Genomic DNA, 60,948 nt, shown 5'->3' with positions numbered 1-60,948 from the left:
ACCAAAAGGGGCCATTATTCCTAAAGAAAACCTTCTCCTGCCGCTGGAGGAAGATGAGAGTACAGGACCTATTAGGTCGTGCCCTAACAGCTGTTGACCTTCAGACGATGATGGAAGATAGGAAGACTCTTCCTGAACAAGGAACACAGCCCTAGGCTGCAACCCCAGCACCACAGAAACCAAGCATGGTGCCTCACATCTGCAATCCCAGTACTCAGGGTGATGAGGCAGGGGGTCAGACAAGGTAATTACCACCTACACAAGACTGGCTTTGGTTGCCAAAGACCTTGCAGAAAGAAAGAGGAAGCGAGGGAGGAACTGAAGGAAGAAGAAAAGGGAAAGGTGGGGAAACAGAAAAGGGAGAGATTCTCCTTGTACAATGGAGAGATTTGGATAGTGTTCGTGGAAAATGTTCCTTTGATAAGGAGTCTATCGGATAGAGGAGGCAGGGTTGGGCTAGGAGAATTGGCAGAAAAATATAAACAAATGGCCAGGATTAAAAAAAAGTATTAGATATTGCTGTTATTCAAATAAGTTAACTTGCTCTCTCTGTGTTAGGGGCAACTGGATTCTCTGGAGACCTGGGGACCTTGCTGAGATGGGGTTTCTGGAGGAACTGCAGCCGCCCATGCTTGCAAGCTGTGGCTCCTGGAGGCGCGTGCAAGGATGGCTTACAGGAAGTGAAGCCGCTGCTTCCCTGGGACACATGGAGCTCTGCACATCAGCAGAGTCACTTCACAGCCCAGAAGATGAAAAGCAGAACCAGGCAGCGAGGGCACGACCTTGGGGACAGGTAGCATTCAGAGCATGGGAAACCACACACTCGGCCTAATCACTGACTTTCTCACAAAGGACTCGGCAAGGGACTTCCCTTGACCTCAGCGCCTAGATGATTACTGATTAATCCCAGAAACTGAACAATGACTGTTCCTAGTAAACTGATTGGCCTCACAAAAGGCTTCTTTTGGGACTGAACTTTTCATGGAGTGGCCAGACAGGAAATTTTCCATAGGTGCAAGAGGGAAATTGGAGTTCCTGCTGGAGTAGATGTGGATAAAAACCGAGCCTTCGTGTTTCTTAGTTTTTTGTTACTATAACAAATAGCTGAAATAAACTCTGTATAAAGACAAAGGGTCATTTGGGCTCAAGGATTTGGAGCTTCTAGTCCGTGATCAGGCTGACTCACTGTTTCTAGGTATCTGGTGCAGTGGCCAATGGCAACTTCAAGGAGTGTGGGAGTGAGCAAGACCACTCTCCTCATCGTAATCCAAGAGTAAACACAGAGAGGAGAGGACCGGAATTCCACATCCCCCAGTGGCCTCTTTAGGGATCTCTAATTCCACACACACATACACCAAGCTCCATCTCTTAAAGGCTCCCACCTCTCAGTAGCACCACCCTGGGAATTCAGTATAGACCTAGAAGAGTTTCTTGAGGCTGATCTTTCTAGGGATGGAAAACTGCATGCATGCACTTGTCGGGTCATCTCGTCAGGTCAAGCATTGTGGGTATCTTGAAAAACAGCCATTCCTAACAGGACACTGTTAGGAATATTTTCTAACATGAGCTCTCTGCCGACGCAAAACAATCCCAATCAAATCAAATCAAACCAAATTAAAAGATATGCAGGTTTAACTAGACTCCTGCGCTCTCAGGTAGGCTCGAGGGGAACAGAAAGCCGCCAATGTGACCACCTGGGGGGTGAGGACCCTCGTGTTTATTTGGGGGGTGCAGTTTAAATAGCCTGGGGGAGTGGTCTTGACCTTTTCTGGGAAAGGGTCAAGGTTTGGTGGGCTACCTTAACCCTCCTCGAGGAGAGTTCAAGGTTCAAGGGGCACAGGGGCGGGGCCTCCAAAAATGGAGGCCGGAGACTGGGATTACAGACACTAAGAATAGAGTGTTTTCCACCTGCTGCTTCCAAGATGTGGGAGTCCATTTTTGTCCAGAATGAGGGATCACTGTCCTTCATAAATGCAAGAGAAAGGCAATGATTCCTCCAACCCATATTCGTCTTGAGGTGCAATGCCTTAAACTAAGACACACAAGTTTCACATAAGTAAATGGGGATCTAGTCACCCAACACAGCGAAAAGAACTCCAGCTCCGCCACTTGGCTTATGCACTTGAAAAGATAATTAACCTCCTTCAGTTCCTCTGCCGTGAAGGCCTCTACCCAGCAGTTTTTATTGTCATCACAGGTAATATAGATAAAGCGTTTGGCCCAGAGCTGACATGTGCCAATACATGAGGACCATCATGGTTATTTTTCTACAGAATCATCCCAGGTGGCAAGGACTACTGGCATCATACTCAGCCTTTGACGAAAAAGGACACTGAAGCTTAAAAGGCTGCAGACCATGTTCAAGTAGTAAGCTGAGGAGCTGAGGTGCCAACCGTTTCTGTCTGTTTGGATTGCCCGTGACTTTAAACATGTTATAACCTCTGAATAACACAGACTACAAAGTCTATACTCATAAGAGGCATTCATTCAGGGCTCTAGACAGCTGGCTGCATGGGTTCTGGATACCTACCAGACTGTTTCAGACAACTGGAGCAAATGAAGTCCAGACTGAAGGCATCCATGGGAAGCACTCTCCTGGGTGGAATGGGGAGCGTCTCTCAAGCAAATGACTTCTGTAGACTCCTAAAGGATCTTGCAGTTACTAGTATTGCAGTTTAGACTGGCAGGATGCTCAAGCGGGTAAAAGCACTTGCCACAAAAACCTGAATACTTGGATTCAGTCCCCCAAACCCATGGTAAAGGAGAGGAGAGAACCAACTCTCAAAAGTTGTTGCTGACCTGCATGTGTGTACCATGGGACACACAACACATAATTAATGTTTTAATTCTTTAAGTATAAAGTTTAGTAAAGATAATATAAAAAATCCAAATCCATCCATTAGACACACTTGAGTATTTCTGAAGAGTACATACCAGAATGGCTTTTAAGTCATGGTCTTTATATACAAAACACTGCTGGCAGGACCTTTTAGGAACTATATCATACTCCATAACACTTTTTTCAAAAATAATAAACGAGGGGAAATAGCCACCATAACACAGAATATGGTGCTTGTGGCATGAAGTAAACATTGTCATGGGCTCTCAACTCCTATGAGAACAGGAGACTGAAAGGTCTCTACTTCAGACTAGCCTGCTGACATGCCTAACATATTCCCACAGCCAGTCTGCCTAGGGCATGCCTTTGAAGTTGGTGGGAAACTCAGACTTCACAGGGAACTACAGATCTATGTCTCTTATCATTGAGATGAGATCTACATTTATATATTATAACTAATACACTTCACAACTGCAGAACAGCCAAATCTTTCTATCTCAAACCCAAATGTAATTAACTCTGAAGAACTTACTGCGCTGCTGGTAGCAGAACCACTCCATTTCCATGAAGCCCTTAGCATCTGTTGTCTTTGCAGCCCATTCAATTCTTGGTTTCACTCCCACCAAAGGAGTCTCAACACTGTACTTTTAGTAGCTAAATCTCACCTAAACCCCAATACTTTGTCCCACTTTAATGCCATGTCCCCTCTTGCCCAACATCCTTAAGATCTGTCTTCAACTGCGGTAGAGTATAAATCCCTTCTCTCCCGGTAGTTCTTCACTCAATCAAAGACAGAGTCAGGTAACGCCACTGCCTGCTGATAGATTTCAGTCTTGCCCTGATCACCCCACAAAGGGAGATTTAGTAAAATATGATGAAATGATAGCTGTGTTTTAAGAAATAAAGTTTTGGTATAGTTTTCCATCAGCAGTGATGTAAGCATACAAGTAAATGAATCATAACGATAAACGCTGAGTTTGAGTACTGGCAATCGCTTTGTTTCCACTACCCAGAGCAATGGTTCTGCAAGGCATGATGAGTGTATCTGTAGTCACAGTACTCCAAAGGCCTAGACAGAACCATCTGTGTGGCCAATGTAGGCTACATAGGGAAATGTTGCCTCAACACAACAAAGCAAAGCATTTCTTAATTTTTGTTTTGTTCAACAACTATCCACCTGCAGGACACTTTCCCACAGATGTGCCCAAAATACCCATGGGCGACCATTGTCAATTAAGTTATGGGCCAGGCAGCTCCCATTAGGAACAGTTCCAGAATCTGTAAGCATCCACAAACATTAAGGATCTCTTTAACTAAGATTATGATATTTAATGTTTAATATTTTTTAAAAAAAGAAATTCCACACCAAATCACAAATTTCATAAAGCCATCACATACCACAGATACCACAAATAAACGGCAAACAATAATTTTCCAACTGATTCACTTCACGAAATATTCTCCTAAGCATTTCCCTGACTTCTTGGCTGTAGAATCTTCGATCAGCTCCTCATATCAGATCAATTTGGGGATATCATTTTTCTGAAAAGAAAATAGAAAGAACTTATTTTATCCTGTGGTGTAATCTATGAGTTTTCACTTATTGGTCTCTTGAACTCTGGACTTCGTAACATGTTATTGTTAATGTGATATAAATATGTAGGAATACTGGCAAAGTTGTGGAGACCTCTCTAGGGGTCTCTTTCATGTAGAAGCTACAGATATCAGGACATAACAAATTTTGTTTTTTTGTGACAAACTTAAATATGTTTTGGGTTGAGATGTATGAGATAGTCATAGTTGTATATACTGTTAATTTTCAGAATATTACTGATAGACGAAAAATTTCAGTTTTAGTCATTGATAAAAACAAAATCTTCATCTGGGCGGTGGCGGTGCGCACCTTTAATCCCAGCACTTGGGAGGCAGAGGCAGGCGGATCTCTGTGAGTTCGAGGCCAGCCTTGTCTACAAGAGCTAGTTCCAGGACAGCAAGGGCTGTTAACAAAGAAACCCTGTCTTGAAAAATCAAAATTAAGAAAAATAAAATAAAATCAGAGGACAGAGTAGTGATAATAGTGTGTAATCCAAGCCTGGAAACAGAGGAAGATTCAGACCTGACCTCCATCAGCAAACAGGAACAGGGAGTCCTAGGAAACACAAAGAACAAAGCCCGAATGGATCAGCTCCAACTAGTTCCATAGAAGTATCCAAGGCACGAGGCAAGTACTTCACAACAGAGCCCAGGGAGGGCCACACACAAGAGCCCTGGAACCAGACCTCCATCTCAGACACCCTCCCTTGCCAAGCCGTCACATGAGGACGCATGTCTGAAGCCCTGCTCCTTCAGCTGCTGCTCCAGGAAGAGGCTCAATGCACCAGAACCCGATTCACGAGTCACAGGGAAACTCCTTGAAATCTGCCGTTCACATTTGTAATTACATCTAATGCTCACTAGGAAACTCGTTTACCACAATGATGCTTTGCTTTTTAAAACTATGCCTCTAAAACAGAGGTGCCATCGCATTTTACGTGGAGAAATATGAAGTAAGGGGAATGGGAAGTAATTTCCGAAGGCCACCTTGGTGTGACCCCACAGGAAGAACTCTGGAGTTCATGCTCCTACTCTTGTGCTCCTACTCTTCAGCTTGATGAACTCTCAGTACCTGAGATCAGTAGTTCCATATATTTGGGTTGGCCATTCTCCGTAGAAAATCTTTCTCTGGGTTAGGGTTTAGTGCCCTTCAGGATAAACAAACCACCCTGACTTCAGGGTTGTCTTCATTGCACCGTTAAACCCAAAGCCATGGTGAAACACCCAGAGTATTTCCGTTATGTTTGTTTGTTGTTTGTGTGTTTGTTTTGCCACCATCAGCAGCAAGTGACATCCATGACAGGTTTCAAAGAAAATGTGACTTGCTCTCCCAGTGTATTCAGTGTGGCTTACTTCTCACAAAACAGAACCCAAATTGCTTCAAGGAGGGACTTACCGGAGAGCGATGTGTCTGTGGTGACCATTGTAACCCACACTGGGGCTAGCAGCAGCCATACCATTCTCCCTGCCCCGTTAAAGGAGCCGGTGATGTAGTTCGAGGGTGTGCGCTCTCCTAGCACAACTATGCATTACACATTCTAATTCATGGAAAGCCATTAGGAAATCACTGCCCAGAACCCTGAAGCAAGCCCTGCAAGATCTCCAGATTCCATTCCCAAATTTCAGATGTGAACTTTGAAAACTACACCAACCCTTGATATCCTATGGTTTTCTGCAAAACTAAAAGGGGTGTAGCCCATTGTTATTATATAAAATGTCAGGGTTACTCCCTGTGGAAGAGGAGGCAGAGGCAGTGGAAGGACCAGAAGGAACAGAGGATGCCAAGAAAACTAGGCTCTCTAAGTCAGCACGATAAAAGCTCAAATGAGCTCACAGAGACTGGGGCAGCATGCACAGGGCCGGCACGGGTCTGCACCAGGTCCTCTGTGTATAGATTATGGCTTCCAGTTTAGTGTGTTTATGAGATTCCTGACTGTGAGCAAGTAGCTCTCTGATTATTATGCTTTCCCTTGGGCTCTTTTCCTTCTGCTTGTTTGTCTTGTCCAACTGTGATGTGATAGTTTTTGTATTATCTTATTACATTTTATTTCATTGTATTTGATTACTCTCCCTTAGAAACCTGTTCTTTTCTAATGAGAGGCAGGAAGGGTGTGGATCCAGATTGGGGGAGGAGTAGAGCGAGGGGAAACCATAGTCAAGATGTATTATGTGAGAAAAGGGTATATTTTCAGTTAAAGGGGAAAAAAAGAAAAAGAAAAAAATGTCACGGTTAGTGCCATAGTTGGAAAACATCTATCCCCTCTCTTTCATATAGAAGCTTCAGATGTATTTTTTGCTTGAGAAAGCACTCAAGTTAATGTACTCTCTGCCTTGTTAGGTCAGCCCCTCCACTGCTCTCATAAACATTTTCCTCTGAGCTCTTGGACAGAGCCGTAACTCCAGTGCTCCTGCCGACACGGTGCTCATGGAGTGAGCTAGAGGCTATGCCAAGCTGCTGATGTTCTCCGAGGCTCCGGTCCACTGGGTACCACAGCTGATGAGCAATACCTGCAGAGCCACATTTGTTCTAAGCGTTTCTCCTTGTCTAAGGAATCCCGTCCTCGGGATTAGTTCTGTAGCTTTTTTTATTCTCAACTCTTGGCTGGGGATGCCTCAAAGCCTCAGGACGCCAATTCCTCTAAACAGAGGGTTCTCACTCCTAGCAAGTGAGCACTAGAGATACTGTGTCTCTTCTTCATTACTCCCCTACCTCTTCCTCATCCTACCTGTCCTCACCCAAGGGTGCTGGATGTTTGATCATCTTACCACCAAACTATGTAGATTAGTTACAGCAATGGCTGCAAATATATTTTATGTGGAGGACTGAAGCCAAAATGGGCTTGAAAGTAACTACTGTCCTCACGAGGTATATTTTGGACCCTAACTCATTCATTAGAAATTGTCCCGACCAGCTAGCTAAAATAATTATATGTAAGAATTTCAATATGGATGAAATATTTTCCTCTTATTTCTATGCTGTGTAGGAACACATCCACATCTGTATGGGAAAACAGTATTTTTAGAGTCTCAGGCAGGGCCATATTTAAATCTGAAGGTCAAGACCGGCACCCAAAATTGGGGCTCTCTCCACGTGTGTATGTTTGCTTCCTTTTATCCCAGCCTTCCTGGATGGTAACTGAGAGGACTTACAAGATTCGGGTCAATGAAGGAAAACTGTGGCCATCTCCTGACTGTATGTAGGGAGCGTGCTCTTCAGAGGAAGGGCAGGTCACATCTCTCATCACAAAACTCTCACCCTTCCTAACAAAACTCTCACCCTTCCTAACGCAGCGACCTTTACCACAGTCTCTCATGGTGTGCTGACCCCAACCATAAAATTATTTCCATTGTTACTTCATAACTGAAATTTTGCTACTGTTCTGAATCATAATGTAAATCTCTGCTCTGGGACCCCAGAGGGGTCACGACCCACAGGTTGAGAACTGCTGCCCTAGAGGCTAAGAGATGGCTCAGCAGTTAGAAGTACTTGCTACTCTTCCAGAATCAGCTTCAGTTTCTAGCTCACAACTGTCAGTAACTCCATTTGGGGGAGATCTGAAGCCCTGTCTTCCTTGGGCTCCTACACACATTTGGTGTACATGCGTACACACAGGCACTAACACACCCAAGAGCTCTCCTCTTCTGCTGGTGAGAACTCTGTTCACACTTTGAAGCCTTAAGCAAGTTTCTCCACTGTACCGTTTGAATATGAAATTGCACCCCCCCCCCATTGGTGTATGTGCTTAGACACTTGGTCCCCAGCTGGTAAGTCTTGGGGAGAGGTTGTGGAACCTCCGAGGGAAGAGTCAGGGATAGCAGAGGTGGGTCACCTTTGAGGCTTATATGCCAGCTTCCCCTCTCCCCTAAAGTCTATTTGCTTCCTGATCTACAGCATTCACGGGCACTTCTAAGAAGCTTTGCATTGGCCATGTTGGGCCCTAGCCCTAATCTGGTTTATTCAACATTTAAACTAAAATCATTGATAGCCCATGCTTTAGTTAGAATTATTTAGGTCAAAAGTGATAGAGACCCAACCAAAAAAAAAAAATGGCATCAACAAAAAAAAAGAAGATTGCAATAGCTCAGACGGAACCCAGTTCACAGTTTGAACAGTCTCTGGTTGCTAAACAACTGCTAAATACCAAGATAAAGGCCTCAGGATCTTTCCATTTGGGGTTTTTCGTTCCTCTGGGGATCAACTTTTGTCTGCACATTTGCCCTCCAGAGTTGCAAAGTGACCCCTCCAAGTTTTAAAGACATAAGAGAACAGGCGGATGAAGGTCTGCCTTCTGTCCTGAATCTCTTCTCATCTGAAAGAGACGTTCCTAAAGCTTCCTTGGAGTTCCTCACAGTCTCATTGCTCAGAACTTCTGTGTGTGTCCTTTTCTGCCCTCACCGCTGACAAGGAAAGTGAGCTTTCTCTCCTTAGGCTAAACCAGTTACGAAAGCAGCTCTACTCGGTCACGGCACGGGTGAATTAGCCATCAGTACCAGCCATGCGCTATGCCAGCTTTTGTCTCAATCTGGATGTTTATGGAGTGTTCCTGGGTTTTTACTCCGGCTTGTTGCATGGCTGAACATTCGGTTTATTTCCTTGGAACATAGGTCCTTACTATAGAATTGCCCATGTCTTGAAGGTGCTTGTATGAGTGTTTGATGTCTTCCTTTAGAAAAATCAGTTTAGCTGAGAGGCCCAGAATGGAAGGAAATGCCGGATGAGCTATACAGATTGTTTTATGTGGTGCTTAAATACTGGGTTGCAAAATGATCTCTTTTAATTCTTTGAAGTAACACCTAAAAGTCCAAATATGATAGATATTTTTTGAAATATAGATTCTTTTCTTGAAAATTCCGATTAGACCAACTGGGCCACCCCGCCTACCCAGTGAGCACCCTCTGCTATAGAGTGGTGGGGCCTTCTATGGTCAACTTGTCACAAACCCCATTTTGGATTTTGCTGTTTGCCTAGGCCACTCCTAAGTGCTGGAGCTCAGCTTTAATGGCAACTAACCAAAAATATCCACACGGTTGCTCAGTGGACCTGAATCGAGTAAATCCAAGAGTCAAGATGGCTCAATCTGAGATTGAGAAGCAAATACATAGACAGAAGAAGAAACTCACCAGGGGATCTGAGGCCTAAAGCCCATTCCCTAAGAAAAAGCATCTCAAAATTCAGCCTGCTCCCTCCCCCCACACATCTTGGGAAGCTGGCCAACCCTGATAGGAAAGAAAGAGGAGAGAATGAAGCTTCCCTTGTTCCTTGGTCTAGTCTACAACATTCGCTGTGTCCCAAGAGGCCCAGAACAGTGGATCTGATTACCCGCTGATCACGCTTTCAGCTTGCAGAACAAGCCAGCTCCCGCTAGTGACAGTATACAGTTACTATCTGCTCTGCTTGTCGGATCTTACCGCAACCTTCTCTCCAGGAATTTCTTACTTTGTCTGCCACCCCCTAAACACAGACACACTTCTCCTATCTTGACAGGCCTGGTGGCAGGTGGCCCAAGGAGGACTCTACACTGTCTCAAAGAGATTAGTGTTTCCAGTTTCCTACATTTCTCAAGATCCACATTTCCTTCCTTTCGTAAACCCCACACTCGTGATTATGCCCATTTAAACACATCTTTCTTCCCGAAGGTCAGGGTCCAAGACAGGAAAGGCCAGAAAGGATATGGCTGCCAGTTATTTCAGTAGGTGGCTGGCCAATTCCAAACTAAATTAGAGCCAAAATGATAACTTCCCAGGATTGCAATCCAGAAATAGCTCGTATTCAAAATAAACAAAAATGAGCCTAGGGGCTGGCAAGAATTCTCATTGAGTAAAGTATTCATCACAAAAGCCTGGCCTACACTGGAATCCTCAGAACTAACTCATTTAAAAATCAGGCAAGATAGTGCACATGTGTAATTCCAGGTCTCCTAAAGGGGGCTAGGAAGTGGAGACGGGAGTCTCTAGAAGCTCACACGCCACCTTGGCATCCACAGCAATGAACAAGACAGACCTTGACAGAAACAAACTGGAAGGCAAGGGCTGGCACTGGAGGTTGTCCTCTGACTGCCACATGAATTCTGCGGCATGCACACACCCACATTAACACACACACACACCATATACTAACACAGAGAAAAGTTTTTACATACTGTTGAGGCCCATGTGGGCTCCAACATAGATAACTATTTTCCCTAACTAGACTGGAACAGAGTCGCAAGGAATAATCGGACACAACTTACACGGTCATCCTTGAAGGGCAAGATCTCTCGCTTATTCTCCAAACAGTTTATATATCATCCCATCAATTGAGCAGGAAAATACATTAGGCTATCTCCTAGGTAACCAGGTGAATGGTCTTTTGTCACGTCCGCATCTACCTTTTGTGAGTATGCTAGCTGTCACGTAGGCCATGAATTAGCATCTCTATAAGACATGCTCCAAATTACAAAAGGAAGGAGCACCAAACATCCTGATCAGCTTCAGCCAATACCTCTCCTCAGGCGATCTACATTAATAATAAAAATGGAAGGAGCAGCACATCCCGGCTATTGTTAGGCTGAGACAGCTTGTCTGCAAAGCTACATGACCACCTCAGACCAGGCCTATGGCTCTTGTGCCATACCAAAATATGGGCCTACAACATACATAACATGACAGACACAATGTTGCACATTAACAGGCGCCCCCGAGTACAGGTTTGAAATAGTGTTATTACTGCAACAGTTCTTTAAAATGAGGACATTTTTTCCCAGATTAGCAAAATGGGAATTCCATATCCTAGAGATCACTGTGGCCTTTGGAGATGTTTCTATCAAACTAAATTCGGCCATAGAGAAACCAGGTCAGTGTAATGAGATCAGACAGTTTGAGTCCAATGCATCCCTTCAAGCACAGCAGAATCTGAACCGTGGTCCCCTCTGACACCCAGGTGACAGTCAGCTGTCTGTTCCACTCTCTGGTGGTGTGACATGCATGCTTCAGGAAAAACTAGTAGAATAAAGGAGTTCGTTCTACCCAAAGACCCTCAACATCTGGAGTGTAGGCTCTGAGGACACACAAAGGAGTCAGGCACTGTCTAAAAGGCCTCTCTCCTGGTCTTGTCATCATCACCCTAAGATGTACCTGAAGGGGGTGATTAGGCAGGGAACAGGGACACTGAAATATCCCATAGGTTTTAATTCATTTGCTACCATCACTTAGGTCAGTCCAATACAACTAAAAGTTATTAAGCAATTATGACATGCCCAACACTGTGCTAAAGACTGTATGAACTATCAAATATGTCTATGCCAAACTCTTGACCTCGAGAAACTTTCTATCACACTAGCTGGCTGAAGTTACCCTTATGAAGAAAATAAATAAGACAAGAGTGTATCAAGTCTCAACATTGGTCTTGTATCTTTGTGATTTCAGTTTTCTTATTACTATTCTGCAGATCCATTTACTAAATCACAACAAATTAAACTAATCATAATTTAAATATATCAAAATCTAGCATAGGTTATATTCCAGTATAGCTAAGCTGAGAAGAGTGTTGGCAATAATGTGGGACAACTAGACCTCTTCTGCATCGATGATAGAGGATAAGCCAGTGGAATAACTTTGGGAAGCTGGCATTATTTATGAATATATGGACAGGGCTCGGTGGATGTGCAGCTCCTACCCCCAGGGATTCGGTCAACCCCAGATGGGAAATATTTGAGCAAGTGTTGCATTGGTACTGAACACGTCACAGACTGTCTTTCTTGTCATTCGTCCCTACACAATATTATCTCCAGTGTATAAAATTTGCATTGTATTAGGTACTATAAGTAACATATAAGGGAGAAGGCAGGCGTATAAGGGAGAAGGCAGGCATGGTGACTCACACCTGTAATTCCACCACTCAGGAGGCTGAGGCAGCAATATTGCTGGGTGTTTGAGGCCACCCTAGGCTATGGTGTCACATTAAAGATACTTGAGGCTATAAAGAGAAACCCTATCTAAACAGGAAAACCAAAGAAGGAATGAAGGAAGGAAGAGAAGAGGGGAGGGAGGAAGGAGGTAAGTGATATAAAGTAATATATCATTTTCTATCAAGAGTTTGAGCAGCTTCAGGTTTTGGTATCCTCATAAAATTCAGGCATCAATTTCCACAGAGGCAAATTGATGCCTGTATGTTCTATGATCCAGCAATCCGTTCTCCTAACTACCAGAAATTCATATGTGTTTTCATCAAAATACACATCCAAGAATGTTCACTAAAACACTATAATAGCCCCTAACAAACAACCTAGATGATCACAAATATTAGATGCATAGTATGTTCAATCATTAATACACTATGGAGTAGTGGCAATAAACAGACTATAATGATAAGCAACAATATAGATGGGCATCACCAAAATGATGTGAAGAAGCCAGATGAACAGACAGCTATGGTCTGGATGATACTGTTGATAAAAAAAAAAAAAAAGGCCCAAACGTAAGCGAAGTTAATCCTCGGTACACTGAGAAATTACAGAGTGCTTACCTTTGTCTGGGAGTGTTAGCCACAGGGCTGAGGCAAGATGAGAAGTGTAGGTTGCTGTTAGGGATTTATATCTTGAGCCAGGGCTGGCTGTATGAATGAGTTCACGTTGTGAAATATGATTTGCCTGCTTTTTTACATTCTCATTTGTTTAGCGCGCACACACGGGCAGGGATGAGAGGACAATTTGCAAGAGTCCTGGAAACTCCACCGAAGCCTTCAATGTCTCATATTTGTCAATAAAAAATGTCATAAAAGGGTCATATTCAGGCCTTATAAATACATCAACATTTCTTTAAAATATTTTTTATTAATGAAGAATTGGATCCCAGAGAAGCTGCAGAATTTGACTTCTGGTGACCTTTGCATAAGACCAGATATTTTGACCTTCTGAGCTCTGCTGTGTTTGTTCTTGCTCTGTAACTGATTTTCTAGGTAACTTTATTTTTTTCATTATAGATTCCTATTAGATTTATTCATTTTATTTCATGTGTGAGTGTGTTGCCTGCATATATCTATGTGGACCATAATCATGCTCGGTGCCACAGAAGCAAGAAGAGGGCATCAGATCCCCTTGGACTAGAGTTATAGATGGTTGTGGACAACCATGTAGGTGCTGGGAATCAAACCCAGATCCTCTGCAAGAACAAGTGCTCTTTTTATAATTAATTATTTTTATTGATTTTATTGAGCCATACATTTTTCTCTGTTCCCCTCCCAGAACAAGTCACTGAGCCATCTTGCCAGACCTTGTAGATCCGTGGTTCTCAACCTGTGGCTGGGGCCTCTTTTGGCGCTCGAGCACCCTTTCAGACGAGTCTCCTAAGACCATCGGAAAACACAGATATTTACATGATAGTCCACAACAGTAGCAAAATTACAGTTATGAACTAGCAAAATAAATAATTTTATGGTTGGGGGGGTCACCACAATGTGAGGAACTGTATTAAAGGGTCACAGCATTAGGAAGGTTGAGAGCCTCTGCTTCAGACAATCTTAGAAAAGCTTGTGGAGCTGGTCGATGCTGGGGAAGCATGAGGACCTGGGTTCAGATCTCCAGCACCCACAGAAAAGCTAGGCACAGGAAGATATGGAGACAGGGGACCTCTTGATCTTGCTAGCCAGTCAGTCTAGACAAAACGATGGGCTCCGGTTTCAGGGAGAGTTCCTGTCATAAACACACAGGGTGTAGCTAGGTGATGGTGGCGCACGCCTTTAATTTCAGCACTTAGGAGGCAGAGGCAGGTGGATCTCTGAGTTCGAGGCCAGCCTGGTCTACAGAGTGAGTTCCAGGACAGTCAGGGCTACACAGAGAAACCCTGTCTTGAAAAACAAAAAATGAAACACAAAAGCCCCCAAAGTAGAAGTGAAAGAGGACACGCAGACACACAGACACACGCAGACACACGCAGACACACGAAGACACATGCAGGCTCTGGTCTCTGGACACACGCAGACACACGCAGACACACACAGACACACAGACACGCAGACACACACAGGCTCTGGTCTCTGGACACACGCAGACACATGCAGGCTCTGAACTCTGGACACACGCAGACACATGCAGGCTCTGGTCTCTGGACACACGCAGACACATGCAGGCTCTGGTCTCTGGACACACGCAGACACACGCAGACACACACAGACACACAGACACGCAGACACACACAGGCTCTGAACTCTGGACACACGCAGACACACGCAGGCTCCGGTCTCTGGACACACGCAGACACACGCAGGCTCCGGTCTCTGGACACACGCAGACACACGCAGGCTCTGGTCTCTGGACACACGCAGACACACGCAGGCTCTGGTCTCTGGACACACGCAGACACACGCAGGCTCTGAACTCTGGACACATGCAGACACACGCAGGCTCTGAACTCTGGACACACGCAGACACACGCAGGCTCTGGTCTCTGGACACACGCAGACACATGCAGGCTCTGAACTCTGGACACACGCAGACACACGCAGGCTCTGGTCTCTGGACACACGCAGACACACGCAGGCTCTGGTCTCTGGACACACGCAGACACACGCAGACACACGCAGACACACACAGACACACAGACACGCAGACACACACAGGCTCTGGTCTCTGGACACACGCAGACACATGCAGGCTCTGAACTCTGGACACACGCAGACACATGCAGGCTCTGGTCTCTGGACACACGCAGACACATGCAGGCTCTGAACTCTGGACACACGCAGACACACGCAGGCTCTGGTCTCTGGACACACGCAGACACATGCAGGCTCTGAACTCTGGACATACGCAGACACATGCAGGCTCTGGTCTCTGGACACACGCAGACACATGCAGGCTCTGAACTCTGGACACACGCAGACACACGCAGGCTCTGGTCTCTGAGCACATACAGACACAAGCATGCACATCTATGCCACATGCATACATTAAATTGTTAAGACAGAAAAGAAAAACATTTCTTATATTGCATCTATTCTAGGAGAACAGTGGTGTTGGCTTCCATTTCTCATTTCTCATCAAATAGATTTGTCTTAAAGGTGAAACTATGTGATCTTGCATCATAGCTGATGCTTTTGGTATTAATTAAAAATGGAAGTTCAAGACCCTCACCATTTTCGTGTAAAAGTAGCACAATCCTTCTGCAGTGAGAGAAGAAGGGCTGTCATCCAAACTGAATGGCGAGCCACCACATCAACTGGTTCAATGCAGTTGAAGCCCTGGGCCAAGTGTGGGCTATTTGTCCTAAACATTCTTGAGGAAACCAGACATGTCTCACCTTCCCTCTTAGGATGCTTTCTCATTTCCCACAGGATAGATTTCTCAGTTGTGGAAAAGTAAGGGAAATCACAAGACTTTAGGAATAGGAGATAGAATGTGAAAAGAATTGATCTTGATGGGGAAAGACCGTGCATCAAGCACTAAGGAGCTGAGGAAATTCAGGCAAGTCCATCTACCTCCCTTTCACTGGATTTACCTCTCCAGAGAAACTTAAGCCCCGTTCTACCTGCCGCAGTGGGTTGTGTTGAGGTAGAAGTTAGGTTATGCCTGTGAGAATTAACGCAGACAGAAGAACTCATACACAGTATTTGGTTTTGTAAGGTAAACTGTTTGCTTTGCAAGCAGGTATCCAGGTGAGCCATCCCCAGTGACGAAGACAAGCCACAGGAAACAGGGCAAAGTTCTTGTTGTTATGAACCTCATCTGACGGAAGAGGATAGACAGCCAAAACTGCGATGAAGAAGATAAAGCAACGCAATGTGCCCAGAGCCACGAACAGGCTTCTCTGGTTTGGGTGACCAGAGAAGAAAAGGTGCTTGTGTTCTAAATGGGAGCCTGAAACTCTGTGGACTGTTCCAGACAAAAGCAGCATGCAAATGTGCTGAGATGGGAGGGGCCTTCACCTCCTGAGGACCAAGAAGAAGTTTGGTGGGCTCTGGAGCAGAGACAGCCCTGGTTAGAAAGACTGTTGACACACACCTTTAATCAGAAGGCAGAGTGGACCTCTGTGAGTTCAAGGCCAGCCTGATCTACAGCTCAAGTTCAGGGACAGCCAGGGTCACACAGAGAAACCCCAAAAAGAAAGAAAGGAAGAAATGAAAGAAGGGAGGGAGGGGAAAAAGAAAAAAAAAGCACTGTATATCTGTATATTGTGTTAGGAAGTGGCTAGAGAGGGAAGAGCATATAGACAGGGAAATGAAACCAGAGCACAGCCATGTTTTCAGCAGAGGAAAAATTAAAATTGAAAGACTTTTCTCCTTGTGAGATCACAAAGGTTGGCATATTGATAACACTGCGTGCTAGTTTCAGAGGTGGCTTTACTGGAAAGCTAATACACATCTCAGCCCTAGGAGACACCCCACATTCTTTTGGGTAAATTTTACATTTTTCCCTCTTTGGAACGCTCGTCAACCTGCTCTTGTTTTAACGCATTCAAACAACATAGCAGGTTTCTGTCATAGGGACGTCAGCAGCCCATTGGACCCTGGAGGTTTATAAATATGGCTGCCTTGGGTACTTTCTAAATCTGAGTCAGAAGGCCTGGCATGGAGGCTTCTGTAGACCACTATATTTCCTCTCTCCCTTACTAAGGCTCAGAGCCCAGAGCCCAGACTTTTCCAGCTAACCTCCCAAGTCTTCTTCTTTCTCTCCCTTCCTCCCCCAATGCCCTCACTATACCTCGGCAAAACTCCACTGAGCCCTTCCCATTCCGGCAGCGCGCACATCCTCTTCTGCTTGTGTGTTCTTTGCATATGCTGTTTCTTCAGAATCCTCACTTTCTCTAAAGCTGAGGGTAAAGAATGAGATCACCACAGCTAATCTTGCGGAAGGAAGATGGGCAATGGGTTGGGAGAAGGGTCCCTGGAGATGCTCAACAAACAAGGATGAAGGATGAAGAGGTATGGGCTGGGGGCGGGGGAGGAAATCTGAGTTGTGGGGAGTTTGCTCCCTTAAAGTCTCTTCATTAACCTGTATCAAAGCTTTCCAAGAGCAGCCCCAAACCATTGTCAGCCCTGGACAGTGGCCCTGGTCTCAGTGTTGACTACACAAAACAATGTGATTATCCTGTCAGAATCCAAAAGAGGAAAAAAATTAGCATAAATACAAAATACAAGAGAACCTATTTAATTAAAGGCAGGAACCAGGGCAGCTAAAACGCAGAGTAACAAACAGTCAAGCAGAGTTTTAGGGAAAGTGAGTTACATAATTGTGACCCAAGCGAGAGTGTTCTTATCTCAAGGTTAAAAGAAGAAACTGAGCCAATGAGCCATTCCCAGACATTTTTCCTATAAACTTTCTACCAAGCTGTGAACGCCAGCATGAGGAGCCAGGGGTGACAGAAGCCCCATAAGCTAATCATTCCCGTGTGTCCGCAGACTGTCCTCCCTGGTAAGGTGTGGTTCTGTACTGGGGGTGAGGTCACAGGGCTTTTGAGATCATTTCACAACACAAGGACGGTTCCAGCTGGAAGCAACCTTTGAGACCATGTGGCCAACCTGGTCTTGTCACGGATTTAAAAGTTCCAAAGGTCAGAGAGAACTGCAACAGGACAAGATTTGAGCCCCTCTGGCCCTAGCCAGTCTCCTCTTGTACCTGCAGACATAGCAAACACCAGCAGTTTGGGGCCTTTGTTGGGGACAACCAGGGACGGCCACACCAACAAACTTCCTGAAGCTCTCCCCACCCCTTCCTGCCCAGGGCCTTCTCCTTTTTCCCTTTCTGTTTTATTTTTTCCCTCTCTGGTCCCGCCCCCAACCCACCTCTATCCTCAACCCAGTGGTAGCACAAGAGAGGCCATAAGCAGTGTTTTGTCTGCGAGTGCCTCTGGGAGGCAGGAAGCTGGAGACAAAGTATTTCCTTCACTTGAAACACCCTCTTCCTCTCCTCCAGGCCATTTCTAGTGCTGCTTCTAGAAAAATCCAAAAGGGAAACCTCCTCAGGGTGCCTGTTGTTTGGTCAAAAGTGAGACCCCAGCCCTCTGATACCCCTATAAACAAGGACTCTGGGATGTTTGGTCAAAAGTGAGATCCCAGTCCTCTGACACCCCTATATCCAAGGAGCATGGGATGATTGGAAGCATCACCCCAGCCCCTGGTCTGGGAGTTGCCTTGGTCTGGACTCAACCTCTGGAAAAACCAGCCAAGCACTGACCCCACCCCAGAGAGGGTCAGGACCACTTCCACAGGCTATTTAGGCTGCTGCCCAGAAAAGGAACACGTGGTTTTTGGATTTTGCGTGGTCCCCTCTCTGTCTCTGTCTCTCTCTGTCTCTCTCTGTCTCTGTCTCTCTCTGTCTCTGTCTGTCTCTGTCTGTCTCTGTCTCTGTCTCTGTCTGTCTCTGTCCTCTCTCTCTCTCTCTCTCTCTCTCTCTCTCTCTCTCTCTCTCTCTCTCTCTCTCTCTCTCTCCCTCTCTCTCTTCCTCACCATGCTCCCGGCCACCAGGGCGCTCTGTAGTAAACGTGAGCATCTTTTATTCGGTCTAATTTGGTCTAATAGGAATTATTTGCATTGGCGGAGAGACTCGTCTTAAGATTAGTCCTAACACCCACCAGCTCCTAGAGGGAAGGCCCAAGACGTGAAAAGGGGAGAACAGTTTAAAAAGAAAGGGAGTTGCCATCGGTCCAAGTCTCCCACTCACCCGATAACCTTTCTTCCATAGCTTTTTCTTTCCTGCTAGCCATTGTCCCTACTAGAAAACTGTTCATGTCTCAGGCAAATCTCTCCACAAAGTAAATACATTTTAATAGTATACTTTTAAGACCCAACAGCTTTCAATAAAAAGCAAAATTCTGTGCAGATTTTTCAAAGAGAGATTTGGGGACAGGATTTTTCTTGATCCCCTTTAGATTATAACTCTGGAAACACCAGCCTACCCAATGTAGCTAAAAGGGAAAATCAGAGCCTTCACCTCTCCAGACCCATTGTCAGGAAGCAAAGTCCACTCCTGGTGCCTATCACTCACCCTGGTGAGACACACTTTAACACAATCATATTTCTCATAATGTCCTTTGAGGTTGCAGCCTGTGCTGCTGTTCTCATCCGGGACACACAGCACTGCCCATACTCTTGTCTTCTTTTTTGATAGAGATGAAAGGAAACACAAAACCTAAACACAGCTCAACAAACCCTGACTTAAATAATTGGGTACATGATGACTCCTTAGCCACCCATGCCTGGGAGGATCATAGCTTTAAATCCAGCACGACAAGGTCCAAGTTCGTTCTATGAGCCATGAAGTGGTTCTTTGTTTTCAGGACCTGCTAGGCCAGGTTGAAGGAAGAGGCTGTCTCCTTACTTGGTTGGTACAGTCCCAGGGGCGTCAGGATTTCACAGTCGCTAGCTGGACGGCAGGCAGAGCTGGCACGCTCACTGGAACAGAACAAAGCCTTGGGAGAGACTTTTTCCTGCAACATTGCCAGCATCCCTAATTATTCTGGCTCTAGCTTTGGGGACTTTAAAAATGACGAAATGATAGGTTTGGAGTGTATTTGGTTCCTCCAGAGAAAACTGCAAGAATCCCATGAACTTGAGAAGTGTAGGCTTTCCCACTTTCCCTGCCACATCAGCAGAGACTGCCAAGGAGGAGAACTTGCAGAATTCTGGGGCCAGAGCTAGATAGACCCTTTGTCTTTATTAGGCCATCCTTGTCTTAAACTTGGATTAGAATAAAGAGCACCAGTCTCAAACTTGGTGGCTGTTGCTGAGTTGCTTTGCATTTGCAGGAAACAAGACCTTTTTCATTCCTTTGGGTTCTCTCCAAGTAGAGTGGTCTTTCCAAACTTCAGGGTGAGCGATGAGTTGGAGAGAAAGCACAGAGAGTATGTGAGCCAGTCTGTGTGTGTTTAAATTTCTAATACTAGCCTGGTACAATGGTGCGTACCTGGAATCCCAGTACTCAGGAAACTGAAGCAAGAGAATCACACTTTTGATGCCAGCTATATTAAGACTTCATATCAAGAGTCTTCATATCAAGTCTTTCTCTCAAAAAAAAGAAAAGAAAAAAACTAACAAAAATTTTAAATAAATAAACTTCTAGTGCTACTTCTAGAACAACCAAGAATAAATCCTCCTCAGGTGCCCAGTTGTTCTTAAAACCCTGCATAGTGTGCCATAGAGGGATGAGGTGGTTAAAACAGGAAGGGAGCCGGATGACATCTGGTTCACCTTCAGAAAAGAACACCCACTTTTACTGAGGGCAACCCCATTGGACAATGCCAAAGACCATCCCATCACAGATGTGTTGAGGATACGGTGGGCTCATTATGCAAGACTGTCTACATAAGGATCTAGGGAAAATATTTTTTAAAATATTTATTTATTTATTATGTTTATAGTATTCTGTCTGTGTGTATGCCTAAAGGCCAGAAGAGGACACCAGACCTCATTACAGATGGTTGTGAGTCTAGGGGAAATTTTACTCTGTCCCTAAAACTGAGAAAAGGCACCTTTCTCCTAATCAATTATGCTGCTCTTGAGATCTTACACATTCTTGCAGGCCATCTTCAGAATGCGACCCCATATTCTGGACAGCTTCTGTACTGTAATTTTGTCAGGTTGACTTGTGGAGAACTGACTTCCCATACATATAAATCCTAAAAGACATTTCCCATGGACAACTCAGAACTTTAAAAGGTCAGATCCCAACCCAAAAACATATCCCTGCATCTAAGTATCTGATAATATACTCATTCAAGACAAACATATAGAAATCTCCTTCTATATAACAGGAATAGCCAGAAGCATGAGAGACAAAAGTCCTTATTCTCTCAGAGTTTGCAATCTGGTAGAATTTATCACATTGGATGTGCTTGAATTTGTAGATATGCTAATGAGCCTAGCAGATAGTAAAGTGGAAATCTCAGGGAAAGGTCATGATTTGCACCCCAAAGATCAAATAGGTTAGAAGAATCACCATGGTTGATAACAATCATCTACTTCAAAAGAGAACTTTTGATGTTTCTAATATAAACAAATGATAAATGTTTGAGGTGAAGGGTTATGTCAGCTACACTGGCCTAATTGTTGCATACAAGTTCTAAAACCATGTTATTTCCCATAAAAAGATACAATTTTGCACCACCTAAAATGTGTGTATTTTGTGGGGTTGGGCTATCTTGATTGTTAATGTGATTGGATGGAGGGACCCTTAGGAAATTAGTAAGGAATATCTCTGAATTTACCTGTAGGACATTCCCAAAGACAAATAGATTGTAAGGGTTCTGACCTGATCAGTTTCATCCATTGATGAATTTAAATTTTGGGTAGACAATTGGAAGGTTGTGGGGTATGGAAGAGAGTTCTAATTAGAGGAAGTAGATCTTTGGGGACCTCCACTGAACAGTACACTTTGTCCTGGCCGCTTACTGTTATTCCCCTTCCTTCCCTGTTTCTACCCAGAAACAACAAAGCCAAATAACCATAGCCTGAAACCTCTAAAATCAAAATAAGTTTTTCCTTCCTTAAATTGATTTTTCTCGGGCATCTGTCATCTCACAGAAAAACACTAGTGATATAATACCACGAATATGAATGAGAGTGAATAGGAAATCTAATAAAGACTTCAGAGAAAGTGGAAGAATCCGATTTTATTAGCTGTGAGACAATATCTGAGGCCCAATTTCCTTCCCTGTGTTGATGTCACCGATGTTTCTAGTGAGAAATCCGTGGTGTAAAATCGGTAAAACAGTTAACACGGTACCTGCTTAGTAGGCACAAGTTTCAACTACTTCTATCATTATCCAAAGATCTCTGAGAGGAGAATCATTCTGTTTGGGCATTTTGACCACATGACCTATTTCAGGCTGAACAGTGTTAGAAATGAAGGTATAGGAAGAAGAAAGATTGTCATTCTCTAGAGGCCACAGCCAAGAAGATCACCCTAAATCCTAATATTTTCAGTAGAAATATTGTCAATGAAGCCTTTATTTTTTTCTTCCATCTTAGTAATCTCTAATGTGATTAGGTGCCATATTTGTAATGCAAAATTGGGTGTAATGTGATAATTCTTATATTTACCCACTGTTTTGGTTAGAAGGTAAATCTCGCTGTCCCTTTCATTCTTCTGGTAAAAGAGATTTAGTTCTTGGCCACTGTTAAACAATTCACACAGAGAGATAGTCTAAGCCTTCTAACTCAAACCCAGTATGGTTTGATTGTTTTGAAAGAAGGAGAAAAGTCTGTTTTTCCCTCTGTTATTCTTGGTAATATTGCAGTGTTATATGCTAGGAACAAAAGTCTAAAAAACACATCTGGGAGTTCCTTGCAAGCAGTTTTGGGGTTAATCTTTAAGGTTTTTAGCTGGACACTTCACTAAGTGTAATGTCTAAATGTTTGTCCGCCACAGGCCTTGAACTAGAATTCTGCACAGTGGAGAAACAAGAGGAGGAGGGGTAGAAAGGAAAAGACAGGAAAGTTGGAAGAGTCTCAAAGAGTCAGTTCCCTCTTCAAAGCACATTTCAGCCTCTAAGGGGAAAAAATTGTGTGTGTGTGTTAAAGGATTGATCTCAAATGTAAAACATGAACAATAAATGATATTCTAAATCAAAACATCCGATTCCAGGATCTTGAACCCCTAATCTCTCTGAGGTATATACTTCTTACTATTAGCCCATGTGAGTACCTGTTTCTCTAGTCATCCCCGGCACCATAGCTTTGAAGAGCCTTCTCCACAGCAGGGCAGAAATCAGCTCTACAATCAAATTGGTAAGCGATAAGGATCCCTGTAAGTGTTACAGTTCTGAAGGAGAAGGCTTCCCCAAAGCAAGGGTTACAGCTCTGAACGGAAAGATATCCTGGCATTCGGGAGTCAAGGAATAGCACAGAGCCACACTGTACAATAAACCTCTCACAAGAGATTTAATGGGAGGGAAAAAACAAAACCCAGGAGAGTGATTACCCTTGCTCAGGCAAGAAGCAGCAGAGAACTGAGCAGCAAACAGGGTTTATATAGGGTTTCTTGGGAGGTGTAGGGGTGGAATTTTCCAGGTCTGAGATTTCCAGGGTGGGGATTGGTGGGATTTCAAGTCCTGATCTTGAGGTGAGCCCAGGGATTAGTGAGATTTCAAGATCGGGAATTGGTGGGTTTTCGAGTCCTGAGCTTGGGCTTTTTACTCTGTAGAGTGGATCTTGGTAGCCTGTGTCTGGTAAGCCTGGGTTTTGACCATTAGAATGTTCTGTGGGTGGAGCCTAGTGTTTGGTGGTCCTCAGGGGTGGACCACAGCCTAACCCCTCAGGAGTTGAAAGATCTTTAAAAGAAACCATCTTTACTGTGTGAACTGAGTGCTAGTGAATTGTGAAGAAAACCATGTTGATTATAATTTCTATTCATGCAAAGTGATGAAACCAGCGAGTGGTTTATGTAGAGCAGAAGCAACGCCCAAGCCGTCCTACTCCTTCCCTCCATCATTGTCATAGGCTAAACGAGCTACACACAGCACGCCCCCATATCAAACCATCAACCGAGAGCTAGCTTTTCTCAGCTGACTGAAATCACGTACCTGGGAGTCCAGGATTTTTTTTTTTTTTTTTTTTTTTTTTTTTTTTTAGCTAAAACTGTCTCACTGCCATCTGAACCTTGGAGACATCCTTCTACCTGCTGGAAAGCAACAGTCAGGGTGCCAGTTCTAGATCCCGTTGAAAGCACTTAGCAGAGCTCTCTGAGCTTAGATCTGAGCCTAAGTGTTCACATACAAAGGACAAAGAGGAAACCAGGTCCGGGAAACAAGCCTCTGTGTTTCCTAATTGTGCACCATTTCTGTTCTTCCAATAGCTCTGATGTTGGTATGAGCATTGTGCTGTGCCTTGGATTCCAGGCTTCTTGAATTATATTAGATGGTTTTATGAACTATTCCATAATTCATAGGGACGGCAAAACGCTACAGGGTGTGTATTACTTTGTTTTTATCCTGACCCGATACTCCATGAATTAACCCAGGCTTGCCTTTTCTAGACAGATATTATAATAAATCCTTGGAAGTCTCAAAAAACTATCATTTTGTCTCAAGTGATCTTATAATTGCTATATATTTTTTAAAATTTCTATGCAGCAGGTTTACTTTTGGGCTGCCAACCAGCCCTCAAATGATGACATGGAGACTTATTATTAGTTATGAATGCTCCGCCTTAGCTTATGCTTGTCCGCCTAGCTCTTATAATTTAATTTAACTTGTTTCTCTTCATCTATGTTTTGCCTCAGGACAATCAGCTACCATGCAGAATAATCATAGCTGTCATGTATCCTCTACTATGTATGGAGAGGAAACATGTCAGGAATTTTGGCTCTGTGGTTTCATTCCATTTTCATAAACACATGTATAATTATACCCAGCTAAGAGATACTGAGTCAGAAGCTGAAGAGATGGCTCAGCAGTTAAGAGCACTTGCTGCTCTTCTAGAGGACCTGAGTTCGGTTCCCAAGATCCATGTCAGGTGGCTCACAACCATCTATAACTCTAGATCCGGGGTACCTGACATCTCTGGCCTCCACAGTCCCATACTCACATATACACACCCACATGCATGCACACACACACGCACACACACACACACACACACACACACACGTACCTATACATCATTAAAATTAAAAAATCTTTTGAAAACAAATGCTGGATCTAAAATGCAGAAAAAAATAAGTACTTTCCTCAAGATCCCAACTGCAAGTAGTGGAGTCCCAGGGCGAATTCAAGAATGTCTGACTCCAGTCCATTGTGATGGCAAACACCTTTGCCCAAGGAGGGACAGATAAGGGAATAAAATTCCCGGCACCTCACTCTTTCCATGAAAATACTAGGAAGAAATCATGAAGTCTTCTCAGAGAAAAAGAGGGCTACTGGAGGCCGCAAGATGACTGCATGTGTTCCACCCCATGAGACCTGTTTCTGTGGTGTTCCAAACGTGTGCAAAGACCACAGCTTAATGGCAATGCTAGAGGGGAGGGACGCGGGCAAGTCCGTGTGAGGAGGGGGAGGAAAAAAAAAAAAAGAGGAAATCCGTGCATAGGAAAGGCAGCCCAGAAATGATCTTCTCTGCTCATACAGCTGTCGTGCAGACGAAATATTGTATCTCATTCATTCACTCGCTCGCTTATGCAGCCAACACTTCTCCCACATCAATTACGTACAGTGCACGGAGCTGAGTGTTGAGGACGCAGCCAGTGGAAAGTGGAACACAAATCTTTGTGAGTGTAAAACTCTGCGCCGTAGAGGAGAGAATCAAGAAGTCAATGAGTCTTTGCAGATAGAAATTCAATGGGTGGGAGTGGTGGGGGGGAGAGGGGGAGGACAGATCATAGAGCAGAGAGAATTGCTGTCCTGAGCGTGGGACAATGAGGCAGGTGTTGGAAGGTAGGTCCTTCTTGCTAAAGTTTGACCGGAGGCTGGCTGGTGGCCTGCCAGAAACATTCTCCGTCCACATAGCTTGAACACACTCTCTACTAGTCCCAAATTCTGACTTCCTGAAGGGCTTTTGGTTTGTGTTTGTGTGTTTGTTTGTTTGTTTGTTGAGATAGGATTTCTCTGTGTAGCCCTGGCTGGCCTTGAACTCAGAAATCCACCGCCTCAGTGCCGGGATTAAAGGTGTGCACCACCGCAGCCCAGCTAAGAACGACTTTTTTCAACAAAGCTCTTCAGCCCTTTCAATGGGTTATTGGCCCACAGTTCTACAGAGATGTTCAGTCCGCTGTCAGGAAGGCAAAGAGGTCAACGAATTCCCAACTGCCAGCACCCATTTCAAAGAACACTCCCAACGCCCTGCAGGGCTGATGAAAGTGTGGATAAGGGAAACCGGTTGAGTATCAGCTGCAGCCTCCTCAATTGGCAACAGTTTTTAAACAGAAATGTTTCAGAACCCAGCTCTGCTGTTGCTCTGCCTCATAAAACCAGGAGACACCCCCTTCCTTCCCTTATCTCCTCAGGTTTGCCCCTGAAGAATTGCTCACTGAACATCACGGATACACTCTGGTGGAGTGATAACACACAGACTCATGTTTTCCATGAGAACCAGTCTCCTCCACTTTCTGTTCTCATGCTCAAGCAAATAACCACCAGCCTGGGAGAGTTATCAGTTTATTTCTCATGCCAGGTTTGAGAGCTTGCAGCTTTGAGTCTAACCAGAAGGACTGGGAAATTGAAAACAAAACAAAGCAAAAACACTGTACAAACCTAGCAAACCTAAGTGAAAAAACTCAGGAGAGGAATATATATATGTTTTTATATAATATACGTTATACATGTTATATATAATATAAAATATATGTTTTATGTAATGTATGATATACATTATATGTGTATATACACACATATATAATGTATATTATATAACGTATATATAATATATACATTATATAATTATATATATATATATATATATTCCTTTTTGACCAAATTAGCTAAGTTACCAAGAGACATTTCTCCTCACAGATCAATTGCCCATTTACTAATAATACCTTACAGACATAGTGCATCTTCGTTATCTACTGACTCTCTCCAAACACTAGAGTGTGTATGTTTAGCATTATTAAAGAGCATTTAATTGGTAGGCAGAGTAAAGCGCAGACCCCTGCCAGTTGAGGCTCCATCCAATCAGATGAAAGACTGAAGAGAAGGTTAGCCCTTCTCTGGAGTATAAGGGAGAATTCTTCCTGTCCAAGGGCCTTCAAATGAAGGCATTAAATGAAAGTTTGTTGGGTCTCAAATCCACAGAGCTTCAGGCCAGAACTACACCAAGAGCAGACCCAGCTCTCAGGCCTTTGAATTTGAACTGAAACTCTACCCTCAGCTCTCCCGGGTTGTCATCAGGCTGAAACCCTCTACAGACCTTGGCATTCATCTGCCGCTATAATCTTATGAGCTGATTCCTTTCATCTCTTTACACACACACACACACACACACACACACCACATGTGCCACGCGCACACATACACCCTGATGGCTCTGTTCATCCAAAGAACCTAACGAATCCACTAAGTTATCCTCAAATAAGCACAAAACAGGTATTAAGTCAAATAATTGTTCCGTTACTCATTTAGCAGCTTGCAAACACCTGCTCCCTTTCATGGTCAAGCAGGAGAGGACTGTGAGTGACCGCTAAGTTCCCCTTAGCCTGTGGGTTGTGACCCCTTTCCCGGGGGTTGCCTAAGACCACTGGAAAACATAGATATTTACGCTACAATTGATAACAATAACAAAATTACAGTTATGAAGTAGCAATAAAAATAATTTTATGGTTACGGGGGTCATCACAACATGAGGAACTGTATTAAGGGGTTGCAGAATTAGGAAGGTCGAGAGCCCTGTGTTAAAGAAAGTCATCAGTACAGAGTATGATTTGAGACTGCGAATCACACTGTCTGTATGGTGGGACTTAGCATCAGGCCCTGAACGGAATGGCTCCAGGGAGTTTGCTGGTGCTGGCTGATTAGTAACCCAAAGAGCAGAAAAGATTTTTTGTTAGAGAGCAAGGGTCACCAGTGCCAGAGGGGTCAGCCAAATGCTGGGACTGCTGTGTGCTATGCTCACGGTTACTCAGCTATTCAAAAATTCTTCTTGGTCTTCTATTTCTTACTGGGTAAACACCAGTGACCACTGCTCATCGTCATGACAGATGGGTTTGATTCACCCTTGTCTCTCAACACAACCTCTGGACTATCAGCCTATTGAACCACTTCTCAGAGTCCTTTGCTCTGAAATGATCCCTCCTCCTCATGTGCCTGGGAATCGCCTTTTTATCCTGAAGAATCAGTTGTTTCTTCCCCGCCTCCTTTGCTTTCTCCTCTGTTTGACTATTTCTCCCTTGGTGGCTCCAGTTAGTCTCAGCCACAGTTACCAAATCTAAATTACCCAGGTGGAGATGCCCATGTCTTATCTGCCCCTTAATTGCCAATGCCAAGAACTATACCTAAACATAAGTAGGTACCTAGCCAACGTCTGGTGAGTTAAATTGAATTGGAACTGACCAAGATGCTATTACAAGCCACTGTCTTTTTCTCACCTGACTCACAAATAGAAAACTGAATGATGACTGTTATCCCTCAGATAAATTAAAGGACCACTTCCATATACATCTTAGATATGAAACTATTAGGGTGTACCTCTATGCCCCCATCATTTACTGTCACATTTAGACCTAGGGTAACATTCAGTCAACCTTGCACATTGGTGGTTGTAAGAGAAGGCATTCTGGTCCATTAACAAATTGCCCCCAAAGCAATCTGAAAGCCTGGGTGCTTGCTCTGGCTTTTCTGTTTTCTACTTCCCATGGGCAAGGCACCTCACCTGAACTCTCAACTACAGGCAATGAAGTTTTCTCATTTAAAACTGTAGGTAAATTGGAATGTAATCCATCAACATGAGGCAGAGCAGGCATAGAAAACCAACTTCCCAGGAACAAACTTGAAACATATTTAATACCAAAGAGTACGAAGCAAAAATTATGGCTTTCTTTGATGATTCAAAAGGCATTTGAGCAAATGCTTCAGGATCATAACGATAAGCACCATTTACCACTGCGCCGTAAATTGGTGCACACAAGAGTTAATTAAAAGCTTTGCTTGAGAGAATGAGATATAAGCTAGTTTGTTGTTGTTAGTGTTTAATCTCCCCCCCCCCTGCCCCCAGTACTGGAGTCCTTACACATGCTAGGCCAGTACTCGACTGATCCGTATTAGTTTTGAATGGAATGACTTAACGATATCATTGGCAACCAGCTTTAAGCACTGAGTTAAGTGAACCTCAAGAGCTGGAAATGCTCACTTCCACTCCCTTGGCTTAATCGCTATTTACGGGTCCTCGGTGGATTTGGAAGGAGGCTGGTACTAGGCGGTACAGCATGTGGTCAGCAATTTATTTCCAAATCACTGTTTTTAGGCCAAAGAAGTACACTTTGGGGTGTATATAAATCCTGTAAGCTCCTCGGTTGTAGCTGCTGGACAGCCGTAAGAATTAGTCCTCATCCAGAGAAAACTGTACAAGCCTCCACAGACCGCTGGCGTGCAAATTCCCAGTTAGCACGACAGCACAGAAACCGCACCGGAGGAAGAAGGCCAGGGCTCCTGCAGACTGCCTGGGAGCATTACTTGTGGGGAACAATGCTTCACAGAAGTGGCAAATCCAGTGTACCTCAGAGTGCCCGCTTTTGTGGTGATCCCGTTTGAGGTTTTGTTCGCGGGCAGAAGCAGAAGAAAAGTTGGAGGTCTGATCTACCGCAAAGGCTGCACCGTCGTCTCTTAAGAAGTGAAACTAGTTGGGTAGAGCGAGGTGATGAGGGCTGATAGACTAAGGCTGGAAATGAGATGACGAAACCATAAAATCCGGGCTGTAGAAATGGTTCAGCGGTAAAGAGCGCTTGCTGCTCTTGAAGAGGACCCGGCTTTGGTTGCTAAGCAGCCACATGTTGGCTCACAGTCTGTAATTCCAGGAGATCTGACATCCTTTTCTGACCTCTATGGGCATCGGGCATGCACATAGTGAACATACATCCAGGCAAGCCATTTTACACATGAAGTAAATAAACCTAACATAAAATAATGCTTAAAGAAATAAAAATGCATGGTAGAGAGGAAGGAGAAGTGTTAGGGGAGGAAAGATGGGCTCTATGCTATGCTGTGAGAGGCTTTGTAAAGCTGTCTCCGTTTTGTACACAAAGTAGAAACCATATTCAATCTGTGAGGGGATAGGAGAGGGCAGAGCAGGCAATGGAATGCGCCTTTGCTCAATTGCTTAAAGACTGTGGCCCAGGTAAGGGCCCTGCTTCTCACATGACGTCCAAGAGAAGTACGCTGTCTGAATCAAGACTTCAGGGAATGTGGGACCTCAGATCCTCCCAGAGAACTACCAAATCTGAACTTGTAGTTAAACCTGTCCCTCCGGGACCACATTTGGGGCCCTTGGGCCTCCTTCCCCTCTGCTTTGTTCTCTTTCCCTCTTTCACTTTTACTATGTCCCCCCTCAAGTTTGCCGAAGGGATCATGTGTGCAAATCAGTACTCTGTGTGAGCATGCATGCGTGTACGTGTGTGTGTGTGTGTGTGTGTGTGCGTGTGTGCGTGTGTGCGCTTCATGTAACCAGCCTCAATTGTTAAACATCAGAGAAAAACTATTACTGGGTCCCAGAAAAGCAACAAGCAAGGAGCCCTTCCCCACAAAATCTATATTTATAGTATTTATTTATGCAGAACCTTAAATATACACAGTGGGGAGGCGGAAACATGCCAAAAAAATGCATGCAATTCCTGGCCTACAAAAAAAATTCCTTTTTCTTATAACCCAAGGGAATTGCCAGGGTGGGGATGGAATCGTGAAATCTTTAGACCAAAACCCGTGAAATGAATAGAAGGAAGCTGTAGGTATTTGTTCGTCTCCAGACCTGTCTAAGAAAACAAGTTACGACTTTTCCAAACATTATGTGTGGGTGGCTTCTTGCTTTACATGAAATAAAGTCCTCAGTTATCTGAAGAACACACACACACACACACACACTACAGGAAGCAGATTGTGAAGTCGTTCATTCAAAGACATGTTTGTTAAACTGCCAAAGGAAAAATAGCTCATGATGCAAAGAAACAGCAACATGGAGTATAGAATAACCGTGTGGTAAAAATTATGCCCCCCTTCAAATCAGGGCCTCCACAGTATTTAGTGGGAACAATCAGTGGTGGCGTTGGACACAAAACCTCATAGTCACCATCACCTTGTTTTCATGTAAATAAACTATTCCGAGATAATGGTAATTATGCAATTATCTTAGTTATACAGTAATTATAATATATAATATCAAAAATTGACATGAGTGATTTAAAAATGGTTCTTTCTTCTCTATATTTTCTTTCTTTTTTGAAAAAAGATTTATTTATTTATTATGTAGACAGTGTTCTGCCTGCATGTATGCCTGCACATCAGAAGAGGGTACCAGCTCTCATTACAGATAGTTGTGTGTCGCCATGTGGTTGCTGGGAATTGAACTCAGGACCTCTGGAAGAGCAGCCAGTGCTTTTAACCTCTGAGCCATCTCTCCAGCCCTTCTCTATATTTTCAAAATGCTTAGAACTAACACATGTTTCTCAACTGGTTTTAATATAAACTTTCCTCTTTTTTTTTTTTTGTTTGTTTTTGAAACAGGTCTCAGTATTGCAGGCTGGTCCCTGACTATTGAACTGACTACGTATTAGAGATGATCTTGAACCTCTGATTCTCCTGCCTCAGCCTCTCAAATGCTGGGTTACAAGCATGTCACGCCATGACCAGACTGTAAAGGTTCCTTTCTCACTTTAGCTCGTCCCTTTCTGCACAATCACCTCTCCCAATCCAGAAGAGGTGGCTCCATGGACTGGTGATTCTGGTCAGTTGACAATGTAAGAATGGCAGGGGCGGCCCAATTGGTAAAGCACTTCCTGAGGACCTGAGTTCGATCCCAAGTACCCACATAAAAATGTAGGGTGTGGCAGCCCACACTTAACTCACAGTTATAATCTCGATGTGGGGTCTGGGGTGGAAGATGCAGATCCCTAGGATTAACTAGCCAGTAAGTCCTAATGGTTGAGAGTTGTGTCATTAAGGGGCACGTCTCAAACGTGGACAGGCAGTGGATACTGGCAGAGGATATTGTCCTCAGCCTCTACATACACAGGTATTCGTGTGCACCTGCCACACTTTCAGACATATACATGAACACACACAAACACCACACACACACACACACACACACACACACACATGCACACATTTAATTTTTCTATATAACCCCATACCATATATTTAACTTGGATCAATTCTAGATTTAAGTCTTCAACTACGATGCGGCCCTATGCCCTCTCCTTTTCATGCCTCAGAGCCCGTGAGGACACAGAACACGGAGTGTAAGTAGCACGCGTTCCTGAACCTCACCACGTAGGTCTTTTGCTGACTCTAATCCTGTCCTAGTGTTCTTCCTTATCCACCACCCTGCCCCATCTCACCACAGTGACCGAGTAGGAGCCAAGAAAACACCCAAACATTGCCTTCCTCCCAGTTACACTTCCTACAATGCCGGATCCCCACTTCTAGCTTCAAAACAGGGTTGAATGAGTACAGTCCTCATGGCCAACCCCGGTGGATCTGGCTGCTAAGGAGCACCAAAAATAGAACCCTGGGCACAGCCACTTGCCAGACGGCTCAGAGCAGGGAATCCTCTGCTCCAGCTTACAATTGATGGGTAAAATAAGACTTGGGGGACCCAAACAAGAATCTAGGCCCTCTGAGGGTTTTCTCTTGAGAATGTAAAATGTAGAGTCGGAAGAGGCAAGACCGTTCTTCTGGACAAGTGGTCTGGAGAGCTCTTCTGGAACAGGAAATGCCCAAACATTTCTGGCCAAGCTTTACAGTTCTAGCTCCTCAGCCACCCTGGACATCAAAGCAAAGTTAATGGCTCAGAATTACTCCCAAGCACCTCAGTCCCAATTGTGTCATGTAAAAGGGAAGGAATTTTAACTAATGAGTGGTTTGCAACCTTGACTATACATTATCTCATGAGAGGGCAGCACCCGAGTCTTGCCTCTGGAAGTGGGATTGAACGAGTCCACCTAACCATTAGTTCTTAAAAAAACAAAACCCAAAACTCTGCAGGTGGTTCTAATAGGTGGCCTGGCCTGAGATGTCTGGCCTGTAATGTCTATGTCCCGCCACATCCAGTAATGTCAAAGAATAACAAGAAACTGCTTTTTCGTCTTCACTTCTTTTAGCAGAACCCAGTCCAAGCAGTCCCATTAAAATGACCAAAAGCCTCAAGTAAGGTTAAGGGTTTTTTAATGTAGTCTCTGGCCGCCTGCCAGAGGCAGCTGGGGAAAGATAGCCCTTAATGACAGCGCTAATGAGCAAAGTTTCAAGTAGAAATCGCTGTGTTCTCACAGCCCCGGCAGCTGTGGGAAAGTAGAAATTGAATTACTCTCTGTGGTCAGAAGGCAGTGGGCCCAGCCCCAGGGCATGGTTGCCTTGCCCTAGTCCAGATGACCTCTGGATCTGATGCAATTGTCCAGATGACCTCTGAAGTGGGCGCAGGTCTTTGGACTGATAATCACAGCTTGGCCTCCCGGGAGAATACCAATGCCGATTAAGGAGAGATCGCCAGAGTTTGTCAAGGAGAGTGGCTAATCTGGGTTCCAGAGAGTACTAAGTCCGAAGTAGACTGCTGTAAACTTGCTGGTGGTGAGTTGGAACACAGTGACCAAAAGGTTCCGCTCAGGGAAGATTAGGCAACCATTGATTACAAGACCAAAGTTCCAAGGCAAAGAGGCACATCTGATACTCCTAGGAAACTTTCCCAATAACGCTGCTGATCAGGCCAGAACAGCAGACCAAGCTCTTATCCAAAACATAAAGATTTTTGTTCACTTCCTTCCTGCTTTTTATTACTCTCCTGAGGACTTGCATGTCTAGCGTGGCTTCTAAGCACTGTAAAAAGCAAATGATGCTGTTGAAAAGTCTGTCGCCCCTGAGATATGGAGGTGTGTGTGCCCTGGGATGAAAGTTAGCCTTAGTTCAGCTACACACAAGTCCAATAGGTCTGGAGTGGGGTATAGGCAATAGAATGCTTCTACCACTTTCCAAGTGATTCTCATGGTCAGCTCAGGGTGCATAAACCATTTCTGTTCTACATAAGGAAGAGTTAGCATGGACTAGGGGGCACCATGGCATGGATTCTTAGAGGAATCAATGAGACAAAAAGAGTCTCTCTCTGAGTCAGGGTTTCACAAATCATGAAATTATAGATATATGCCATCTGCACCTACCAATGCCTTTCAGAACTATTGCTGAATGCATCTTGATTCTTTGTAAATGGTCCAGTCCGTAGTAAGGTATAGCAACAGAAATAAACTAAAACAAATATGATGGGCCTCAATATGTGGCTTGGGACAAGGGACAACGTGTACCCAGGCTGCTAAGCAAGAGCCTTCTGCGACCTAAGAGCCATCCGCAGATAGAACCCAAGGTTTGAGGCTGCAGGGGAAGAAGGCATGACGCTGAAGAAAGGTGAAAGCAAAGCTCGTTCGTGTGTGTGACCCTTGTAGTAGATGAGGGGCCCTAAAAAATAGGAACGGCGATGCTGAAGGGATCGAAGGGTAGGAAGACCTGCGTAGCAGCGTGTGGCACTGTGGCCAGGCAGGAGTGTGACCTGTGGGAGACTGAGTCATTCCTTGCCACTTGAGGACGAAAGGTCTCAGATGCAGGTTCAAGATGCACACTGAGACCGAAAGTTGGGAGTCAAGGATGTGTTAGAAGAGGAGTTAGTGACCCCATGGACAGACTCTTGAGCGTTCAAGGCTCCCGCACCAGACACAGCCAATATGGGAAAAACTCCAAAGAAAAGAACTATGGCCCACAGGGCCCAAGTCAGTGGAGAGAGGAAGGGCTGGGGGGGGGGGGGAGTGTCCTCTTCAATTAGCTCTCAGGAGAGGGATGGTTTCACAGCATGAGGCTACACCCATGCTCTCCCAGGCATGAGACAGGAAAGGAATAGGGAACAAGATGCGTGGCTCCCAAGACCTGCTTGAATGTAAACTCCTCCCTAAATCCCGAACCCTGGAAGTCTGCTCATTGGAGACCCGCGGACAGCGACAGATGGGTAACTGTCCTCTCTGTGAGAGGGGAAGGGCCAGCACAGGGACTGGGGCCTGAGCAGCAGTGAGCAACACAACATGCTGTCTCCAGTCAGACAGGATTTCTCCACCATCAAGAAGGAGTCAGCCGTTGTCTCTACTGAATTCTCCACTGTTCACACCTACAAAAACAAAACATTCATCTCATGCTTAACAGGCAATGCGCAAGCCTGGCCTTGCGAAAAAGGGTCCAGTCTTCTCTCTGATCCAGCTTATAAACAGTCTCCACAGCCAAGAGCAAAATAAAAGGAGCGAAGATTTGAACCACAGACGTCTGCTTGCCTGGAGAAGCAAGTGCTCTCTGGGTAAGTTTATCCTTTCCACTAGCCCACTTTGACCTTCCTTTGATGGTCACTTCTCCCAAAGGCCAGCATGGTTCTGTCACGGTTTGAATTCAACCTACTGATTCCATCTTTCCCCGCTCAGTTCTCTACAGGGGAGGAACAGGGAGCCCCCAGGGTTTGTTGATTCAGCAACTATTTCTGGAGGACAGCGGCTATCGCTCAGTAAGAGAATGCTTGTGCTTGGCATGTGTGAGGCCCTCAGTTTAATCTCCCCAGTGCCAGAAAGGAAAAGAGAATTCTATACTTAGACAGGGAACTATTTTTTTTGATCTATGAGAAGAGACAGATTTTTCAGATACTATGCTTGTTAGTGAGTGCCAGAGAGAAGTCCTATTTATTCAACCAGCTTGATTAGTGAGTTCCAGACAGCGAGTAGAACGAAAATCATGCTTGGGGCAACCATGGCTATTTTTGTCATAGTGAGCCTCCCTGGAGAGCCCAGATAATGCTCATTATCTTTATCCAAAAATGTTTGGATAAATAAAGATGGTGTAAGAAATCCTCTATCTGTTACCCCAACAGAAATTGGCATGGAATAGAACGTTAGTGGGTCACCTTCCATCCCATGGCAATGTGGCTTCCTGTAACTAGAGGTTTGTGTGAGAATCTCTCTGATCTAATCTGGCACCCTTCGCTTTGGTTCAGCTCGTCCATGGTTCATTAGAAGCTAGGAAAGCAGATCACTGAGCAGATGCTGGAGTCATCCACTTGTGAGAAAGGTTCATCGCAAACAACTCCCAGGAAGGCCCACGTCAGAGACAAATGCAAGCAAGAGCAGTGCATGCCAGTCCCATGGGGAGCCACTGTCTTACAATGCTCGGCCTTTGTTTTCCCTGGCTCTGCTTTGCCCCATTGGAGTGTTTAGTCTACTTGAGATCCTCTGGGTTTTGTGTCTTATTCTTAGACCCTGGGAGAATATTTTTCAGTTAGTTCTGTATCTTTGCTTTCGGCAGTCAACACTGGGCTTGGTCTGAACCTAGAACTCCCTTAAGGCCATGCCTCAACATAAAGATGCCAATCTGTTTGTCTGTCTGTTCATCTGTCCGTCCCTCCCTCCATGCACACACACACACACACACACACACACACACACACAAACAAGTTCTAGTTTCCACAAAGAGAGTTGGAAAAGTATGGAAGATAACTCAATGTTACAAAGATTAGCTTTCTGGCCGGACTGTGGTGGCGCACGCCTTTAATCCCAGCACTCGGGAGGCAGAGGCAGGCGGATCTCTGTGAGTTCGAGGCCAGCCTGGTCTACAAGAGCTAGTTCCAGGACAGGCTCTAAAAAAGCTGCAGAGAAACCCTGTCTCGAAAAACCAAAAAAAAAAAAAAAGATTAGCTTTCTGAGCTTTAGGCTAACTGAATTAATTCCACTTCCTTCAAATGTCCAGTTACAACACAGAGAACTGGAAATGCCCAATCCTTTGTACCAATCAGACTACAAAGATTGCTGAGTGAGGGAGATATGCCTTTTGAAAACTAGCTTCCAACGGACCACGCACAAACATCTGCTTCTGGTAAAAGAGTTCCCGTTTGACCTCTCTGAGCCTTTATGCATTTATGCATTGCTGTCCATGTAGAGATTGATTTATGCATTTATGCATTGCTGTCCATGTAGAGGTTGTTGTCCATGTAGAGGTTGGGCACCTCCTACCTTGCAAACATCTCTCTTCTTTTGAGACTAAGATCCAATTCCTCTCTAAAGAACTTGTGATGAAGCTGATGAATTAGGACCAAACTCAAACAAACTTCAGCAGAGAGGGCATCATACGGATATCAGAGGCACGAATAAAGATGAAGGAAGAACACAGACTCCAGCCTTGAGGAAGACTGAATACAGCTGTCCTTCAAACACAGCTGAACCAGGAGCCTTGTCTCTGCCAGCCTCTGCTTCTCCTTACAAGACATCGAGTTCCTGCTCTCTGAAGTCTGCCTTTCTTCTACGGTAGGAACATGGTCACCAACAACTCCTAACTATTTCATCATTAGAGAAAGGACCTCCACTCCACTCTCTGCTTGGCTGTCTTGCTCAGTCCTCAGAGGTAACCTCTCAGGATGGCTTCTTTTGACCTTTTGGAGGTGGGGTGTAGCAGGCATGTCAGCCCCACCAAAGAGAATTGTTAGCATTGATGAGAATGAGTGAGGGTCAGTGTCTTGTTCCTGAGTTCTAGCTGTCAACCCCATCTAGGAAAATGAGAATTCCTCTGTCGTGTCTTAGTATATGAAAAGATGCAGGCTGTTGTCTGATTTTAGGTGGTCTGGAATCTTTTCCCACTACTGATTTATAATAAGGACAATCCCTTTCTATCAGTATGTAATGATGAATAGGTGGCACACGCCTTTAATCCCAACACTTGAGAGACAAAGGCAGGCAGATCTCTGTGAGTTTAAGGTCAGCCTGGTCTACAGAGTGAGTTCCAGGAGAGCTAAGGCTATACGGAGAAACTCTGTCTAGAAAAACAAAATACAAAACAAACAAACGAAAACCCTCATTGCTCATTAAAACCACCAGGACAAAGTTGAACTCTAGTGGGATGCCCACAGCCACTCTCAGTTCGGATGTTTCCTACCCTTCTCACTTCTCACTGATTCTTTTAAAATCTCATCATGCTGATTCACACTCTCGCTTACCCCAGTGCAGAGCCATGGATGCTACTCCCTTTTCCTAGGAAGTTCTTCTCAGAGCTTCTGCCAATGAGTCAAGCTAACACGTTTTAAGATCTGTGTGTGATGTGGGGTTTCGCTCTGTTTGCTGTGAATACCATTAGCTAATAAAGGACTGGCTTGGGCCTGCGCAGGGCAGAATAGAGGTAGGTGGGGGAAACTAAACTGAATGCTGGGAGAAAGAAGGTGGAGTCAGGAGAAGCCATGTAGCCCCACCAGGAACCTTGCCGGTAAGCCACAGCCACATGACGATACACAGATTAATAGAAATGGTTAAATTACGATGTAAGAGCTAGCCAATAAGATGTTAGAGCTAATAGTCCAAGCAGTGATTTAATTAATACAGTGTCTGTGTGGTTATTTCGGGGCTAAGCAGCCAGGAACAAACAAGCAGCTTCCTACTGAAGTGGCCCTTCTTCCAAAGTATGTGGGACCCTCATCTCTTATTCTCAAAGGAACATGAAGAAGTTTCCCAACAAAGTGTTTTAAAATTAGAAACCCAGACTAGCTTAGACTAGCTTCATTTTCCCAGGAAGATAATGGCCATCCATCTGCCTCCCCACCCGGGAGACACTCGGCCATTCTGGTGATAAAACACTCAGCCACCTAGAGATTAGAAGTCTGGCTCTAAGAACAAAGGGTAGGGCAAGAAGACCTTGCACCCGTGCCAAAAACATAAGGATTTGCTTGAAGCTTTGCCTTTAAAAGATTAACCCCTCAGAAGGAGGGGAGCGCCTCCACTCTCGATGCTTATGAGCTCCAAATTGCAATTTGAGTTACGCTAATTAGCATCAATAAACCTTGCTTATTACAGTCTGGGCCTCTCTGGTGGTCTCTCTGGGGGTCGTAATCTGGGCACAACACTACAACATGTGTGACTAAAAAATTTCTGGGAATTTTGTTGACCCCATCCCCAATTTGAGTTAGGTAGGACTCCATTAATGACTGTGTGTACCTCTATTAAAGTCTTGTCACATTGATTTTTTTGTTTGTTTTGCAATCGTATTCTGAGTTTATTGACCCCAGTATTGTATTCTTAGCACCAAGTACAGAGCCTGACATACAGGAGATGTTTAATTAGGGTATCTGCCTGAATCACCAACAACATTTGTTTTGTAGAACTGCATATTTAACGATATGTAGGGATGAGAATGAAACATGAAATTCCTTTCTCCCTAAATGAATCAACTGTGCATACAAACCATGACCTTGGCCATTACAATGTGACAAGTACTTCTGTCTACTCCACAGGAAATAGAATCCAATGTTACAAATAAAACGCTAGCTCTTACATCTGGGTAGCTCCCTGCAAAGCATAATCTTCATCAAAATGTTCAACCTAGCTTTCCTTGCCTATGAACAGGGTTTTTAATAGTGCCCATAAAATACAGAAGTACCATCAAAATTCAGTCTGTGTGGCATTGTCATGGTTACTGCTGAGAAATGATAAGTGCTTTAGTCTCTAAGCCATGGTTAGTCCTTGCTCCTGAATACCCAACTGTTGTCTGTTACAGGCTAATTCTGGTCACAGCTTCTGTTTTTTCTTATTCTGGAAATTGTATCTCAGACTGGGACCTCCTCCTCTACCCTCCTCTACCCTCATGACTTTGTACATTCACTAGAACACGCTTGTAGCCCTGCAATGCCCTCAGAGGCCGTGCTGTGGAATCAGGTCACAGAAAAACCTCTATAATGAGTTCCTCAGGCACAGGCAGAAAAAAAAAACCCTTGGGTAAGCTAGCCCAGCCTTCGACAAGTCAACTCTTAGTGAGATAAGTCATAAAGAAAAGTCAAAACTGACTGCAAGAATAAGGGTTACATTCTTTGTAAGGATCAGGTCTTTGATCTTAAGGATGCATAATGATGCATATATTAAAATACTTCCTCCTGTTTGTGGTTAGTAATAAGTTGTCAAGGGGTTCGTGATAATTATCATCTGGAGATGCTACCCAGAGGGTACAACCCTAAGAAAGCTAATTGCTAGGGTCAGGTGATATTGGCCAGAAATGTCAAAGTGAGCAGCATATAATATAATCCGAGCTATGATCACGATCCACGGGCTATGACTACACCAGAGGTCTTGTGGCATAGCACAGGGAGGAAGAACCATGCCTTAATGGGATTCCCACAGGTCTAAAGGCTCTCCTGCTACTGCTACTAATGGTGCTCTGCAGCTGGCATCACCAGGATAACCAGCACCTAGAAGCCAGCATGTAAACCTGACACCGAGTGGAAGTTAGAGAGCCTTTCCTTATTGCACAGACATCTCGGGAGCACTCGCTGAACTCACGGCGCAGTCACGGGGCTACCAAGAGAAGTCCCTGACCCCAAGGGAGGAGGGCTTCGCAAGCTAATAATGTACTGAGAGCAACTTCCCAGGAGTGCAGAGAATACCAGGAAGGCCCCAAGAGAGGCGCGGCTAATTCCTGGGGATGCAGGAAAGCATCTCTTTGACAACGTGGCTTTTAAGCTGAGCATCTCTCTTGGCTGAGCAGTACAAAAAGGGCATTCCAGGTGAAAAGAGAAACCAAGAGCTATGGAATCCCTGCTCATTGGGGAACAGAGGGGGCTCCTCCAAGACCTGTGCCAGACTAACTGGGCATGGATCTTAAGTCCATGAGTAAAAGAGGATCAGAGAAGAGCCAGCTAGTTAGCCCTTTACAGAGCTGGGAGGTCAATGGGGGCAAAGTCCAGGTCAGACGGCAACAGTCAACAGGTCATAAGCGGGTAGAATGGCCACAGCGCTTTCTGTTTACCAGGGGTAGCCACTTGTAATCGGACCAGTCAAGTGTCAAAGCACGACAGCCTGAGTTCAAACCACATCATAGAAAGAGAGAGAGAGAGAGAGAGAGAGAGAGAGAGAGAGAGAGAGAGAGAGAGGAAGAAAGAACAGGCTTCAGTGGATGACAGTACCCCAATGACAACGATGCCACTTTGACACCTATTAGCATACCTTGCCTTTGGGGCATCATTGTAGCACACAGGGCTCATGGGTGGGTAAAACTATTAATGAATGTTTCTCTCAACAGTCTGCACAACAGCTTCGGGTACTGTGAAAACTAGCCGACGGAAAGGATGCTTCTTGGTCAGTACCAACTTGATTTCTCCACGTCCTCTGACCAAAGTAATATGTAATAAGACCTTACCATCAAGTTCCCGTGGCCAACCAAGAGCAATGCCAGTATCCTGCGTTGTTTTCTGGGTTACCCTTGACTAGAACTTAAGGCAAGGTACTCCATACCTGGCACTGAGCTTTTTATTTGGTGACTTATTATTTCTAGGAGATACATTATCCCCTGTGCTGGGTAACTTGAATTAAATTCAGTTATTCATATTTGCAGGAAAAACTTATGCACATGTATTTGTAGTAAGCCTATAGGACAGAAGGTTTCCATACAGACCTTCAAACATCCTTAGAATTAATTCCCCCCAACCTCCCCTCCCACCCACATCTCATCTCTCTCCTGACTTGAACCTCCCTCCACTGTTTCCTTTTCCCCTTAATATCACCTGTGAAGCACAGTCCTCAGCATGATTAGCTGACATTTCTACAGCCTCGCAGAAAATGTAAAGTTTTACTATTTAAAGAGACTTTGAAGGCATGGAGTGTTTTCACCCTCGAGATGAGGCCCCCAGTCTGCCTGCCTTCCTCTCCATCCTGCAGCCCTTCTGGGCTGACATCCCACGGCCCCGCTCTCCACAGCTCAAGGGTGCCTGTGATCGGAGAGCTGGGTGAGCCACCTCCAATCTAGCGAGAACAGTGCTGTGGTTCTGAGCAAGAGCCCGGTTCTTCCTGAGTAAACTACATCAACCGTTTTTTATTTGACTGCCTGGAAATTTCTCTGAGTCCTAAACTTGGCCAGCCTTCAAGAGTCATCCAGGATCTCCTTTTATAGCTTTTTTCTCAGGCAAAGCAAAGCTGTAAAATTACCTGTGGTCCCTTGGTCCAGAGACTGTGTCAACATTGGCACGCTTCCCAGCCAAGGGCTTTCTTTTCCCTCTATAAGGACATAAGGGCTCTTTCAGTTCAAAATATGGTCATACTGCACATATTGCTTTATGATCTGATTTTTTTCTACTTAGTGAACTCTTCTCCACATCTATTTAAGAAGAAACTGCCCTGTATTTTTAAATCATGCATTGTGTTCTAAGATATGCTCGTGTTGGCATTTTGTTAGTTCCCAGCATGTCCACGGGAAATGCAATATTCAGGTGACATCCTCTCTGTTGGGACCCTTGTCTCCTGAATAAATTCCCACGAGGGAGTTTCCTGAGCATAGGGTTTACATTTTAATACCGCACTAGATAGCTTTCGTTACTGCGACAAATGCCTGAGACAAACAACTTAGGAAGAAAAAGATTCATTTTTGGATCTCATCATTGGAAGTTCTGGTCCATGGTAGGCTCTGAAGAGGGGCAGCATATCACAGAAGGAGTTTGTAATTGAGCAAACCTATCACATCATGGCCAGGAAGACAAATGGGCTGGGGTCCCAATATCGAGATCAAGGATGCGTCCCAGTAACTTGAAGAGCCCCCCCCACTAGGCCCCACCTCTCTCCATCATTCCCCAGAAGTGCCAAGTAGGGGCTGATCCTCTCCTCTCTCTCTCTCTCTCTCTCTCTCTCTCTCTCTCTCTCTCTCTCTCTCTCTCTGAGACAGAATTTCTCTGTGTAACAGTCCTGGCTATCATGAAACTCACTTACTCTGTAAACCAGGCTGGCCTCAAACTCACAGAGATCTGCCTGCCTCTGTCTCATGAGTGCTGGGATTAAAGGTATGCACCATCACTGCCCGCACACCTTTAATCCCAGCACTCAGGAGACAAGGAAGGAGGATCTCTGAGTTCAAGACCAGTCTGGCTAGCCAGGCAGTGGTAGTGCATGCCTTTAATCCCAACACTTGGAAACAAAGGCAGGCAGATCTCTGTGATTTCGAGGCCAGACTAGTCTACAAGAACTAGTTCCAGGACAGGCTCCAAAGCTACAAAGAAGCTCTGCCTTGAGAAAAGAAAAAAGAAAAAAAACAACAAGCAAACAAACAAAAAATACCAGCCTGGGCTACAGAACTAATTCTAGTATGGCCAGACAGCCATAGCTACAAAGAGAAATTCTGTTTTGAAAAAAACCCACACACATAGAGTTCAGGGCTATCCTGAGGTACATAGTGACAATCTATCACAAAAACAGAAAGGATATTATGATTTCTAGATGGAAAAGATTTGGATATGTGCATCCTGTCACCATTTAATATTACCCACAACAGTGCAATAAATAAAACTCAGAAGGGAAGATTGAGTCTCTCTATGAATGATTTTCATCAAATCAGGGCAGAGTAAGATGCAGAGGGCTTTGCCCCGTGGCTCACAGCCCTGACTGCACAGTGGAATCACCCAGGAAACTTGGCAAGGTTCTCAAAGCTTGTACCCACTCTAGATCAACAAAATGAGAGTCTCGAAAGGAGGAGTCATTCCTGGCATGAGCAGGGATCTACCATGCAACAGGAGGAGGAAGTAAAAAAACTCCCAACAGGGAAGATAAATGAGAAAGAAAAGGGGATCCTGCTGGCTCCCCCTAATTATTATGCAGCATCCAACACAGTGAGAAAAAGAAACCTCAGCAATTGGGGACCCATAAGGACTTGTGGCTGGATTTCATGGCATTTAAAGTGAGAGAGCCCATTTAATGCCTTTCAAAGATGTTCTCGTCTGCTCCTGAAGTACCAGGCTTTCAAGAAAACCCTAGCATTTCGTCATCCCTATATGGAAACCAGGACAACAGATGGCAGGATAATGGATTGTATCTGCACAAGTCAGAGCTGCTTGTATTTGCAAGGCACCAAATTCATACTGAGCGCAGAGACCGGCTGGAACAGTTATCTCAGAAATGGAGACATCCCGGGCCCCACTTTTACTCTTCCCTATAGGACAAGGGCTCACCTGTGAATGAAACAAGTTATGTGGCCTTTGACAAAAACCGTTTTCAGGGGCTGCAAGAAGCTCCCGTCTTCAATGACGAAGCACTGGAGACTCTCCCCACATCCCACAGGGAAGCCTCAAATCACAACAGTAGAGGTCCCTATGAGCACCCCACTCCAACAGAGCGGCCCGCAAAGTACATGAGAAGCACTGTGTGTTTACATCTGTTTTTTTCACAACATGAGTGTTAACACTTTAATCATATATCCCTACATGTTCTCTCCAATGGGCAACATGATGTTTTGAAAAGTAAATGCAATATGGGCAAGTCTTTTGTTCCTGAAAGAGCGAGAGAAACCATCTCTGGGGACCTGAAACAGACCCAACCGCTGGCACTGGGCACAATATCGCCTGCTCAGCAGTGTGAAGTTTTGAGTCCCCCAGCTCAGAGGATGCCAGCTACAAGCTCTGCTTCTGGCAAGGCTGGCTTGCAGAAAGTCCCCGGCCTTGTGGGAAAGAAAGGAAAGAGAAAGGCCCCAAGGAAGAGTGCAAGAGGCTGAGCAACCAGCAGTCCATTTCCCCCACCTGTGAAGAGGCAGCCGGGTATAATTCCCCTTATCCGAAGTTGGAACGCATAGTGGACCTAGAGGAGAGTCAATACTCTGACCTTAGGCATCTTCTAGTACAGAACTGCCCATATACAGGTGGGAAGAATGAGGCCAGGGGAGCAATAGGCTTGCTGAACATAGGGACATGAAACAGGGGGACCCACTGGCATTGCAAGTTCCACTGTCCTCAACCGTAGCTTCTCTGGGAACTTTCAGAGCAAGCCATGCCCAGCCCCACCCTCAGAGAGGCAAGGCAGACCTGTCTGGGGAGTTTTGCACCCGGCAAAACTTGACTCCGTCCATTTCAATCCATGATCCTTCCAGCCCTGAACTGGGGGCTAGAGCTGTGGAAATCAGCGCGCCTCTCACCCTGAAACTCTTGGCATCTGCCCAAGGAGCACACTTCCAAGAGCTGGCTACCACGGCAGAGTGACAGAGGAACAGCATAAACACAAGTGTGCACGAGCTGCAGGGACTCTGAGTGGGAAGGGTGGAGGAGGCATCCTGGAGCTCCCTTATAAAGGATGGAGGGAGGTTTGCTGGAAAGGGCAGAGGGCTGTAGGGTTTGAAGGGAAGTGAAACAGCATGAACAGACGCCTAGGGCCACGAAGCCAAGCGAAGAGCTTGTGGTTTGGTTTGTGTAAAGTGGCCTGCAAGGTGGTAGCAAAAGAATCTCAAGAGTTAGACTAGGACGGAGCCATGAAAAGCCTTTTCTAAAAGCCATTCAAAGGGGCGGAGAGAGATTTAATCCAGAAACGACTGTTGTTACTTCTGACCACAGTTCCTGAAGGAAATAACTTGAAGGAGCACCGATTTATCTGAGTTCACAGTTTCACAGAGGTTCAGTCCATGGTGGGAACGCACAGCAGAGATGGGGCAGGACTATGCACCAATGGCTGCTCGCATCAGGAAACAAAAGATCAGGAACGAGGGGCCAGATACAGCTCCGAGGGCCCGATCCTAGGGCCTACTTCCACCAGTTAAAACGTGCCTCCTAAAGGCTCCACTGCCTCCCAGAACGGTGCCACTAGCTGGGGACCAAGCATTCAAAACCTGACAGCTCAGATTCAAACCCTCAGCCACCGAGAAAAGCAGGAAGGAAAATGCCCGAGGGAAGCCTGCCGGTCAGGAGAGCGCCCCCAGTGGTGGTCTGCACCCCCAGTGGTGGCCTGCATAGGGACCGGAAGGGAAGAGGCTGGAGGGAGGAAAGGTGCTTGACGAGGGGAAGTAAAAAGATGAGAAGCTGGGCCAGAGGGAGCCCAGTGAGAGGCCTTGGGGACTACGAGCTGAGGCCTAGCCAAATTTATCTTTCCCATTATGTCATTGCATCTGGCAGGTGGAATTAATAGGACCATGTGGTTGATTGGCCACCGGGTGGAAAGCCTGGTATCGACCTCCCTTCTCTCTAGTATTCTTTTATATATTCAGGACTGAACAGCACCCACTTCTTTCAAAGCTCAGGCTGCTTGCTCACACACACGCATGCACATATAGGTGAGGGCATGCAGAGGCCCAAGGAGGACATTGCTGTCCTCTTACCACGCCCCACCTTTCTCTCTTGGAGACCGGGTCTCTCACTGAAGTTGAAGGTAGGCTGGCAGCCTGTAAGTCCCAACAAGCTTCCTGTCTTAGCTTCCCTCAATGATGGAGCATGCGTGTGTGTGCATACATACACACACACACACACACACAAACACACACACACACACACACACACACAGGACCATGCCCAGTTTTTTACAGGGGTACTGGGATTCGAACTCAGGTCCTTACGCACTCAGCCACCTCCCCAGCCTACAACTCAGGTTTTTTCATGAAGATGGAGTGAAGTACAGTAGCAGGTTTACCCTTTGTGTTCTCATCTCACACCCTGAGATGAGAGCAATATCTTCGGGGAGAGCAATATCCCCCCACAAAACTCGCCTGGATGTCACCTGCAGACCTGGGTGGTCCCACCACAGCCCTTCTGTATGTCTCTGCCGGTGTTTGGGAAAGCGTTCTATCTGATCAGTATTTCTTGCTTTACATATGTGATCTCACCCTGCCCAGGGAAGTTCTGTCAAAATTCTCATCCATCTTCCAGGCTGATCTTAAGCTCCCAGAAGATTTCAAAAGACAGAGGCATTGCCTTATTCCGTGTCCCATTTTAAAGATACGCAGGAGAAATATTAAAGAAGACTGTTCGGTGAATCAAAGCCGGAGGCTGAATTCGTGAATGCTGCAGAAATGCTTGCCGTGATGGTGACAGGGTTTACGGATGCTGCAGTAACGCCCCTACGACAGGGCAATCAGAATGGACCATCCGGTATCACCTGGAGCACTAGGAGCCACACCCAAGTTATTTGAACCCGTCGGCAGGAGCACACGGAACACCCACTGGACTCTATTTGAGAATTGGGGGGGGGGGCATTCTCTCAGAGCAGCTTTGAAACAACTTGGGATGGAAAGTGGAAGTGATCTCGCCCTGTTAAGGATACAGGAGGCTTATGGTGCCATCTGGGCTGTTCTCTCCAGGACTGGGCTCTCTCCTGGGCCTGTCTCTGTTGAGTGACAAGTACCTTCTAACACCCTCTCCCTGTGAGAACGTTGGATGGTGTCTGGTATTAGGAAGACGGCTCTGATTCGTTCATAAGCTGTAGGTTAGAGTAGACAGTTACCATTTTAGTTGTCCCAAGATTCTGCCTTCTTTGTGAGCTTTTATATCCATTCATGTATGTGAGTGCACACATGTGTGCATGCATGTGTGTGTGATACAAAAGTGTGTGTGCAGGTGTGTACACCTGTGCATGGAACTCTAGAGACCAGAGGAGGATGCCAGGTGGTGTCCTACTCTGTCATGGCTGCACCCTACTCCCTTGAGACAGGGTCTCTCATTGAGCCTGGATCGAAGCTGGTGGCCAGTAAGCTCAGGCATGGTCACACATGGCTTTTTACATGAGTGCTGGGGATTTGAATTCAGGTCTGCATGCTTGTACAGCAGTGCCCTGACACAGTGAACCATCTCACGACTCCCGAGGGTTCCGATTTTTTTTTTAGAAAATTGGCTGCAAGGTTAATAGGAATTTCAGAAAAGCAAAAACTCAAGCCTTAGCAATGGCCACTGGCTCCCTTGACATGAACAAGATGGATTTTGAGCATCCTTCCTGCTCCCTGTGAGCCAAGCATCAGGGAATAAACCTTTAGAGTGAGCCCTCAACTCAGAGCAGAGAGCGGCACTGTAGTCAGAGTCTGCTTGAGGGCAACATTTCCTAAAGGAGAAACAATATCTAGAGCGATCTGTCAACGAATCCTTCCCCTGGGGCAAGGAAGATGTCCCTGAGAAGGTTATGAACAGTTGAGTTGCGGAAGGTAGGGGAAGAGAGGGGGTGGGAAGAGCCCTTGAACACAGGTTCTCTGCCTCAAAAAGAAAAGAGAATGACGTCTTCCAAACAGGTTGTACTCCTTCCCCTGAGCCCAAAGAGCACACCAGTGGAACAAGATTCCTCCTGAGACTTTGGCCAGGGTCCAGGGGCATCTACCTGAGGAAAAGGAACTCAGGCTGGGACAGGAAAGTGCGGGCAGGGCTGACCCAGCCCTGCTCTTCCAAGCAAGTCCAGACTCTTCAGAACTAACTTGCTTCTTGGGAATGGGGTCTGGTCGGACTCTCCAGATAGGAGAACCGCTCCTTCTTTGAGATCCTGCAGTTTTAAATTAGCTAGAGGGATTCTGGAGTGGATGGGCAGCTCGTTCCTTGCAGTTTGCTCTGAAGAAGAGATGCAATAAATCACGCTGAGGGTGACTTTAAAGAAGTCAGTCCTGAGGACTGAAAACACAGCTCCTGCCTGCCTCTCCTGCATCATTCTCAACTCGGATGAGTAGACCTGTCCTCTCCAGGATGAATCTGAGAAGTCTCCACCCAGTTGCCCAACCTCAGCTCGAGACCTTGAGTCTGGCAGCATGGCCAGACAGGGGCTTCAATACCATTTGAGTTTTCTGTAAAAAGCAATGCTCGTCTCCGGACGGCATTTCTGCCTATTGGATTTGAGAGAAAAAAAACATTCGTTCTTCTGTCTCTCTGTCAACTTTCCCTTACAGACGCCAGCTCTGGGCCATTCCATGTCTTCTTTAAGCCCTCTATGGAACTCTCTCCTGAGCAGCCTTTGCTCCTTGTTCCAGGGACCGCCCATGCTGGGTTTTGAAGTCCATATGCCTCCCATAGGCTCATGTTTTGAACACTTGGTCCCCAACTGATGGCACCGTTTTGGGGGATGGTAGAAACCTTAAGGTACGGTTTAGCTGAAGAAAGTGAGCCACTTGTTGCTGGCCTTTTGAGGTTCTGCCTGGTTAGGGCCTTCACCCCCATTCCTGTCCCCCGTGAGACTATAGCCTTTGCCACATTCTTCCACCCCCAGGATGTTCTCACTCTAGGCCCAGAATCTATGAATCCAGGGACCACAGACTCCTGAAGCCTCTGAAACTGTGATCCAAAACACCTCTGCTCCCCACCACCTTGCTTACCATGGGGGTTTCGCCATCAAGGATGAACCCCGTAACTCGGTCCATCAAACAGAAGCCCATTCTCCAAATGGGCTTGAAGCCTCTTAAGTGCTCCTCCCCAACACCCCGATGCTTTTGGCACACATTAACTAAGCCTCAATACACTAGGAACGTAAAAGAAGGAAAGACTAAAAGAGAAGAAATAGCGAGCCCCAGGCTCTTTACTGTTTGAGGAAGTCAAGAGTGACCATAAAGTGTGGCAGTGTTCCTTAGAGACAGCTTTCACGCAAAGCTCACAAATCGCAAATAGTCTGCATCCTCGGATATTTCTGAGCCTCGCTTCCTACTTCACTGCAGCTGGCCACCTGGGCGTGGCCCTAAGACAACAGAGGTAAATTCTTTCGCAGCTGACCTGGCACAAATACACATCATCGGTCTGTGGGAGGAGCCCGTACAAGGACCCAGTCGGCCACGTCGCCCCGTACATTGTTTGTAATTTGTCGGTGCCACCATCTGCTGGCTTGCTCGTGTGTCCAACGCCCGCACCTGCACTCTCCGTGATCCGCCCCCTCCCTGCAGAAGGGAGTCAAAAATAACAGCCACGCCGACAGTCTTGACCCACATTTCAAGGTTTCTAAGCCAATGCAGCTGGAGCGCGCCTGCAGCTGTGCCTTTAAGGGAACCGACACAGGCAGCTGAGCTCATCTCAGATGAACACATTGCAGGGAATCTGTGGTCTCTGGGAGACTCGGAGGAGTCATTGTAAAACAGCTCACTCTCCCTACCTGGGAACACAGAAAGGCTGGAGCAAATTCTGACACCATAAAGGGTCATTACTACCAATTATCAGGGTCCCTGGCGTGGGGACACTGCTCGGGGCAGTTTCAGAAAGCAACAACGGTTAGTGGGCAATACCGTCTGAACCACAGTTTGCTCTCCACTCTCACTGGGTTGGCCACCAAGTACTATTCCTAAAACTGTGACCTTGAATTTGGTTATAAATTTCACTTCTGGAGCCAAGGAGCTGGCTTGGTCAGAGAAGTGCTTGTCAGGCAAGCATAAGGTGGCAGGAACCAGAAATTCCCACCAGGGAAGCAGAGACAGGTGAGCTGATCACTCAACCAGTTCAGCCTGTCAGTTCCATCCAGGTTCAGTGAGACACAATAAAAAAAAAAAAAAAAAGGTGGCTGGGAAGACAGCTCAGCGGTTAAAAGCACTCAATGCTCTTACGGAGGTCCTGGATTTTGCTTCCAGCACCCACACTATGGTTCACAACCAACCATCAGTGAACCAGAGTTCCAGGGAATTCAATGCTTTCTTGTGAACTCTGAGGGCACCAGGCACATATGGGGTGCTCATACAAACATGCTGGCAAAACACTCATAAGGTTAAAATAAATAAATCTAAAATTTTTTTAAGCCAGGTGGTAGTGGCGCGCACCTTTAATCTCAGCACTTGGGAGGCAGAGGCAGGTGAATCTCAGTGAGTTCAAGGCCAGCCTGGTCTACAGAGCAAGGACAGGCAGAGCTACACAGAGAAACCCTGTCTCAAAAAACGAATAAGAAGGAAAGCATGTGACGCTGATCTCTGACCTCCACATGCTGCACACACAGAGATACACACTCTCACACACACACACACACACACACACAGAGACACACACACACAGAGGCACTGAGACACACAGAGATACATACACACACAACAGACACACACACAGAGACACACACAGAGGCACTGAGACACACAGAGATACATACACACACACAACAGACACACAGAGACACACAGAGGCACTGAGACACAGAGATACATACACACACACAACAGACACACAGAGATATATATATACACACACATATATACACATAGACATACACAAAGGCACAGGCACACATACACAGACATAGACGCACATGCACACAGATCTGGACACACAGATACAAACACACAGATGCATACACTCCTCACTTCTGCACTTATTGGCAATGTGATTCTGGAAAAGTAATTCGATTTTTCTGAATCATACTTAATGTTATATACTTACAGAATTTGTATGATGATTAAATTATAGATCAAATATAGTGGGCATCACAATGTATGGCCCACATTCCTTTGAGAGCCGTTATCTTTGACCACGAAGACCTGGAAGACATAGCCATTTTGCCTATTGAAATCAGTCATCCAGTCCACAGCCCTGCTGCCCTGAACATGCCCAGTCTCTTCTGGTACCCTCCCTCTCTCCCCTGTACTTGGCACTTTGTTCCTTTTGAGTTGTCATCCTGTTGTTCCCACCACAGTGTAAAGCTCACTGAGGCCTTGAGTCATGATCCAGAGGTCAGCAGATGAGCCTTCTATACAACTGATAATCTGTAATGTCTGTGAACAGATTGTGAGCGTGCACTCTCTCACACAACTGCACCAGTGCTCCCTCCCCTCCACCACCTCTCTGTGTCTGTGACTCTGTCTTGGACTCACTACATAGCCCAGGCTTGTCTCAAAACTGCCATCCTTCTGCCTCTGTCTTCTGAGTGCTGGGATTACAGACATGCACCAATATTCTGGTGCATGAATATTTTTCCTACTGACTAATTAGATATGAGTTCTGGTATCAGACTTATGATTTGCGTTATGGGCATGAGAACTTGGGAAATATATGGTCCAAGGTTGGGGAAACATAAGCTTAATATTTACTAACAGTTTCCCCCTGACCTGCCACCAGATTCTCTGGGGAGCAGGGTATTAAGTGCAAAATCCTGAGCTCATGCTGTTTTATCTGATTGGGTTAGACGACATCTAAGAAATCGACAAGACATTTAAAAAAATAAAATAAAATAATACATTGCACAAAAGACATTAAAAATAAAATAAAAAATACATTACACAAATTTGCCTCTCCTATTTTGTTCCTCTCAAAAGGCTTTCAAGTCACAAAGCCCCCAGCAATAATCAAACGCAAGGCAAAGAAATTAAGAACTTTCACTGGGAAGATAGTAAATGAGTCTCTGGGATGTAGTAAAAGACAAATCCAATCTTGAGCACCTCCCTCTCCTGGATTTCTTCCTGACTTCCTGCCACGGGCTTATGAAACAAGCCCCGATAGGCCAGGTTCCTTGTGGATAATGAGAGACATACATTAAAGCTGGTTACCAGGCACTGCTGGGTGCTTTGGCTGTCCCTATGCAATGGTTCAGCCCATGTCCCCGGGTACAGAGCTATCCGTCCTGAAAACAGCGAAGACCTACAATATAAAACTTCTGAGACATAAAGTCAATCACTAATAAATCTGCAAATAACCAGGGCTTATCTGTGTTGCCTCTGCTAGGCACTCTAGGGGACGTCTGGTCCCTTCTCCTGTCTGAACTCTTACATCACAGTGCTAATGACAGCACGGAGCAGGAGGAGTAGGTGAAGGTTATTATAATCGAGGTGGTTTTATCTTTTAAAAAGGAAAAGTCAGGCCCAGCCTGTTTCATGATGGTTCAGATCCCAGACAGAATCCGAAATGGGAATTTGTGTGTGTTTGTTTAACAGAGTACTAAGTGCAAAGGGAGTTTCCCATTGCCGGCAGCAGACTTAGGCAGGGGAAAGTCTCTACTGCACTGAGGGGCTTCTTCCCTCCGGAAGGAGGGCATCTGCCCCAGCAAAATGCCCAAGACTGGAAACAAGGATTTGCTTGCCCAGCAGTCAATGCTGGCTGCTTGGCCTCGCCATCTTTAAAAATCATTTTCTCCAGGAAGTCCTGCCCAGTTGATCCCAGCCAATTCGGAGGTCTAAAGCACCTTAGGAATGCCTTAACCCTCATGTCATCAGAATATAAAGCTTCCACATGCCCCAGATTTTCCCTCCAAAGATTTTAAGCATGGTCCCCACAGTTAGACTTGTGTCTGACCAGGCAGAGTGTAAGGACAGTCGCAGCCCCTTTACCTAGCCCCTAACTGCCTCCATTCTCACCCTCTTAGTGTGGCCTTCCAGAGAAACATATCATATCCCCCACCCCTGCCAGGGAAGTCGCCTGTGACGTAATGTCTTTTATACTTTAGTGTTTGCCATCTCTTTCTAATAAACTGGAAGATTTTCAAAGGTAGCATTTGCAGGGGAGGGGGTCTAGGAGATAATTCAGTCAACAAAGTGCATGAACACAGGAACCCAAATTCAATCCCTAAAACCTACATGAAAAAGCCAGGCATGAGCCAGGTAGTGCACATCTTTATTCCCAGCATTCGGGAGGCAGAGGCAGGCGGATGTCCATGAGTTTGAGGCCAGCCTGGTCTACAAGAGCTAGTTCCAGGACAGCTAGGACTGTTATACAGAGAAAGCCTGTCTTGGGGAGGGGGGACAAAAAACATGATGGCACTTGTAACCCCAAACATGGTGGAGGAGGTAGAGACAGGCAGATCCCAAGAGTTCACAAGCCAGCCAGTTTGACCTAGAACTGGCAAGTTCTAGGCCAAGTTAGAAAACTTGTCTTTAAAAAAAAAAGTCTTCCCCAGGGAAAAACACACTGATTGGTTACCCAATAACCAATGATCAGCCCTGAAAACACAAGTAACATTTTATAGATTCACCAGGTTGTATTTATGTATTTAGAAGTACATGCATGTATACATGTATGTATAAAACCACAACTAATGGAAAAAATAAAAGAGGTCGTGAATTTGAGAGAGAACTATGAGGGGTATGTGGCAGGGTTTAGGAGAAATAATGTAATTATAATCTCAAAATATAATTTAGAAAGCAGATACTAAGGAATGGCATCCACGGGAGGGAGAGAGAGAAAGAGAGATGAGAGAGAGAGGAGAGAGAGAGAGAGAGAGAGAGAGAGAGAGAGAGAGATGAGAGAGAGAGGAGAGAGAGAGAGAGAGAGAGAGAGAGAGAAGAGAAGAGAAGAGAAGAGAAGAGAAGAGAAGAGAAGAGAAGAGAAGAGAAGAAGAGTCAGTGAGGTGACTCAGAAAGCAAAGGTACTTGTCGCCAATCCCGATCCCTACAACTGCGGTTCCGTCCCGGGACCCACCTGGTAGGAGATAACTGACTCCTGCAAGCTGTCCTTTGACGTTCACGTGTGCACACAGAAGCACACACACACATACACCATCATCAATCAATGGCAGGTGTTTGTGTCTGCCTCCGTCTAACACCTGAAACACGTCTGAACTAAGTCACCTTGTTTTTGAAAGTGGATGTTCAGCTCCCTGAAAGTGGAGGCTGGGTAGTTCACGAAATCCCTGCGAGAGCCCTGGGAACAGACCTCCAGACTAGGCAATTAGAATAAGGCCCCAAACCATATCACTTAAGTGGTCCCGGGGAGTCAGCCACTCCTGGGTTCAGACCCCTCTGTTCAGGCCATCAACACTCAGTCTGGGCTACTCAATGTCACCATTGGAACCTCATCCATGCTGCCCAAGAAGTGGGTATCACCTGATGCCACTCCCTCCTACACAGATCCTCAGATTGCCTTTTTCTCCTGTAATCAACTGCAGAGTCTAGAAGCTGTGTCCTACTGAGTCTGGCTCTGCTATCGACTTCCTGGCAGCAAGGGAGTCTGGGAAAGAAGGTATCCAACTTCTCTCAGGAGAAATGAGTTCTCCGAGATTGAATTGGGTTCCCCAAGTGCTGAGCCACGGTAAAGCATGGTAACGTCTATGTCAGAGACAGATGTAGGTGTCCTGGACCGATACCCTCTGGTAGCCCTGTGAGTCACCATTTCTCTACTCCCTTCTCTTTGCTTCCTTCCTGTTTCTTTTTTTTAAAAAGCTTTACTATACGTATACCATACAACATATCTATTTAAAGTGTGTAATTCAGTGATTTTTTTTTTTACTATATTCAGACTTGCACAACCACGCCATGATCAGTTTTAGGCTTTTTTGGTTTTTTGTTTTGTTTTGTTTTTTTTAAACCACTGCAAAAAGAAATACCAACCCCCTTCTCTCAGCCCTGCTCATTTATTTTCTGGCCCTATAGATTTGCCTCTTCTGGGCAGTTTTCGTAGATGGTCTCAAACACTATGTGTTTGAACTCTTTCCATTAGTATTACATTTCCAAGGTTCACCGGGACCGGTAGTCATTTCGTTTCTTTTTGCTAACAATGTGTTCTGCAGTGTGGACATGCTACACTTTGTTTACTCATTCGCCCACTGATGGACATTTGGGCTGTTTCTACTTTGGGGATGTGATAGAAGCTGCTTGGAGGATTTGTAGGACAAGTTTTTGTGCAGACGTATGTTTTCATTTCTCTTGGGTAGATTCCTGAGGGTGGAATTCTTGGATTATGTGTTAACTCTACATTGCTGGAATTTAGGTATATAACTATTCTATATTAGCTCTATATTATAGAACTGCTGTACTGTTTTTTCCACTAACTGTAAAAGAAAGGAAATCTTTTTTGTTTGTTTGTTTGGGTTTGGGGGGAGTTCAAAACAGGGAGGGTTTCTCTGTGTAGCCCTGACTGTCCTGGAATTTACACTGTAGACCAGGCTGGTCTAGAACTCAGAGATCTGTCTGCCTGAGTGCTGGGATTAAAGGTATGCACCATTTTTAGCCACCCAGCTAAAAGGAAGTCTAATGGCTCCCATTTCACAGGAGACAAACTTAGAGGTAGCAAACTTGGCAAAGGTCACATAGCTAAGGCCACTTCAAAGAGGTGTCCACATACCCAGCCCACAGTTATCCTGCTTCTCTTCTTTGCCTCCTTTAGAGGTCATGTCCTTGTTCCTCTCCGTGTGGTCTACACCCTTGAGTAGCTGCCCTTGCTGATCTCATTCCCTTGTTAGTCTGCAGATTCCTGAAGGTGCCGTGTGGTCCGCTTACTCTGTTTTTGTCCTTGATCTTCCCTCCGTTGCCCCTCAACCCACAAAGTCAAGCAAAGCCAGATGCCAGCATTCTGTGACAGACACTGCTGGTGTCACAAACGCCCCTGATGTCACAAACACCTCTTTCACCTCACTCGCTAACAGAACCAGTTGCATTTCCGTGGCACAGAAATGGCTCCTGGGATTGAGTGGCGATTGATCTAAACCAGCCGTGATAATTCCCCTTTCCTCTGAGTCCTTGGTCTGGCAGTAGGCATATAACCCAACTTCAGTTAGTGAGATGCAAAAAGTCATCCTTCTAAGACTTTCCCCCCTATTAAGAAAGAGGTCTGGGACTGGGGCAATGGCCTAGCCGATAAGAGTGTTCTTGCAAGCATGAGGACCTGAGTTCAAATCACCAGAACCCAGGTCAGAAAGCTGGAGGACGGCTGTGCCTACCTGCACCCCCAGAACATTATGTGTGTGTGCATATATATGTTTATATACATATATTGATACATTACAAAGTTTTAAAATATTAAAAGAGCAAAGAGAGGGCATGCAGTAAACATCTCCTCTCCTGCCTGAAAGTGAGTTCTATGAGTACAGGGCGGCTGCCACGAATCTACCCAGCTACGAGACCTGAAGTAGGACCTGTCATCAGGTACAGACTTCTGGCACCCAGAGAAACTGCCCTCCTCCCCCATTGACCATGAGTTCCAGCAGCTGTCCTTCTCCACTTTGCTTCCCAGGGGCTCTAGAGTTCATCTCCTCGGGGTCTCTGTCACTCAGACTCTCGGATAGGGTTAGCACCTCCTGTTGCTTCACACCCGCCCTGACCACACCAGCTCCCCTCCCCCGCTGTCTCATGCCCACTTTGACATGTCTGCTGCTTACATCTGCCCAGACACCTCCACTATGTCATGCCCACTTTGACATCTCTGCTGCCTCACATCCACCCTGACACCCCCACAGCCTCATGCCCACTTTGGCATCCCTGTGCATGCCCACCCAAGCACCCCCTGCTGCATCAGACCCTCCCTGACACCCATTGCTGTTGCACGCCCACCTTGACTGATCCCCCCCCCTGCTGCCTCACACCCATCTGAGTGTGTCGAGGTGCTGGTGTTGGGTTCACAGGAATCATGGAAAGAAGACTCAGAGACACCTTAAGAATGAATTTAGCTTTTCTAGGCCACAGGGGGGTCCAGCCTCGAAGGACTGGACCGCTTTCCCTTTGCCCAGGGCATTTTATTGTTCTCCATATTTACACTTTAGACAGTTGGTTTCCACGTGCTCAAAACTACCTGCGGAAGCTGCCAAAGGGACAATGCCAAATACAGTTCTCGAAAGGGGGCCTTTCCCTCCCTCCTGGCCAAATTTGCATAGTCTTTGCAGCCTTGGGAAACTCTCAGACAAGATTCACATAGCGTGAAAAGAGAAATAAAAAGACGTTATCGGTTAAATAAAAGATTGATTAGGGCTAGGTGCTAGCACTCCAGAGCCAGGCGGGGCTGTGGCGGAGCCGGCGGGAAAGCGGCCACAGAAGTGCCTCAAGTCTCTCACACACTCCCTGTCTTCTACCCTCTCTCTTCCCCCAGACTCATACTTCATCACGACCCTCCTTCTTCTCGAGAAACCTTGTCTCTAGGTCGGCAACATCTGAATCTATGAGCTGCCTAATATATAATTAAGGGGAATAAACAAAGACTTATTTATACTGAGAAAGAGCAAATCACGTGAGAAACTGCCTAAAAGAACACATTGAGGCATTTAGCCCCCTGAGCTTTCAAACATGTTCTAACCAATCAAATTCAAAGTCATTAAATATCTAATAATATGCTGACAAGGGTCCTGCGGAACAGGGACTTTTTGCCCTATTGATAGAAACAAAATTGGATCATCTTTGGAAGGCAATCTGACCTTTAAAAATGTGCAAAGCCTTTGACCTAATTAATTCCGTCTCTAAAACTGTGCCCTAAAGAAGCAGCAAGCTGTGCATTTAACAAAGACACTCATCTCAGCAGGTGCCCAGAAACAAGCCGGATGTCCAGCCCTCAGTGCTTACTAAATAGACTGTATCCACAACCATTAAATCTAGTATAGCCATTAAAAAAGTTACATTGCAAAAGCTTCTCTATGGTGTGACCATGTGTGCATGACATACTATGTAAAATCAAAACAGACGACGGAACAAGACTGTTTGATTGGGGGACTTCACCCCAGTCCCCTGGCATTCATTTTGAAATGTTGGGTGGAAAGTTCCATTTCAAAGCTCCCTCCCCTGGGAGTTGCCTCAGTCCAAACTCCACCCCTGAAAAAGCCCACCAAACAGTGACCCCTCCCCAGGGAGGGGCAAGACCACTCCCACAGGCTACTTAAACTGCCCCCCAGAGAACGAACATGTGGTCTCCCCTATTCCCCCTCTCTGGTGGTCATTCCAGTTCTCCTTCCCCAGCTCCATATTTTCCTGAGGGGGGGGGGGGCACCCAGGAGCGCTGGCAGTCATTAAACCTGGGTTTCTTTTAATTTGGTCTGATTTGGTCTAATTTGGATTATTGTGTCAGCCAAGAGGTTTGTCGGTCGAAAATACTTAACAAAGACCGAGATGCCATGTGCTTGCTCTATTTTCAGAAAACCATGGCTCTCAGGTGGCTTCAGAACACTTTCGGAAATGTTTGCTGGTATTTAGCTTCTGGATGGAGATTTTACTTCATTATGCTCACTAATAGTTTTAAACTTCCCACTCTGTATATTACATTTTTTAAAAAAAAAAATGAGTCAATAGAGCATTATGTTCATAATGAATTGTGCTTCCTGGATCAGAATAATCAAGACTCATCGACTAATAGGCCTTCTGAAGAAATCTCCAGGGGGCCTTAGGGGCCTTGTCAAGGCCCCATCTCATGGCATTCCACACTCCTGGGCTGGGCAAGCTTTTGGCACAGTGGGAAGTGTGGGGGTGGAAGTCGCTCCCTGCAGTTTCCTGTGGTGTTGCTGCTGCTTGTCAGGACAGCACCCAAAGGTCCAATGGGAAACGCTAGTGCTGCTGGCCCAGAGCCAAGTTCTCAGCTGAGCCCCAAGAAAACGTTGGACAGGCAATTTTACACATGCTCAAGGCTTCAGGAGAAACCCGTGTGCTGATACCTAGAGGATGCCCACGTTAACTTGCTGGTATGTGGGGTGGTTTGTGGTTAACCACAGAGCCTGAAGAACAGGGCGAGCTGGAGGCCAGGTGAGAACAGAGCGTGAGAATGAGTCACAAGAGGTGGGCAAAGGTACAGCAATCAGCAAAGAACCTTAAGCTGAAACCAAGTGTAGGTGTTGGCAGAGGCGGGCTAAGATGCATACCAACACAGGCTGCTTTTGAAGGATAACCAAGCTTATTTAATTATTTATTTATTGTTGTTTTAAAAAAAACGGTCTTAGGTGTCAGTTTCCACGGAGCGTTTTTGCAGAACTAATTTCGATAGCAAGAAAATACCCATGGTGGCACTTCCTGCAGTGCCTAGTATTTGGGAGCCTAAGGCAGAAGGATTTTGAGTTTAATGTGTCCATATAAAACAAGATAACAAGAAGAAAGAAAAGAAGAAAGTGTCCAGTCCTCTGGGGGATTTTATATATACAAACCCCCTAACTCTGTTCTTCATGGAACACCAAGGTAGACTGGGTATGCCATGGTCCCCATTTGGTAAATTAAGAACCAAGGAGTTAAAGTGACATCTCTTCAGGTTAGTCACATTGACAGATCACAACACAAAATCTACCCCATAGGTTAAAGGGAAGTTCCCACTTCCAGAATCTGTGAGCTTCTACAGGTCACCAGGGTACACTATTTGGGGAAGCTGAAGCTGTGAAAGAAGGAGCAATTAAGAACCACACTACTCAGCTCTCTAGTTGTCCCATAGCCACACCAGTGTGAGCTCACGTCCTGTGCCTGAGACCACAGCCACACCAGTGTGAGCTCACGCCCCACACCTGAGATCACAGCCACACCAGTGTGAGCTCACACACCTGAGACCACAGCTACACCAGTGTGAGCTCACACTCCGCACCTGAGAGAGCGGGCTCACTGCACTGTGATTCCTTTGAAGAAAGCAAAATCCATTCCTCCAGCAACTACCTGTTGAGTTCATCCCTCAAACAAGTCAGGTGTGTTACAGGCACTAGGTACACAGCAGTGTGTCATTCCCATCCTCACAGGAATCATGCTCCACAGTCAACCTCTGTACGCTGCAAGTTTAAATGTTCTTTTAGAGGCTGGAAGTGTCAGCAGTTAAGCATACATGCTGCTCTTCCAGAGGACCCAGGTAGTCAGCTCACAACTTCTGGTGCTCTCTTCTGGCCTCCACAGGTACTATACTTGTTTGGTTTAATCTCAATAAAACCTCTCCAGAGATGTAAGAAACTCCAATCAAACCAGATTAGACAAAATTAAAAGGCCTGTGTTTAATAAATGTGGCACTCTCAGGTGGACTGAGACAGCATGGCAGAGAGAAAAGCCCATGCAAACCCAAAACCATGTGTTCCTTTGTCCAGCTTGATCCTAAATAGCCTGTGGGAGTGGTCCTGACACTCCCCAGGGGAGGGGTCAGTGCTTGGCAGGCTGGGAGATGGAGTCCAGACCGGGCAACTCCCAGACCAGGGGCTTCCAATCACCCCAGACTTCTTGGATATAAGGGTGTTAGAGGGTTGGGGTGATGCCCCCAACTTAATATTATATTCCAGACTCTTTGGATATAGGGGTGTGAAAAGGGGCTGAGGTGATATTTATGGTAGACATTTTAGGCTCTCTTTGGATAAAGGGGTGTTGTTTCAAGTCTGGCTACTTCCTGAGGGCATGGGGCTAAGTGGGAGAGGGGAGAACTGAGAGTCGGTGCGCTCACACTCAGCGAGAGGAGTGGCTGGAGCAGCATCCGGTTTGCTGTCATCCTGGAGTATGAGAAAGCAGGTGGCTAGGAGAAAAAATATTGTTATTATTGACACTATGAAATGGGACTAGCCATGGGATGGGACACAATAGCAGATCAAACCAGATTTTAGTGGGCAGGTGTCTTTGATCCAGAAGAGTTGGTACCAGTGGTGAAGTCTAGG

The 60,948-nt window shown here is 45.5% G+C and overlaps 1 long non-coding RNA gene across 2 annotated transcripts; it reads right to left on the bottom strand.

Annotated features, from left to right (window-relative positions):
- Positions 1-2,529: 2,529 nt before the first annotated feature.
- Positions 2,530-51,213, bottom strand: LOC119807733. Of its 2 annotated transcripts, XR_005284343.1 has the most exons (3): positions 51,111-51,213; positions 4,238-4,381; positions 2,530-2,643 (listed from the first exon to the last, which is right to left on the bottom strand). It is a non-coding gene; the product is annotated as an uncharacterized LOC119807733 (long non-coding RNA). The 2 variants fall into 2 exon arrangements; XR_005284342.1 differs by lacking the exon at positions 2,530-2,643 and having other exon boundaries at positions 4,154-4,381.
- Between the last annotated feature and the right edge of the window lie 9,735 nt (positions 51,214-60,948).

Source organism: Arvicola amphibius, chromosome 2 (genome assembly GCF_903992535.2).
Source record: "Arvicola amphibius chromosome 2, mArvAmp1.2, whole genome shotgun sequence".
NCBI lineage: Eukaryota > Metazoa > Chordata > Mammalia > Rodentia > Cricetidae > Arvicola > Arvicola amphibius.
The sequence above is the reverse complement of the archived record's forward strand: the minus strand, read 5'-3'. Positions and strand labels throughout refer to the sequence as shown.